This window comes from Electrophorus electricus, chromosome 26, assembly GCF_041902795.1.
Source record: "Electrophorus electricus isolate QZ-2024a chromosome 26, ASM4190279v1, whole genome shotgun sequence".
Taxonomy (NCBI): Eukaryota; Metazoa; Chordata; class Actinopteri; order Gymnotiformes; family Gymnotidae; genus Electrophorus; species Electrophorus electricus.
Window position 1 is genome coordinate 10049285 of NC_137522.1, and position 64610 is coordinate 10113894.

The 64610-nt window shown below is 39.0% G+C and overlaps 6 protein-coding genes and 1 pseudogene across 12 annotated transcripts; 4 read left to right on the forward strand and 3 right to left on the reverse strand.

Moving 5' to 3' along the window:
- Positions 1 to 4157: 4157 nt before the first annotated feature.
- Positions 4158 to 21134, reverse strand: ccdc50a (coiled-coil domain containing 50a). Of its 2 annotated transcripts, XM_081708275.1 has the most exons (12): positions 20734 to 21134; positions 14760 to 14822; positions 12558 to 12687; positions 11318 to 11408; positions 10999 to 11101; positions 7981 to 8919; positions 7377 to 7501; positions 7221 to 7265; positions 6863 to 6973; positions 6665 to 6744; positions 6468 to 6571; positions 4158 to 6381 (listed from the first exon to the last, which is right to left on the reverse strand). In XM_081708275.1, exons 1-12 carry the CDS (start codon positions 20780 to 20782, stop codon positions 6362 to 6364), a joined length of 1860 nt encoding a protein of 619 aa, XP_081564401.1. In that variant the 5' UTR covers positions 20783 to 21134; the 3' UTR covers positions 4158 to 6361. The 2 variants fall into 2 exon arrangements, with proteins under 2 accessions (XP_081564401.1, XP_026873910.3); XM_027018109.3 differs by lacking the exon at positions 7981 to 8919 and having other exon boundaries at positions 20734 to 21118.
- Positions 21135 to 22862: 1728 nt separating this feature from the next.
- On the forward strand, positions 22863 to 24284 carry uts2d (urotensin 2 domain containing). The gene is made up of 5 exons (XM_035523410.2): positions 22863 to 22951; positions 23162 to 23263; positions 23379 to 23416; positions 23780 to 23873; positions 24046 to 24284. The coding sequence occupies exons 1-5, from the start codon at positions 22870 to 22872 to the stop codon at positions 24069 to 24071; spliced, it is 342 nt and encodes a 113-aa protein (XP_035379303.1). The 5' UTR covers positions 22863 to 22869; the 3' UTR covers positions 24072 to 24284.
- Positions 24285 to 26088: 1804 nt separating this feature from the next.
- On the forward strand, positions 26089 to 28906 carry LOC113582373 (uncharacterized). The gene is made up of 2 exons (XM_027018108.3): positions 26089 to 26169; positions 26657 to 28906. Exon 2 carries the CDS (start codon positions 26666 to 26668, stop codon positions 28568 to 28570), a length of 1905 nt encoding a protein of 634 aa, XP_026873909.2. The 5' UTR covers positions 26089 to 26169; positions 26657 to 26665; the 3' UTR covers positions 28571 to 28906.
- A 3517-nt stretch (positions 28907 to 32423) lies between these two features.
- Positions 32424 to 34626, forward strand: LOC113582390 (regulator of G-protein signaling 21-like). Of its 2 annotated transcripts, none has more exons than XM_027018127.3 (5): positions 32424 to 32637; positions 32806 to 32865; positions 33147 to 33208; positions 33365 to 33531; positions 33629 to 34626. In XM_027018127.3, the coding sequence occupies exons 1-5, from the start codon at positions 32561 to 32563 to the stop codon at positions 33815 to 33817; spliced, it is 555 nt and encodes a 184-aa protein (XP_026873928.1). In that variant the 5' UTR covers positions 32424 to 32560; the 3' UTR covers positions 33818 to 34626. The 2 variants fall into 2 exon arrangements, with proteins under 2 accessions (XP_026873928.1, XP_026873927.1); XM_027018126.3 differs by having other exon boundaries at positions 32432 to 32637; positions 33144 to 33208.
- A 148-nt stretch (positions 34627 to 34774) lies between these two features.
- On the forward strand, positions 34775 to 38253 carry LOC113582392 (regulator of G-protein signaling 2-like; annotated as a pseudogene). Its single transcript, XR_014119997.1, has 4 exons — positions 34775 to 35508; positions 37672 to 37761; positions 37903 to 37964; positions 38095 to 38253. The product of XR_014119997.1 is annotated as a regulator of G-protein signaling 2-like (transcript).
- A 1692-nt stretch (positions 38254 to 39945) lies between these two features.
- uchl5 (ubiquitin carboxyl-terminal hydrolase L5) lies at positions 39946 to 47873 on the reverse strand. Of its 3 annotated transcripts, none has more exons than XM_081708284.1 (12): positions 47735 to 47873; positions 46536 to 46578; positions 44159 to 44222; positions 43975 to 44080; positions 43249 to 43374; positions 42944 to 43005; positions 42697 to 42827; positions 42338 to 42401; positions 42154 to 42256; positions 41952 to 42065; positions 41248 to 41346; positions 39946 to 40749 (listed from the first exon to the last, which is right to left on the reverse strand). In XM_081708284.1, the coding sequence occupies exons 3-12, from the start codon at positions 44185 to 44187 to the stop codon at positions 40705 to 40707; spliced, it is 879 nt and encodes a 292-aa protein (XP_081564410.1). In that variant the 5' UTR covers positions 44188 to 44222; positions 46536 to 46578; positions 47735 to 47873; the 3' UTR covers positions 39946 to 40704. The 3 variants fall into 3 exon arrangements, with proteins under 3 accessions (XP_081564410.1, XP_081564409.1, XP_026873926.1); XM_081708283.1 differs by lacking the exon at positions 47735 to 47873 and adding an exon at positions 47331 to 47469; XM_027018125.3 differs by lacking the exons at positions 46536 to 46578; positions 47735 to 47873 and adding an exon at positions 44653 to 46505.
- On the reverse strand, positions 47341 to 48876 carry glrx2 (glutaredoxin 2). Of its 2 annotated transcripts, XM_081708285.1 has the most exons (5): positions 48710 to 48876; positions 48431 to 48581; positions 48002 to 48068; positions 47735 to 47911; positions 47341 to 47496 (listed from the first exon to the last, which is right to left on the reverse strand). In XM_081708285.1, exons 3-5 carry the CDS (start codon positions 48065 to 48067, stop codon positions 47341 to 47343), a joined length of 399 nt encoding a protein of 132 aa, XP_081564411.1. In that variant the 5' UTR covers position 48068; positions 48431 to 48581; positions 48710 to 48876. The 2 variants fall into 2 exon arrangements, with proteins under 2 accessions (XP_081564411.1, XP_081564412.1); XM_081708286.1 differs by lacking the exon at positions 48431 to 48581 and having other exon boundaries at positions 48711 to 48876.
- Between the last annotated feature and the right edge of the window lie 15734 nt (positions 48877 to 64610).

A 64610-nucleotide genomic window follows, 5' to 3' on the forward strand; every position in this document is an offset into this window, starting at 1 on the left:
ATGTTGTGCCTAAGTGAAAATTCACATTAAATTGGTGAACGTGGCATGTCCTCTAAAATTGCTCATACAGACCAAATCAGTGTTTAGTTCTTGCCTGAGGCCCAGTGTCATTGTATTGTGTTCTGTAGCTTTGGTTCATACTGCCACATATGCTGCACCTAGGCATTAGAGGAATGGTATTTCCCTCCCTACCTGTGCATGTCTGGGATGACAAAGTCCTGCTTAACTTGACTACTTAAATCTTCACATAAGATTATACTGAGGTAACATGTTTGCTATTTTTTCTCTCTCTCTCTCGCTCACACACACACACACACACACACACACACACACACACACACACACACACACACACACCTCCAAAATAAACCTTTTGAAAACTATGTAACCATTATGGGACAACTATTAGAAATAACAAGTGGTGTATGACTCTAGAAGTTAGCAAGCACTGGATTAATGATAAGAGAATGGCCAAAATGCAACATTATTATTATTATTATTATTATTATTACTTCAAAAAAATCAGTTCATCCAGTTAATTCAGGTAACCTGTGCAATGGTGATGTCACTGACCCACAAGCTTTCCCATAAACATTCCAGAATTCCACCCATGGATCTCATGTTGTATTTTGTATGCATTTACTGGAAGATATGACAAAGGGAAGAGGATCGATAAAGACTTCGCAGGTTTGCTAAGCTGAGCAGAAAGGCATTCGCCTCCTGAAACTGTGTGAAAAATATCATGGAAAAACATGCTGAGGGCCACACCTCCAAAATTACCATTTTGTATGAGAAGCTGTTTTTTCATAATGGGAATTGATAGGTTACAATGGCATTTTGTAACATACCATAAACTATTTACCATGGTTTTTTATGGGGGTTTTTTTAAATACAAAAAAAAAAAAAAAGCATTTGTGCAATTATATGGGTAGGACAGACTTACATATACATATGTAAAAAACAAAAAAAAAAAATACAAAAAAAAAACAACCATATGGTTTTTATTACAGACCATATCTTTTTCCAATGTTTTTAAAATGAAAAGGAAAGCAAATTAGAAATCAACTCAAAGTAAATAAAAAGATCAAAGTAAAAAAAAAAGAGTAAATTCTTTACATGCATGACATACATACATGCATTTCCATTTTAAAATGTCGGTTAGAGAAGACAGTCTAAATATTTTCTGTTAGACTATAAACTCTATTCCAAGATCCGTATGGCAAATACAGCCCTACAGGCTTACCCGAGACCGGCCTTGATGTTCTTCCACCCGACAGAATTTGGTTCCATCCCTAATCACACACTACTGTCGCTAATGATGCTACCGAAGTATTTCATTAAATAGATCAGGTGTGTTACAATAGGCTTGGAACTTGGGCGGCATCACTAGGCTCGGTAACCCTGCTCTATAGGCTTTTTCCACTCAGTGTCTGCCATCTAGTGGCAGGTCCAGACTTTGATTAAAGGTAAAAATACTCAACTTAAAGCTCAGTTTATACAAGGTATGCTTATCTACTTCGTTTTCTGGCAACCTTATATTTAATGCGTGTTCGATACATTACTTCAAAAGGTTATAGTGGACTGTAAACAAATACACAATATAACAAATATAACTTTAGTCTCAGACACAAAGTGTGGGATGAAGTGGAATGGATTTACGATGGCAAACAACGATGCACAGGCCCATCGCACCGCGCTGTCGTTACAGTTCAGAGCTACTTTAGCTGAGGTTTGAGTACTAAACATTACTTTCCTCCCAGTCTGTGCATTTGTGCCTAGAGCCTGCCAGTCTGAAACCTGTCTGATGTCATTCCTAGATGGGGAAGAAGTGCCTGGGGCCCAACGGCTAGCCTATTTTTACAGTACTCTATGAGAACATTCGCTTTTTATCAAACCTGCATTAACCCATTGACTGCAGGTTTTAAAATGTACTTTTAACTTGTGGAAGCTCGTGACTTGGTTAAGATAATTATACAGCCCTAACTGAGGTAATACGTGGTGTAGACTACATTAGAATAGGTTATTGCGAACTCTTTCAATGCAACTGCACTGAAATGTAACACAGCTAAAGGAAGAGATGTGTGAGGAATTTAAGCTTTTATTATTGTAGGTATGTGTACAATTATTGTATAGGTACGTGTGCAAAACTAAAACCCGAAATGGCGTAAAACATTCAAAGCCAATCTTCTGTAATGACAGTTAACCGTTTTGGCAAAGACAGATAATGCCACGTTGAAAGGCAAAATATTTCAATAGCCTACTATGAGCCAGTGAGCCAGGTGGTTTTTTTTAAAAATTATTTTAATTTAAATACTAGCCTGCATTTTAATGTTATATTCCAAAAACTATAAGCTATAACGTTTGTAATAGTTCATAGGCTGCTCCCTGTTAACGTTTAGTTTTAGCGTTTTGGTCGGTATACGTTTTCACATGTATTTTTCAACCTTTCTCAAGTTTAATTAACGCTTGGCTGACACACCCTCCTGACCTCCTCTACCGGTTTTTCCTGAAGATGTGCCCAAGGCTTATGGGAGAGCAGAAAAAGTCAATGGCTTGAATTAAAAGCGAAGGTTATAGCGCGGCAGTAGCACAGGTGTGTACTCTCATCTCAACAGAGCAGTATACGAGAAAGTGTAGCCCTGCACAGCCCGCAAAGAGAAAAATAAGGTTTTAAATGGTCACCTGAAACTGAAGAAGTTTAAGACGGGATGGGCGTGTAGATCTCTATGTTTCAATCTGAACCGCGTTTGACGTTTTGGACTGCTCGTCAACGGACATGCCGTTTGAGTCAGGTAAGCACCGTGGGTAATCTTAGCTGGTGTTAGAACACGCAGCATTATTTTTACTGCACTTTCCTGTAATTTTAGAAACGACGACAGGCCTAATATACAAGTCCTATTCGAAAATCACCGGGTTTCACGGTTGATGAAATAGCCCAAGTTACACTTGAAGATTAAACAGCTGCCCAAGGCTTTAGCGAGTAAGGTAATCTAGAAATACGCAACAAGCAAAGGACTCTATGAAAAGTGCAGCATGTAGCCCAGTGGGCGCAGTTAAATGCGTCAGTACGCATTTGGAGACAGGTGAGAACCTATTGCTACTGCATCCTAAATGACCTCAGATAAAATGGTGTTAGCTCCTATGTCACTGCTGTATTAACGTAGTATAAAACTTGAGATGGAAAAAAAATTGTGACGATGGGGTGAAAATTCAAAAGGACGTTCCTAATGTTGCTACCAGGTGTATAGCAATTGTCATCCTGGAATAAAAGTCTCGTGCCGTTTTCTTGTTACTCTAGACATTCTTTAAATGTATTTTTTTTTCCACTTCATACATTGTCGACGCGTACTTGTTTAACATTTAAAAGCTTGAACCAATAGGACGTGTACCAGTTGAATAAAACTCTATGCACCAGAACAATTAATAATCCTCATGCTTTCAGGTGACGACAGAAACATTAACGTCGCAGACACTGCTACACACTCCGCTGGGAACTGTGGCTGAAATGGACACAAGAATTTCAGTCATTGTTTCTGGTAGTGGGCGCAGCAGATATTCAGCGCGACGGCCCCTTCTAGGGCTTGGAGTGACGTTACACCCTCAGGCGTGAGAAACACCTTCTTGGAATAGTGAGTCAAGGGGACTGGACTTGTATATTCCTGAAGTCGTTTCGCCACTCGTCCGAGGGGTTTCATGACTTGAATAATCTTGGCGACATTTCGCTACTCACCCGTAATATTTTAGTCCAGCTCCTTTGACTTACTACGACGGTACAATTCAATGCCCTGGATGACTGAAATCTGGATTATACACTTTAATGTTGAAGCGAATAATTTTAATAGCTCGGCGTGTATTCCAGTCTTCTGGACATGCGACTGCATGCCATTCTTCTCGCAGCCATTAGATGGCAGTACGAAGTACTGGAAGTAAATGCAAGGCCTATTATATTTCTGGGGGTGTGAGTTACCACATGCAAAGCGCCATTAAGGCATGCAGGTGAACCTGCCTCGACCAAGGTGTTGCTTGGCTTCCACACTTCCTCATTCACTCTAGCGTTACACTTTTGATCTATTAAGTCATAAATTAGTTTTAAATAGATCAGGTTTTACACAGGCAGATCGACATATACAGTGCGTTCTTGGTACTGAAACAAGAGATTATTTAAAAGTCATTTATTTATTTACATAGTTATACTCAATTGGCCAGTGAAAGCTATGAAAGAATGTGCAAGATACACTCATCACAAGACATACACAGCAGCTGATTGTAGAACAGTTGTGGGCATGGAAGTGACCTGCTCCCTTTGAACATAAGTTTACATGCACATTTGAGGCCATTTGCCCCTTCTGTTGTAGCTTTGTATAAAAGACATATGTAAACCGGACTCCTTGTGTACAGAAGATGAAAATGCTGACAGTATGTATATGAACGTTATTTTACAGCAATACTTCCTATCCCTGAAAGTTGTTGGCACAGGGCCCAGACGGCCAATTACTTCCATAATTAAAACACAATATTCCTGTCAAACCTTAAAGCGCAGTAAATGAATGCACTTCCACTTCCTGACAGAAAGCAAAGAGCAGACAACAGCCATCTCAGCTAGTCCCTGGACCCCCATATCCTGATATGCAGAATCAAAGAATACATAAATAAACAGAATTCTTGCTTGAATGCAGTTCAACAAGAATATCTGTTGGATAATACTAAATAAACATTGTTTAAGCACAGCAGCTAGGCAATAACCAGAACGTTTCCCTTCAATTTTTCTGTTTTCAGACCACACCATTCAGATGAGAATTCACACAATGACAGACGAGTATATTTTCATTTTTATAAATATATGATGGAAGCATACAGTCCTGGCCATTGAACATTGGTCTATTATAGGCACTAATGCAATACCAAAGCAGAGTAACTGATGCTCATCTTTCAGTTGTACAGGAGGCTACATATAGTCCACATAATCACATACTTTCTTCAATGCAGAGTGTGGGTGGATCCTGACTTATAAATACAGATGGACATAATCCCTGTGTATGGCTGAGACAGGTTTGGAATATCTGCAGCAATGGTAATGAAACTACTATGTGGAAGGGGGGCAAGAAGAAGAAAACCATTGCAAGCATTAAATAACTTGCTTCTTTCTCAGTTTTAGTGGTATTCATCTTTGCAGGCATATTTGAGCTACCTGTTCCAAGGTAGAGTTGTGTTCCAAAGAGTGAGCAGGGGAGATGTTTAAAAGATGGAACAGAGATGGGTACTGAGCTACATGGTGTCAATGTGGTAGCTGCATCACTGAAAGGTTTTGAATATGGAAGTAAATGCATTTGCTGCATTAAAAAGGAGTTATACCAGTCTGTGCAGCCTAATGTAATGTTCCAAAAATAAATTATGTATCTAAATGTGCTCATTTGCATTTAACTTAAAAAAAAATAAATTAAAAATAAGTTAAAATAAAGGCTGTGATGTGTTGTCATTATCTATATGAAAATCTCCAAATATGCACTAGGAGTTAGTATTGGGCACTTGAGCCTCAGCAGCATGCACATGGAGAGACAACAAACTGCCACACTAAAGAGAGACAAAAGCCGTTTTTCGATCCACATACCTTCATTCCGTGCTGCTGCGTCCAGAACAAGGGCTGTACATGTGCCACCCCAGTTTGGACTTGATGCAGAACAACAGTGGATTTAATACACTGATAATGCACAAAAATCAAAGGCCAAAAAATAAACCTAAAAAACCCCAAAAGCAACCAGTGAAGCGACCGACATCAAGTCCATTCATCCTTCATTAATTAGAGAGAAGGCAATCTGGTTCAAAACAGAAAGTGAGCTTCAGGTCAACCTCAAGGTAGGTAAGGAGTACTTCATGGTACTGGAGATGAATAACAAAGACTGGGATCTAATCAAATAACATTGCAAAAGATTCCATTTTCCTTCACTTAAAAAAAGTGTTCCCTTACAAGAAAGGGGGCAACTTTTAAAAAGACAAAATGCTTCATTTTTCAGCAGTGATGCAGTGTGAGAGGGTGTCATCTTGGAAGGGCATGAAAGAGTAGCAATGCACAGATATAAAAGGAATGATTCAAAAGAACTTGCAGTTAAAGCCTTCCTCTCAAAAATCCTTAAAGCCCCCACCCCTCCAAATCTTAAAACAAACAAGCGTGGGGGAAAGAAAAAAAAAAGTCAATGTATACTACAATCAGCCACATGCCTCATGAAGGTCAGTTTAAAGATCAGTACGCAAGCGTCAGTCTTTTTCCTTTTGGAACCTTGTCAGCACATTATGGCCATCTTCGAAACATGAAGAAAACAGGCAGACAGCTCAACCCATGACAGGACAGTGAAGGGGGCCTGGGTCACTGTCTATAGTAGGCACCTATGAGAAGAGAGAAGTGCATGCCAGAGTGTGTTTTGATCTCAGTAGATCAGCTAGCGATAGGTCACCTAGGATTCTTTACAAACCTTTGTATGCAGCTTCGGGTCTGGAAGGTGGGCGTGGGGAGTAGTTCTCTGAATAGCTGTAACTAGGATCCACATTCTCGTAGTTATGGGTGCGAGGAGGAGGTCTGGGAAGAGGTAAAAAACCACAGACATGAGCAATGGACAGCATGTAACTTCACAGCACCAACAACATAAAGGCTCATGCACGCTCCTGGCACCTGGCTGGTTTGGGATTCCGAGCTCTTTGATGGTCGTGTTCCTCCCGCATTCTGGGTCGCACAATGTCCTCATTTGTGGGCTAAAATGTACAACAGAGATGTTTAGGAGAACCACACACTGAACTTTTAGTCCTCCTGTCAGCCATGGCTGCAGGGTTATTAATATTGGAGGAGGGGACCATAAGCGACGCGAGTTACCTTTAAGTCTCCCTCAGATCGCTTTTGCTGTCTCTCCATTGCTTGTTTCTCTTTCTCTCTAGACCTCTTGTATTCCCTTTTTTCTTCATCCATCAAACGTCGAGCTATTTCCTTTCACAGAAAAGAAACAGCTATTGTTTTTCCAAGTTTAAAATTATGGACAGCATTAAATATGCCTTAAATGGGTAGTTCAATTAAACGCTAGAGGAACTGCCTAAATGAAACATTTGTGTATCCAGTTAGCGTAATGTCATGGGGTCTTGTTAACTGACCAGACTCTCTTTATCACTAGTAACATTAGTGTTGCCTGGACTATGGTGAAGCACGGCTTCGCCATGTCCTGAAACCGCCCACTAACCTCATCTTGTGCAACCTGAGCAGCTCGTTTGTCAAGCTGACTTGCCTGTGTGAAACAAAGAGTAAATAAAGAGAGTGAATGAAACGTTTCCCAAAAAACGTTTAAAAAAAAAAAACAAAAACAGAATTTCCACTCAGGAGGAGTTTATGTTTGCACCTTCATCTCCTCTTCCTGCAGCCTGCGTGCCACCTCCATGTCTCTGAACTCCTGTTGTCGGATGTCCATGTGAGCCAAGCCTTGCGTCGCTTCCTTCATCCCGAACTCTTCTCGTGTAATTCGTCCTGCAGGGGGCATCAGAGAGGCAGGGTCATTAGCAAGAGCTCACCTAACTCATGGCCCACTGTAAACCCAGATACACAGACACTGAATCTCAATGATTGCAAATCCAGATCAGGGTTTATGATTTGACAGATGTTGGGCCAGGACCCAGATTTAAAGAAACCGAAAAGCCCTACAGTTCAGATTTCGAGCTACACTACATCCCACAAATCACAACTGCCAAGCTTGATTAGATATGAATTTGTGCCATGGTAAGGCTTTTCACAAAAGAAAACATGTGCATGCTGGACAGGGTCAATTTCCCATTAACCCTGGACACACATGCAAACACACAAAAACAAAAACAAACAAACAAACAAACAAACAGAATTGAGTTGAGGTCTCAGTGACCAGGCTTGGCAGCAGCCCCTCCACCAGTCATTAGAGCGAAGGCCCAGCAGAAAGCAGCAGTACACTCAAACCCAGGGGCCCCCCTCCATACCTTGCTCCTTGGATGAATGCCCTGGGGACCTGGCCTCGCCCGACTGAGCCCTGGGGTGGGGCTCCCCAAACACATCATCCAAGTCAGAAGAGAGCTTCTGCCTGCCGCCGTACCCCTCATCCTCAGGGCCCTCTTCCAACCAGCCCCTACTGGTGGGTATGGTTGGCTCGACCGGCTCTCGCCCTCGACCTCTGTCCTTACTTCGATGCTTGTCCTGGTCCCGGTCCCTCCCTCCATCCCTGGCTGCATCTTTTTGTCCACGGCGATCTCTTTCCCTGCCAAACTCACTGTCTCTGCTCCCATGTCTGTGGTCATTTCTGTCTCTACTACTGTCCTCGACCAACAGCTTAGTTTGACTCCTGTCTTCATCTCTATACTGCACCTCATCTCTGGTCCTCTTTCCATCCATTTCCCTCTCTCTGTCTCGATCCCTCCTCCTGGCCCTGTCTCTCTCCTTATCCCACATCTTGTCCCTCTCAGCAGGATCATCCCTAGGGGTCTTTTCCTTCGTGGATGCCATTGGATTCTGGTCATAAAGTTCCTCCAACTGGTCCTGTAGCTGAGACGTTTTGTGTCTCCGACGTTCGGTATATTCTGCTTCAACGTGCCTGTTTCTTTCGGATAAGTATTCCTCGGGGTATTTGGTCCTACCCTCTGAGGGGTAGTGCTCAGGCCTTCTGCCCTTACCTTCATGTCTGCCTCTGGTATTGTCACTGTGATAGCTTTCTGGGGCTCTTGACCGACTGGTTTCTGCAGGGTAATATTCAGGGTATCTGTAAAGACTGCCGTGACCGTCCCGTCGCCTCCATTGGTCCATCTTTGGAGACCGGTGATCTGGAGATCGACCTTGGCTTAAGTCATTGTAGTGTTCCCTGTTGCTGGATACTGGTGACTCAAAGCCAGGATCCTGCACATGGAGGTCTAATGGGGGTCGGGAGACTGCTTGGAAGCAGGTGTAGGCAAGAGAGAAGTGGTGTGCAAAATATAAATAGACATACTAAGCTGGATTAGCCTACAAAAGGTTACACAATACACAGTGTGTGTGCATTTGGAACACCAATGTGCTGTAAAACTGTACTGTACCCATAGCATACTGTTAGGCTACGGACACACTGACCTGACCATCGGCTGTTGAACGGTGTTGGTGTGACCGACTGTGACCCATACTCAGTGTTTTGCACCAATGCACCAATTTGGCTGATTGTGCATGTTGAATCTGCATCTTTGGTTGGCCGTGAGGGAGTTTTCTAATTGCGTAATCAATCTAAATTTGACTTTAAAAGAGAAATAGATGACATAAGGTTTTTTTTGCTACACTGTGGTTTAATCTACTGAGGCAGTGTGTTATGCTAACATTTTTTGCTACACAGAGTTGTTATTGATATTACTGTATGGAAGGAAAGAACTCAGGAAAAGGTGGGAGCCGCTCACAACTCAATACACTCATTAGAAGCCTGCACTTTCAGAAAGCAGCAGTTTTCTTTTGAGCCATTTTTGTTGCACAGAAGCAGAACACAAGTGTCGTTTATCAGATGTAGTCTGCAGAGTTCGAGTGTAAACGCACAGACGATGAGGGACGACAGTGAGCTAACGGAAGGCAATCATCAGTCGTTCGTAGATAGTTAGTTAGTTCTTCACTGACAGTTTGGTGTCCCTAGTCAAACAGTTTATCCCAAACAGGCAATGCAGCATCTTGTATCCAATGTGGTGAAATAAAGAGCAAAATGGAAAGGAAAAGTATAGTGTTAAACGTCCAGAGGTTTGTTAGCCCTTTTAATTTAGTCTGTATTAGAGGTTGCCGCTGTTTGAGGCCATTGAACAATGAATGAATAGTTGGATCTTTCAAAGCATGATAATGAATCAGTGCATATTTTTATTCAGATCAGAAGCATAAGGGGTGGGGCACGGATGTCAAACATTGTATAAAAAGTTTTAGTTTCTTTATGCCCCACTGAGGTCTACTGGAGGTAGAAAACAAATAAAAAAAACAAAACAAAACAATAAAAAAATTTAAAAAAAAACACCGAAAGGCATTTTTTCCGGAGAAAGATGGGACTGAATTTTACTTTAAATACTTTAAGCAGCAAGACTATATTAAAAACCAATAAAATGTTCTCTTACCAGTGCTGTACGAGTCAACACGTCAAGTTCTAAGAGTTTCAAATCTGGCTATATAAACCACCATGCCAGAGCTCCGGTCCCAGGCTGAGAGATTAGGAGCCTGTGCATACTGCTATGGGATTGGTGCTTAGCTACTGCAGCAGTTCACACATGGCAGTGAAGATGTGTGCTCAACATGTTATTAAATAGGTCAGATAGGATAGTTGTTTCCTGCCGTGTATGTCTAGCACTTCTCTGTGTGCATATACAGATTCAGGTACTGTGAATGGAAGACAGAGGGAGCACAGTGTGAATGCTGCAATTCACGCTCGTTACAGTGCACTTCTCATAAATGGGGTGGGTGTATACCGAAGCAATGGTATAGCGAGACAGTGGTTCGTACAGGAGGAAAGACAGCGCTCATACAAGCTGTGCATTTGGGATCCAGGTCGTAGCCTGGGAGAAGCAGGGGCTTGCGCAACCACCGAGCGCAAACAAACAGCACGGGTGTACAAGGGCGGGTCAAGGGAAGCCAATAATAGCCCATCCAGCTTTTCTGGTTTGGTGCTGTTGGCCCTCGAGATCAGAGGCTACCATACAGAACTTACTTTAGCTAGACTAATCTATAGAGCTAGACCCCTCTCTCACCCCTGACCCCTGTTATTGAGGAGCCAGCGTTGATTTTGAGTTACAGTATGACACTGCACTGTATGTTCACTATCGCACGCTATCAACAACACAACAGAAAATAACCTTTTCAGTTTCTCCTTGTCCTGTGCATGCGTACATGCATGTGTGCATACACACACACACACACACACACACACACAGACCCTCCCCTCCTAAATACCGATGACGACATGGATGTCAAGAGGAAGTGAGTGATCATTAACTCCAGCAAGGGGGCAGCCTCCGCACCTGCTTTGTCTTCGTAGTACGGCTCCTCCAAGCTTGCCTCCAGCTGCTTCTGTCTCTTCCGTTCCTCTTTCATCTCCCTCTCCTGCAGCTTACGAGCAATGGCCTAGCCGCCACCACGCACAGATCCAGACGCAAAGAAAGTAATGACTCGTGTTAAATCTCTTGCCATAAAAATAGCTGGGCTCATCTGTCTGAGCACAAATGTGTGTGACATGGGAACAATAAAGCATGCGGGACAGTCAGGTAGTCCTAGCTGGCGTGGTGTGTGTGTGTGTGGGTGGGGGTGTGTACGGGTGTGGGTGTGGGTGGGGTTGCGGACCTCGTCCCTCTCCTCTTGCTGCCTCTGCTGCTCAGCCTGCCAGACCAGCTGCTCCTGCATCTCCTGTGCCATTTCATTGTCAATGCGCTCACTGGAGGGGAGAAGCAAACAAACAAACAAACAAACAAACAAACCTGAATGCAAGCATCAGAAATAACATGAAATGATAATAGTTCACAACCTTGACAACAGTATTACTTTCATTTTGTTTGACTCGCAACACAAAGGTGTACATACCAATGTAATTAAAAAGAAAATAGTTACCCTACCTACATACTCAAAGTACAAGCCTTTTTTTTTTTTTTTTTTTTTTAAATCTGAGGCTATGCTCCTCTATGATTTTGTTTCACGTAGACAGAACTGAGGCAGAGTCCGATTTGTGGCTAACTCTGCCAACGTTGGGGTAGGAGGGCCTCGCTGAAACTCAGCCGAGGTTTCAAAGCATCATCATTTGAGGTAATTAAAAGCCATCAGTGACTCCCTGGAAAGGACTAGGATAAAAAAAACAAAACAAACTGGGCCATTATTCACGTACTGTGCTATGGGAAGGTGGTGTTGAGGTGGGGGGGGGGGAAAAAAGCAAGGCTTTAGCAGGTAAAAAGGGTCAGCTGCTTAGACGCACGTGGCCTGGAGCCACACAAAAGTCAGGGCCAGTGCACACTGGCTCGCCTGTTCAAGTACTCATCGTTCTGTTCGGGAAGGATGGATAAACAGAGATGGGTTAGGAGAAGTTTAACTAGGGCTGATGTTACTGTTTGACGTTACCCAGCAGAGGAGGCCATTTTATCAGAAGCCCATGAGACCTGAAAATATCTCTGCTTGGGTGTGGCAAAAGTCTTCTGCATTCAGTCATTCCAACAACAGAAAACTTTCTAACGAACCTAATAAACACTTCTGCATCAAATACAGGAAAAGTACAGTAGCCAGGGGACAATGGTTGGAACAGTTTTCATCTCATTCAGAACGCACAACAAACACATATCAAGATACAGCAGAAAGGAATTCTGATTTAACAAGTCACAAAGACCTACATTCCTAACAATTTAATCGTGACACCTCTCACCAATGCCATATGTAAAGGAAAATAGTGACAGATTGTCTTGTATACTGATTAAGTATATCAGCAAACATGGTGGCATAATTACACTATACAGCATGTAGCACAGTGCAGTGGAAGGCGGGCCCTTTCTGGAGCTGACTAAACCTCAGGCACACGTCACATCGTGGGCGTGTCCCTCACATGTGTTTGTGCTGTCGCCGACTCTGAGCTTTGGCACGCAGGTCCTCCTCCTCCTGCAGACGCTTGGCCACCCGAAGGTCCTGCTGAACCAGACGACTTTTGTGGACGTTGGAGGCCAGGTGGTTCTCAACTGGACAGGTGAGTCAGAAGTGAGAAAGGGATTTAATACAAACCGAGAAATGAAAAGTGCATTCAGTTTTGTGACTGAAATAACTGCAATTATAATTAGAGAGAAATCAAAGACAGTCACAGCTAAATATATCTTCGTTCATCTTAGAAAAGGATAATTAAGAAGTTGGCTTTTTATGGTACATTTTTATATAGGCACTATGATGGTATGCTTTTCTGTTGGTTTAATAATTTGTGTATGTAATTTATAAAAAATTTATTGTTAAATATGAATGTGTTTTTGGGGGGTGGGTTCTCTTTTTTTCTTCTTTGTACTGCTTTGTCTCACAAGTCATTCCAATAAAGCATTAAATAAATAGATATGGGGGAGCGTGAGCGGGCAAGTGAGGTTCATCAATAAACCTGAGCTGTCTGACTTATGGTTGGGATGATTATAGCATGTATAAAACGTTCTACATTAAATTATGTAGACGCAGTTATCACATAACTTCAGTGGATGGAAACTAATTAGTTCATACAGAGCTACACAATTTCAAATTTAAAGCCAGTTTTCTTTTTATTTAGAAATGAGTGTTTTGTCATGACATGCTCTGTAACACATGTTCAGTAAGTCACTAGTCATGTCAGTCCCATATCCTACCAAGGCCACATCAATCTGCATGCTTAGCTGGTGTGACAGGATGTCAATTACTCTAATGTTCTTAAAACCACAGCACATTTATAAACTCACAATCTGCATGTCACCATCAACCCAGCATGTCCCAGCCCATAGTCTAGAGCTTCACAATATTAATAGCCTATTAATAGCGATAGTGTTATGGCATTAGTGATCATCAAAAAGAACACAAGTATACACAGTACATATCCTTAAAATGCACTGATGAAGTCAGTTCAAACAAACATTGCTACATGTCCCAATAGCCATATTATCTTCCATTATTCCATCAGCGACAAAAACGACTATTGTCTATTTGTTACAGTATCCTGAAGTCCTGATTTCTGAGAAGCAGTCAGATTGCACTCAGGCTGTGGTCCTGCAAGACCTGCCTGTGGTGTGTGGCGCCTGCTCTAATATGTCTGATGCAACGCTACTTTGTGATTAAAATGTGCAGTGGGGTCTCAGCAGCGAAACAGAAAGCGAAATGCTGCCATGTTTTGAAAACTTTTGTTTCGGGATTTGAGGACATTTTTAGAACAGACCACATGCATTGGAAGATGGAGCCAATAAACAGAGGAAGTGTAACTTGAATCACGCTCCCTATCTAAAATCTTATGCATTTTTAACAATACGATCCTTGTGATTTCTCAAATTGGCACCACAAGGCTCTCACAATTACTCTAATACATCAGAAAGATAAGGTGGCAGGCTACCAACAAATAAACTACCTGGCCATTTAGTTTTTTTAGCATCTGCTCAAACAGCTCCAGCTGCTGTGGGGACCAGCTCTGAATAGATGGAATGGTTAAAAATATACATATTACACTTTTTTAATTATTAAGGATTAAGGCTAACGCATCCGGTCCTGCACCATCAAGAAAAGCTGAGGCCATTGATGGGTTCAATCTGGGGTCAACCACATCTTTACGACCTCACAGACAATAAGCAGATTGTACCCTGCAGCATGACAATAACTCAGTAATATTGACGCACAGCTCACTAAACGACATGGTCAGCCCAATGTATGGATGTATGAGAGATGCACTGTGACCCTGAGTGGAGGCTGAAAAGATGTACACCTGTAGAGGACTGGGAACACTGCCATGACCACATCGACTCCCCTATGGGTCCCAAGTATTTCTATTTGCAAAGTAGAACTACTCATCTGAATATTCTAATGACACCTGACCAGCGAAGCTCAGATATGTTAAAGGATTTTTCACAGAGTGCATGGTGAATGGACCATACTCATTAATGTTGATTGTCCTAAATAAGATTCCCAGCACTAGGCCTGTCTGCAATTGGTTGGGTATTGCCTGCCAAAATTACCAATAGCCCACCAAACTCTTACCCATACAATTTAGTTATTTACTTTTTTAAAAAGACTTTTCACTGTAATACGTTTGTGTACTTACTTTCCTGTTCTTGAAGGTTGTGGGCTAGACAGTGATCCTCTAATACAGCAAAGTCCCGACACACTGTGAAGAGAGACGATAACACAATACTTTTACACTCTGCACCACGATATTGGTCTTGTTCCACTAACCTACATGAACACATTCACACTCCGAACACAGTGTTCATAGAATCTGTATGTTAGCACAGGTATATGGTCTTTTATAAAATTTCAGAATAAGTCTCGTCTTAATTGTATGGACAGCATTATGACTAAGACCAACAGAACTGCCTGATTTTCTCTGTGAAAGCTTGCTCCCGTGGAGCTGGGCCAGCCACTTTCCTCATTTCTAAATTAGCTGGTCACTACTCAGCAATTTTACATTTAAAAAAAGGATCAAAACAGTACAGTTCAGTATCAACGTATTTAGGCTATATACCAATATAAAAGAAACACTCCAGCTTAACAAATATGTCTATTTGTTCACCAAGATATCTGCACCTTTGTATTTACTACAAAATATTCTCTATGAAATAGAAATTTAATTAGCAAAGTAAAAAGAGTGCACAGTTGAACTCAGTGATTCAATCATTTTTAACACAACTATTTTTATAGCATAAACTACAATAGTTTATAATAGTTACAGCAGTTCTCAAACTAACATTCACAGAATGGTGTCACACACAGACACAAACACACACACACAAACAAACAACTGCACTACCATCAGCAGAAACAAAGCCATTTCCAAGAAAGTGGCATCTCACACACACACACACACACACACACACACACACACACACACACACATATATATATATATATAAATAAAAATGCATATGCACATATTATATGCCAATATCGACAAAACCAAGTGAGGCTAAACATTAGTCCACATTATGTCTTCATCTCTCTGTGTGACTGATACATCAGGACTGGACAGAAGTGATCTAAAATTCTTACTACTGCTTGGGAGGGGGAAATGTCTTCCGTACCGTAATGGCACAACCCAATCTAATCAGGACTCACATACCGTACGCATACAGGAAACTTGAGTCTGGATAGTAAATCAATCATCATCATCATTTGCATAGGTGATTATAATATTGTCATTACGGTTGTTGAGGAATATCCCCACACTATGCATGCAAGATTTTTCAGAAAGGAAAATTCTGAGCTGCAGATCTCAGTTTCGCAGGGAAAAATCAAGTTCAGATCAGGGTCAAGATAAGTACGCCACACTCGCTGTACTCAGCCGTGTTTTTCATATGCAGATATCAAGCTCGTGACACAGGCCTCCTAGTGCTGCTTAATTGCCCAGCCGGAGGAAGAAACCATTGCAGAAAGCACATGTGATGTCGGGGGTGTACCGGGGAATTCTGGCAGGACCTGGAGAGTAATAGCCTTCTGTGATGTCATTGTAACGCAATCGTGAGCCACTTTCTTTGAAATGGCTTTCTTTCTTTCTGCTGATGGCAGTGCAGTTGTTCACATTTTCTCAAATTAAATGTGTGTGTATGTAATTTTATATATTATATACACACAAACACACACATATACACACACAGGCTTGTTTGTTCATTAAATGTCAAATGTTTGTTCCTGGTACCACTGATTAGTATGTGTGTCATGCTGATTGGACAGGAGCTTGTTCAGGCATGGGAGGGGGTTAAACAAAAAGCCATGATCAGTGAGCTGTGATTAAACACACCCACATCTAGTGCTGAGCACTGGGTTAGCTAAACCCCCCCACACACAAAAAAAAGACAGACCTGAGAACGACTGGCCTATGTATGCTTACATCGAAAAGAGGCATTTAGGAAAACAAAATAGGGCACCTCTAAAATATTTCTTTTTAAATCACAAAGGTGAGTTGGAGGGTTTAAGCATGAGTTTTGTTCTTAAACTGAAAACTCAAAAAGACATGCATTTGCTTTAAATCCACCACAAAATCAAAATTTACACAAATGCCACAGTTTCCCCTAGAGTAGCCTAACATTACTTAATAAAAATACTCACCTGTTAAACACAATTTACTTATAGTATTTATCATATCATAACCATCACAAGAATACAGCAAGTCTATAGCAGACTAAACTTATTCTAAAACATACAGTAGTCTGCAACCACAAATCAATAACCTATAGAATAACTAGGCCTATACAGAGAAGACTAACACTAACACTTATACTGGGCCTTAGAACAGGATGACAGAAGTAAAACATCTTCAGCCATAAAGGAGTCTCTGTAGCATCTCATGACCATTGCTAATGAAGTGGCAAACTAAATCAACCTGCAAAGATGAAGCACGTCTCTAGTGTGATGACATACTGCTTCAGAAGAAAAATACAGGACACCCACACACACACATTGGGCATGTGTTGCATCTTCATGCACACCATAAGTGCGTAACTCAAACACGATACTCGAGAAAGGTTAGATGCAGTTTAAAAAAAAAAAAAAAAGAAGTTGCTTTCCATTTTAATTCCACAGAGGCCATATTTCAAGTATCTTCAACCTAAGACAGAGAACCGATTCTAAGAAGTGAGGAACTTGAAAGCCTGCTGGTGCTGTATGCATTTAGAAAATAATACAGACTAAAACCAGCATGACCACTAGAGAGACCTCAACTGATGTAGATGACTAAGGAGTCTGGTTGTGACACGCATCACTCATATGGCCCCAATGACAGGATACAATGAAAACACAGGAAATTCTATCTCTTTCTAACTGTGAAGTTCACATCTTACTATGCAAATATAGCAAGACGTGCACCATTTTTCTGAAACATCTGAGACTGAAAAAAGCCTTATAGTCTATCTTTCAGCTTCTTTAAAGTAGTGGCAATGTATTTCAGTTTACAATGGGCAGGCCATAAAAGTTTAATCAATTAAGTTTCAAGTTTGGTTTATTATAATTAGAAGCTACATTACACCACAGAGCACCATTCAAGTTACTATATGCTCAAGTAGTTGGGATTAGCAATTCAGCAATCCCCCTTATTCAAAGAGATCTGATACAAGGGCATTGAAGCACTGATCCAACATGACTTCCTACTTGAATTTATTGGTCCACAGGTGTACAGGCTGCTTTATAGGAATCAAAATTTAGGAAACAAGTCATTTAGATCTACACAGTTACAGAGGCATCCTGTTCACAGGGAAGGAGCCCCAAAGGACTAGTTCCCATCGACATTCCAACAATATTTGGAAACTTTAGCCATTATTGTGATGATCCCTCAATCATGAACAGTTTTGTGTATCTGTATACTCTTCCACTTCCAGGTCCAGTAGCTGTGCAAACATGTTTTTAAATGTTCTATTGTTAACACAGAAAATAAACATCAACAGCCGTACAGGAATGTGTTTGGACGAAGCTAAACCTACTCACTCTGTCCATAGACAGTTGTTTGGTAAACAGAATTAGGAACCCTTAGCTCTCTAGTTTATTATGACTGCCAGTGAAGGTGACCATAGTCAGTGGTCAAAACCATTCTCATGCAAGCTTTCTTGCAAAGTTTGCAAGGCAAAATAGACCCAAGCAGATATATTTACGGGACTTTCACCTGCTCACCACTTTTTGTAACAGATCCAAAACCTTTGTTTTAAAAGAAGGAAAATAATATTGTTGTGACCGCGATAGAGCTACACTGCAGGAGAAACATCACGTTGGCATGGGTGAAGCAGCCTAAAACTAGCCAATAAACACATACGGAAACAAATAGCAAAACAAAGCAGACCCTGAACAATGCGTGAAAATGTAACCCACGCTGAACACAATTCTTGGAGACTGGAAATGAGCCAAGTCAACATTCCTACTGCTTTTCTTACCCTCACATTCAAAGGACAAAGAACAGCTGTTTCTTAGACTGTTACACTTTGGCCATGGAATTCACCCGTGACATTACCCATTTCAAAAGAACATCAGAAATAACCTTCATTATTGCTGGTCATTTTAATGAGAGGACATATAGTCTAGGATTATGATGGGTGGGGAAAGCATTAACAAACAAACAAACAAACTGCTTTGGCTTTTGTATTTTTGTTGTTTTGAGAACAGCGAAACAGTCAAATATTTATGAGTCACTGTTGGACAATGAATCCTTTAGAGCCATGTGCTGCACTGTGGGTCACAGGCGTCCAACGTAGGACAGCATGTCTGTCTAGGTGTGAAATCTCCACAAGATATGGGACATATGACTTGTCCAAGCCACATTAACATTTAATATTTCACAAACAGCCTGTCAAACCCACATGTGGGCTGCCTTACAACTGTAATGACAAACCACAGAAAAAAACCAAACAAAAAAACACCACAAATACAACATCAAAAACACCTCTGCCAGCTTTTAATGAAAATCGACAGCTCATGCTCTAATGTTTCATTGCAGAAAGTGGACCTACTCTAAAAGTAGTGAACAGAAGTGTACAGAAGTGAAAATGAAATGGTTTTGAAAACAAACAAGCAAACAAACAAACAAAAACATTCACTTGTAGCATCAGCACCACCTATAAACTTTCTCCCGTATTGAACATGCTCCATTTTACTACATGGTAAATCTAATAATCATAAAAGAGGCATTTTGGAGGCTCAGCGATGAGCCCACATCCATTTTTGCTTTCATTCTTTTAGAAAATTTGTTCCTAATATTATGACACAGTATAATTTGCAAAGTGATTCACTCGCGAGAACAAATAGCTTACTTTTCTACACAAACTGGACACTGTGGAACACAATATGAGCAAGGAGCTCATGGACAGTTTTAGCCCATTTTTTTTTTTACCTGTATGACACCTGTATTAACCATAATAAATAAAGTCAAAGATAAAGGGGAATGATGTGCAACTGCATCAACATTGCACTACTCTGATAAGTCTCGAGACTTGTTTGAATAAATCAAATAAAAGTTTTGAGAACTTAACTGCCTAAAAGTGACCGAAAGTCCATGTCTGCTGAGATTTGCCGATGTGACGTCATCACTACTAGGTACCGCCGTTCAGTTTCACACTGCGTACCTCAGGAGGATTCGTTTAACTAGCTAGTGTTACTAACCTTACTAGCTAGCGTTCAGTCTGTATTTTTGCCTTGTTTGATAAAGCATTATATTGACTAAAATGAGTCTTTTATCACCTGGAAATACACGTTAAATTCCTCTCACATGAACTAATCAACGTAGGGTAGCTAACCTAGCTAGTTCCAGCTAGCCATATCTAGAACTTGCGTACCAGATTATTCGCTAGTCTTAAAAGACACATCTTCGCAGGGCAAAATGTGCTGACTTAATATGTCATAGCTCTCAAGAAAAAAAGGATGTTAAAGCAATGCTGTCTGTACGTCGAACTGGAAGACATCTGATTTACTGGCTACATGTAATCTGTGCGAAGATCGACCGACATGAGAGCACTGGCATTTTGACTTCAACTTGCAACACTTAGTTACTCTACGTAGCTAGGTAACGTTAGCGCAGTACGATAGTTAGCCAACCTGGCTAGTTAGCTAGATACAAATACAGAATTATAGATAAAGCGACATTAACCACCATTAGCTACCCATTACAGAGACAATGCGACACCTGGCATTTTTACTAGTTTGCTATCTTAGCTAGTTAGCACACCAATACAACTGAAACAATACTCAAGTGTATTATCACACAACCTGAAACTAATGTTTAACTTTAACTTGGTAACCTGATAGCTAACTAGTTATCTTATATGCGTTACACATGATCAAAGCCCCCCAACACAGCAATCGCTGCATCTGCTTGGCAAGATAGCTAGTTTCTGGTGCTGCAACACAGGTTTTCAGGCACAGTCAATGCTGCTCAAGTGCAACCGCTAAAACGTGTACGTTTACCCTGTTTTAGCAAACTCACAGCCAGCAAGTCAGGGCGGTATATTTTTCTGTTATATTTCTGTCAGAGCCTTTCTAAATAGTTACTTGTCAAAATCTGGAAAGACAACCGGTAACGTTTAGCACCATCACACACGACTTACCCTCTTTGACGCCAGGCAGCCTTTTCTGATCGATACTTAAATCATCCATGTTGGTGATATTCAGCCGCTGCTTCAGTTGAATGTTTTCAAGGCTGATGTTGATCGATCGATTGCTAATTTCGTCAGGTTTCAGACGATGTGTTCGCCGTAGTATTCCCTTGATTGGTTTCTGTAATCACCGAGCGTACCCGGCAGAGAGGTGCTCTCTCTCTGGCTAGGGCCCCTCCCTCCAGATCATAAAAGGGCCAAGTTAATCTGGAGTCTACGACGGACACAAGATACGTTCATAACGCATAGCCACGTAGTTCTGCACGGACGTATTGGTCTTCATACAGCATTTAGCGGAAGCTGAAGCTTGAATATCGTGTGCAGAGTAAGACATCGGGGCAGCAATCTACCTTCCCTATCCCATGCGTAGAGTGTGAACCGTGAGCACAAATAAACATCACACTTGAATACAACGTTTTTACCAAGTACCTCTCGTGAACTCAAGAGACACTGATTTAAGAAAAGTAATAGAAAAAGAAATCGGAATATTATGAACTGACCGGTCGTAAATCACGATCATGCAGCAGAGACCGTAGTGAAATCCTTAGACATGGATGTAAACTTCCTTGTGCAAAATAAACAAAACTGAATCGGTTTGTCATTAACTAAATGAAGACAGTAACCTTTTTTTTTGCTGCACTGCGTCTTAAATGCCTATTTAACTAAACACATCAAATAAGTTAAAATGAACCCTAACTTTAAACATGCAAATTCATCCTTAGGTTATTAAAAATAAATGGGTCTGCGAATGAAATCACTAAAGTTCATATTAATTTTTGTTGAACAAAACATAAAAAACATTGACTCTGGAATATACCGCTCTTTGAGGCACTGCTCCCATTTAATCGCCTGGATGAAGCATTTTTATTTAACGCTTCAATTAAGCAAGCATATCTGAGAGGCTGTGTTATTACACAACATTCCAAGCCATTTTGAAAGAGTAATGATTAAAATTTCATTAAATTATTATGTCTTATCAGCACAATTACAATAAAATATTAAATATATTTAATATTTATATGAAATATATCAATATATCACTTGGTTGAGTAGCTCATAAATTACATGTATAATGTGAAAAGGTTAACAACTCCTGCTCAGTTTATCCATGTAACATTAGTCAGCTGTACAAAGCAAATGACCACAAAGCAAATTCTCCACAGTTAAAGCAATGGTTCCCAGAGCTTCTTCCATGCAATGACCCTGCACAGTAGTAACACATCTGATTCAAGCTACTTGAACCTTTTATGTTTGCTGCCATAGTCACTCTATCATGTAAAAGTTATTATTTTGCTGTAATATTTTTTTAAATGACATTTCTTAGTAAAACAGACATACCTTTCTGTCTCAAAATACATATATTAATGTCTAGTCCTGTCTAGACATATATATATATATATATATATATATATATATATATATATATATATATATATATATATATATATATATATATATATATATATATATATATATATATGTGTGTGTGTGTGTGTGTGTGTGTGTGTGTGTGTGTGTGTGTGTGTGTGTGTTACTTATCTAATATGATGATGAGATATATATGATGTTATCTAATCTGATATATATATATATATATATATATATATATATATATATATATATATATATATATATATATATATATATATATATATATATATATATCAGACTCCTCCAGCATGTTTTCCATAATGAAGTCTTTTAGGAAATTGAAAAGAACAGTGTCAGGAAGGCTTTCGTATCCTCACTGATGACTAGCATGCACATAAATAACAGTCCTTATTGATTAATGTTCACTTCAAAATTGCTGCTTTTATTTTGGTCTGACTGATACAGGCTGCTGACCTTGATGCTGACATCAGATCATCATTCCTATCTGTCAGGCAGTGACATGGACCCAGTGCTAGAGACGGTCCATTGACAAAATGTACAACGGCATCAACGTATTGATGCATTGCGATGATATATCACTTGGGAGCACCTGATTAAAAGTAGTGCTTTAAAAGGACTGTGAAGAAGACCCATTGGTCAGAGAGAAGCAGCCCTTGCTGAGAGCATTGCTTTAGTGCCATGGACAGAATTCCTTCCATGAACCTTCGCCCTGGACTCCTTGCCTTTTTGCTTCTGCATGGCATTCTTACTGTACAATGCAGAAACCTCATTGGCCCTGGTGAGTAATAATGTTCAACTGGTAAGTAAAAACATTACTGGTTTTACATTTGTTTGTTTATAGAATAGATTACAGTCTGCACTTACCTACGAAAAACCCCCAAACATTTTTTGTTTTTCTTCATCTTTAGTGCATGTCAAAAAATGTTAGCTTCCACATTTTAAAATGAATCAGACTTAATTATGTATTTTATTTGCATTATATTTGCAGGAAACCAGGGTTTTCAATCAAAGGATGATTCAAGTATCCAGAACAGAATTATTGCTTTATTGTTGCATAAAAACATAATTTCAGACCAAGATGATGACAATGGTATAGCATTGCATAAACCACTTCACATTATACATTTTAGATACAGTATGGTGTTCACTACATTATAGTCTGTATACCAACATATTTTAACAACTTAAACACATCTTTCATTTAGGACTTGAACTGGCCATCAGGATTGCACAGCTACAAGAGGTATGAGGTTAAAAGAAGTTAAAAGAGGTTTCCTTTAAATACTTGTATGAATAGGTGCCTGTATCCAGCCACTGGTATTTGTTCCAAGTGTACCACAGCATATGATTTTACTGACTGATTTCTCTGCTTTGTTAAAGGAATGATTTGTGGTTGTTTAAGGCAGGAACCGATAACTGTATCTGCAGACACTGCCTCCCTTTTTAATCACGCCTGATCTACTGAGCATACTGCAGGTTTAAATTCAGCCTGAGAGAACCAGGATCAACCAATTGATTATAGGTTTACCCGCAAGAGTTGTTCACCCAAGGCTGGATAATATGTTCTCTGCTTTACGAGGCTAAGTGTAGTGAACGCCTATTTCAGGTGGAAGCCCTGCGAGAAGAGCTGAACATGGAGAAGCAGCTGGCATCCAGGCCACTGGAGAAAGAGACTCCTCTGCCCAGCAAAAGGGGAGAGGGTGAGAGAGACTCTTCTTAAAAAGTAAAATTGTAAAATGTAATCTACTTAATTATATAAACAGTAATATAGTGTCCATAGTATTCTATTTTAGAATAATCTCTAAGCAATATTCCTAACTTGACAGAGGATTTCCAGTATGTCACTTAAATATTTTCTTTTTGTCCTTTTAGCATGTTTTTGGAAGTATTGTGTATGACCTCTACATTTGAAGGAAGAAGACTTTAAATATCTACTGCCTTAAGATCACTATAGCAGAGAAACGTGGATATATAACAGAACAGAGGAACAATATGTAGAAGCCCACTGTGAATTATTACATGTATTTGTGTTTGTTTACCAGAGCAATTTGTATTAGTGTCATTGACTTGAATAATTAAAGTAAATTAAATATGGGACCCATCTCTATTCAAAATAAGCACGCGTCTACTCTCTTGCCAGAGCTATGTTGATCTCTGAACATGTAAAATGCTGTTCAGTTATTGCTCTATTTATAAACCACTTGTGCATGAAAAAAGCGATCATTTAACGTGATCTCGTCTCCCTCTAGTGGCAAAAATAAATTCTGACCTTGAACGTAAAAGTTCTCGGCATGCTGGTGTCAGACACCTCGAAACTTCTCTGAGCACTTCTCTGAGGGGAAAAAACCCTTTCGAAACATATTTTTATTCATTTGAAATGGTATTATGATTGTTCGTGAAATGTTGTGTAATCCGAAGCTCTTTCATAGCTTCACTTTGCATTGTGTTGAACGAAACAGGACCATGACGGAAACTGCACTGGTTTATTTTGTGCAAGGGTTTTTACAGAGAAAACCAGGCAGCATTAGACCAGCTGCAATCGCTCCGCAGATCCACCGAGCGCGTCACCGTAGAAGAAAATATGAAGGACGAGATGCTGCATTGCTACTCAGCTTAAATGTCCCACCTACAAATTCACTCTTTAAACATATTGCCATATTAATATAAATGAGTATTAGTAAAAAATCTAATAAAATATTCCAGTCTTAATTAATCTTGCTGCACAGGAATTTAAGGCACGCATCTATTTCTTTACACTTCAAAATGAAAAGTACTTTAACAAAATTCTCATATTAATTTTTCCCATGTGTACAGATGAGTCCTGAAGACCACATTCTGTGGTTCATGTGTCCCAAAAGCATAGGTATCATATGTAAGAAATCTTTTTAATACCACCACATAAAATAGTTTTCTCACCCCGAGCCCTAGGGGGCCACAGCATCACAGATTTTGCCTTATTCTAAAACACCCGATCCAACTCATTAAGGTTTTTATGATTAGCTGCTTACTTGACTTGGGTGTGTAACACCCACCCCTCCCACTGGGAGTAATAAACACGTATTTAAAATATTACTACCCAATAATACTGTCATCAGTGAATTCAAGAAAGCATTATCCACATACTGTTCATACTATCCAGGTTTTAAATGACTTTTGACCAAACAGTGTGTCCAACTAAAGTATTCCTCAAGCTTGTCACCAACATTATAAATACTGTGTTCCTTTTCTTGGGCTCAGATTAAGGCTCTCTGCTAAACTCATACCCATGGAAAACAAATAAAAGGATGTGAAAGGTCTCCACACACATTTAATGTTTATGCCAGCTAATGGCAGCTGAGTCACTGCCTGTGGCTTAGCATCAGACAGAACTCTATCATACACAAACAACCACAATGTCACAAGAGGCACACGGAAATAGAGGGGAAGTGAAAGAAAAAGGATGAAGGAGGCTTAGGAACTGAACTTGAGGCTGATTGTGTGTTTGGTATAAAACACTGTGCCAAGCTGTCAGCTGTCATTCCCGGAACATTGGGAATTGAAAGGACTGACAAATAATGCTCATAAGAGGCCAGAAATGAGACTGATGACTCATATGTGGATACCAAGACAGACAGATGGAGCGGGGGGCGCACAAATCTTGCTGTAGTTGGATGGTCGGATGACCCTGTGTACAGAGATCTGTTCATGTACTTACATGTCCTATTTTTCAGTTTCTACCAAGTTTTTTTTCCAGTATCTGATATCACAGATATAATGCCAGTAGTGAAATCTGCTGACAAATTCATTTATTCATATTCATTATAAAATGGATGGTGTGGTGTATGCGAGAGAATGGGAAGAGGGGGGTGTAAGGCTTTTCATCGGAGCAGATGCAGGCCTCCATGTGGCCTCCTGTATGTCCTTAGATAAGTTTTAAGGAAATACTCCCACCCAATGACTTTTTAAAAAGCAGTGGCTGATTCTTTCCAATTAGACATTCTGAGAAGCTTATGAGAGGTAGGCAGAACTTTGTTTATTACTTCGCTTATTTAAGGTATTGTTTATTTAAGGTATTTATTTCAGATTTTACTGAATAAAAGATACTTGTATAGGTCTAAATATTCCAAGTGATAGAATTTCTGCATCAATTTAGAAAGTACATTAATTTTAAAGCCCTCATCTTATATGAAATGTTTCAAGGCTTTTTATTCTGTATGAGTGTGTCTTACTGATGCAGCATAACATACCTTACCAATGTGATCATTATTATTACAATCACTAGAATATAAAGAACACAAATACTATATTTGCAACTTTTAATCATCCTGTAGTTTGATGCCCAACAGAACAGGTTTTATTTTCAGGCTTCTCATGTTTGAATTTATTGAAAAATACTTTGAATTAAAATAAACAGACAATAATCACAGTAATACATATGCCAGATGTTAAATGTTGTCCTGTGGTCTAAACGTCTATACTGACATATGTATGTGCTCCTTGGCAGCCTGAAACCATGTGGTTCATCCTCCTTCTTTTCCAATTGGCACTAAGCCTCCACCTTGGTCTCCTCTGCCCCAGTAGCTGTTTGTGCGAGCCAAATGGAGAGGTCAAATGCAGAGGTCCTGTCACTGACATACCACCACTGAAGGCCAACCAGACCGTCCGCCTGATTCTTAACGCTACTCTCATTCAAATCCTTAATGCCCGAAGCCTTGAGTCTCTCACGCTGCTACTGCGACTGGGCATCACCCACAGCTCTCTTAGAACCATCCACCCTGAAGCCTTCCACAGTGCACCTCAGCTTCGTTCCCTCAAGCTGAGCTCCAATGCCCTCACTGTCCTTCCCCCCAGGGTGTTCATCAGGCTGAGAAACCTGGAGCAGCTGCACCTGAATGGGAACCTGCTGACGTCCCTCAGCATGGACACGTTTGAAGGGCTGGCCAATCTCATCGAGCTGGACATTAGCAAAAACCAAATTGCGAAGTTGGATGCCAGCGTCTTCCAACACATGAAAAATTTGATATCTCTGAATTTGGCTGGAAATGTACTGCGAAAGCTCCCCCAGATGGTGTTTCACAACCTGATGCACCTCAAATCACTATTGCTATACTTAAACCAGCTGGAGACTCTAGAAGAAGGTTGCTTTGATCATCTGCATAGAATGTTGGTTCTGATGCTGCATAGGAACCAAATCCGAGAAATCCCTCCACGAGTCTTTTGGCATATGCCTGCCCTTCTAACACTGACACTGTCTGGAAATGAACTACGCTATATTCCAGGTGAGAGCCTTTACTATCTACCCAACCTTACTAAGCTCACTTTATACAAGAATCCTCTACTATCTTTGCCAGACCAGCTAGTGGGCCATATGCCAAGACTCCAAGAGCTCTACCTGTATGATACCAATCTTACCACTGTGCCACAGAACCTTTTTGCAAATATGACTGGCCTCAGGATGCTGAATTTACACTTTAATAAAAAACTCAGTTTTTTGCCTAAGCACCTCTTCTGCTGCCTGCCCAATCTCCAAAAGCTATCTTTAAAAAACAACAATCTTCAGAGTCTACATGAAGATCAATTTTCTACCCTGACCAATCTTAGGATCCTACTACTCAGTAACAACAAACTTCAGTCCCTGCCAACCACAATCTTTCAAAATCTCCAAAATCTGGCCGAACTTGAACTGGGTAACAATCTTCTCAGGTACATCACAGGAAATGTTTTTGCAAGTGCGCATGTGCTGCAGTCCATTACCCTTGGAGGGAACCGGTGGAACTGCATATGCAGAATTTTGGACATTGTTGAATGGATCAGTGAAAACCAGAAGCTGGTCACCGATCTGGATGTGGTAGTATGCCATGAACCTTACTACTTGAAAAACCATCCCCTGGTATCAATAACCTACGCCAGTGTCCAGTGTCATGTTCCTCCCGCCACTGCTGCAGCGACTCCTCTAAAAAGAATTCTCCCACTGTCCTCAACCATCACAGGAATTACCACAAAACCTCATACATCCACGAGTGGGCCTAACACTGTTCTGACACAAATTCGTTCACTCCACAGTGCTCTCTACAGTTCTCCATCATCTCCTATAACTACCAAAGTATTTCATGTCAACACCGAGTCAGGCATCTCCAGAGCATTTTATGACACAGTGGTGATAGATAACAGTCCTGACATAGTTCATAATAACCGGCATCTAGGCTGGGTGTACCTGTGGACAGTGCCTGATCCTGGACTTTACAACACACTCTTGATGTCTTTGTATGTTGCGTTCGTAGTCACTGGTGTTATTCTAATTGTGGCCTGTGCTTATGAATTATACCGGCTTAACAAGGTTATGTGGGAATTAGGTATGACTGTTACTAGAAATAACATAATAGTTAAAAGACTGCCAAGTTTGAAAGGCAAACTGTAGCACATTATTCATGTTGTGTCTACACTATAGTTTATTTTTCTGTTTTAAGCATTTATCAGTATTGTGATTGACTGATTCATATCTGCTTGAAGACCACTCTTCTAATTTTGTGAGTCTAATCAATTATAGCAACATAGTTATAGCAGCTTTTTAATATAAATAATGATTCATGCTCAATTGGTAACTAAAGTGAGCACATGGGTATAAAATGTTTATTCAGTAACTAGGAACTCCATCTCCAAAGTATATATAAATGTTGTTTACCTCTTCATGTCTGTCACTTATATGTCTTAATTGCATTTCTGACTGTAACAGCAAATAAAATAACTTCTTTGCAGTAAAATAAAATTGATCTGTCGTATATCCCAGATAACAGAAAGACAGACGCAATGCACACAATGCATGCAAAGAAAGCCTGAAAGGAAACTTCCCTGGAAAGAATATGGAGACAAATATAAACCTAACACACTGTGCCTTAAAATCAAAGAGCACGAGAGAACGAGAGCTTATAATACAAATACAGATGTATAATAATATAGTTTGCCCTTTTATCAATAGCACTTTTGCTCAGATTATTAAAGTATAATAATCTTCTTCTCAGTGAACTGGCTTCTTATGAGGCACCTTTGTCTGGTTTTTGCCACTCCTACTTGACTAAGATTCTAGCTCTGAAAGCCCAGACATAAGATGACACATCACTAACCTGCTAGATCTTAACCTGACAAGGTGTAAATGATTTACATACCAGTCCAGTGCAGTGTACTTTTCACAGATATCTCTATCATAACATCATCGTAAAAAGTGACAGTACATAATACCACGTCACATGACATCAGAGACAGAAATATCACTGTACAAGAATTTCCTTTTTGTTTTTAGATGATACTCATCTGAGCTGAAGGAAGAGGAAAGATATCAGATTTATTCTGGAAAATGGCTTACACATTCAATGTTGATTCCTGGTGAGTTTATTGCTCATGTTTTAGACAAAAATATATTCCTTAAAACTATATAACTTTAATTGAAATAAAAAACCCTGATAATAATCCCACTGGTAAATCTTCACATTTGGATAAACATTGTAGACTGCATTGTAAATGATTATTTTTACACTTATTTCCTAGCCTGCAGCAGTAAGACTCATTTAAGACAAATCCGAGGGTATTATTGGAGGTTGTAAGTGCAGCCTTAAGACTATTGAAAGGCTTTTTAAGCCTTTTTTTTTTTTGATGCCAACACCTTTCCTGACTTTCTGCACACTGGTGGGCAGACAATACAAGGACTCCACCTTGCCAAGCCTTGCCAAGCATACTCCCCAGAAGAGCAGCATTTATGAGGCCTTTCCAGGTGCCACAGTGCAGAAAGAGGTGACATAGTAATCTGAGCCACAGATGCTATAAAGGACAGTCAGGTTCTCTGTAAATATGACAAGCAACTAATTATTCAGATTGTCTTTTTAGGATTCAGCAGACATGTTACTCAGGTCATTTTCAGAGGTAATTCACTCATTGCATATGTGAGTGGTGTTTGCAGGTCAACACTGACCATCACGAGTGAGCTCAATAGGTCCATAGAGAATCCCGATCAGTCCTGTTTCAATGAGGCCCAGAAACATGTGTATATGCTGATGGAAACAGACTTCTTTCCCAGGTTCCTAAAGTCTGTAGCCTATCAAAATCTCTACTGTGTACTGAGGTGTACTGTATTTACCTTCCTCCAAAAGGTAGTGGGATTCTTGAGGGAGATTAAAAAACAATGGACGTCATATCAGAGCATAAATTCAAAAAGTTTTGGGAAGAGAATTCATGCACGTGGCTTGAGGGAAATTACTGAGGAGAACAGAAAGCATGTGTGATGGAGCTTCTATATGTAAATGAATAGTCTACCCTAAAATGTGACATATCAAAAGTAAATAAATAAATTAAAAAAGACATGCCAGAGACATATGGCACAAATTCTCAAGAAAAGGGTTGCAATTATGAACTGTAGGAAAACATAACCCCCCCCCCCAAAAAAACCCCAAAACAAACAAAAAAAAACAAAACAGTTTTTTGTTACTAGAATCGATTTTACATATATATAATAACACGTTTAGTAGTCTCTTCATTAATGAGTCCACCATTAATTATAGGAAAAAACATTACTGTTAGTATTCTCACTTACCCAAGAGCAATGGGGTGTCATGGTTTGGTGATACTAATTAAAAACTGCTTCCAGCTTGCAAACATAAACAACAGTGAGGCTATATATAGAGGTCTCATGACGTTGATTAATTATGTGCTGAGAACTTACTTTGAATAAGAGTATGCCTGTACATGTGTATGGTTTTGTTTTGATTCAGTTTAATCTCATGACAGTGTTATTAAACATGAAAAAGAGCCCCACCGCTGTTTGGCTCTCGTCTGAAAATGGCCATGTTTCTGAGGTCCAAAACTTAAAAAGGAAATTTTGCAGTGCTAAGAATAACTAGTCGGACTGACCTCAAATTCCACCCGCAATGTGGGCATTATAAGCAGTCTAATTTGTGGCACATCACCTATAATGCATCTCTTTCTTATAATAATGCATTTCTATAATGCATTTCTAATCTTATCTGATTACTGGCATTTAGCTGCCCACTGAACACAATACTACCGCAGTTAATGAAAACATCAAGCATTTATTGGATTAAGAGTGATTTCATGTTTATCACAATCATAATGCACAATGTAATGTAATGTAAAGGATTTGTTTCTTAACTCCTGTGGAGTAGAGAAATTCATTAATCATCAAATTCATCATTTAAATTATTGCAAAATAATATTTTTCTGAATCCTAAAACCATTTCTTGCATTCCAAAGTGAGTGCCAATGTAAGTTTACTTCAGGCTTGTCATTTGACAAGGCTCCATCTGTACGTACAGCCCTATGCTTAGTGCAACATTATGAGGTAGGACACTGAAATATGAAGGAAATGAACTTGCACAAGATTCATTGTGTGTTGGGAAGTGAACACATTTTGATGAAAGCCCTTACAAACATTTTTTTGGGGCGGGGGCGGGGTCCTCACTGGACATCCCTAATTGGTCATGAAGGTCTCACCAACCATTTTTAATCAGGTCCATAGCAGGCATGACATACCAATCACTCACACAATTTGCTACTGTCTACCTCTGCCAGAATACTGTTGCCATGACAGCAAATGGGAAATGAGTAATACACTGTGCGCTGTGACTTTCTCAGGCAGAGAATTGCTCAGTTGCTTACCATGGTTGATCCATGTTGCATCTGGCACTGCCTAGGGCCAGGTTTGGATCTGCAGCATGGCTGATTTTATTGTGTGTATACTGATGCCTGTAGTGCCGTCAACCAGTGAAAAGATATAGCAAGATTTACTAAACATGCAATTAGTCACTTTGGTGTATGCATGTTATAAATCATCCTCAATCCCTAGGTTGGGAACAGAATTTTAGGAGGTGTGTACCACTCAAGGGATAATCCAGTGAAAAAGTTATACAACTATATTGTGGCTAAGGACTATATAAGTTCACTTTGCACAAAAATACCTGACTTATCCAAATTAGATTTTGCTGCATACATAAAGATGCTGCCACTCAAATGGTCATTTAAATATGTCACCTCAGTGGAAAAAAGGGGGCACTTAACAAAGCAGGCAAAGTTGGCATTTGCTTATCTGTTATTTCACTGTGCACACATGCATTTACATGGCTAAAAATACAGTGAAACAGTGCATGCTTTGAGTGCATGAGCAGCACTGGCCTCAGACAGGCTGCAGTATGACGGGGTAGGGGTGGTGCTTTGAGGGCTTCCTCTCTGCTGTGGTTTGCTAAGTCCTCGCAAGTGTCACCAGCCCTTAGCAACCGCAGCATATATAGAAAAGGCGGATGCCGGGGAGACCTGTTGAGTTGCCAAGTGCAATAAGACCACAAACGGGACTGCCATGCTGTGGAGCTCAGTATTCTAAACCAACCGTCCCCGGATCTTCTTGAACATGACTAGCCTAATCACTGTACCTCCTGTTAAGCATTTCCATATGGACATGGATGACCACAAGAGAAGCCAGAGCCTGTAAGTGTAGAATTGATTACGGTCGTACAGAATCTTCGGCTATTTGCGATGTGTGCCTCCATAAAATGGAATATACATCAGAGGCTGCATGGTCTCACTGCATGCTGTAGCATAGGTATGCATGTGTGAAGAGTGAATTACCGACAACAGCTGACTTTCTCTCCATAGTGGAAAAAACTTCATGTGCCGACTACAATATATATTCTTCCACTCATCTGCTCCTGAGAGGTAAGAATCAAATCAGTTGTTTCTGAGATGTACTATAAAGCGAAGACAGTATGGAACAGGAACATTTGTGCTGGCTTTGAAGATGTTTACAGCCTCGTCACAACAGAAGGCATCCAGTTAGTGTGAACCATGGATGTACGAAGAGTGTCATAACGCAAACAGAGCATTACTCTTGACCTTATGTGATCTTGATGTCTTTATGTAAAAATTGCTGCTTCTAAACTGAATATCTAAATGATTATAGTCCATCATAGTTCATCATAGTCCTCTTCTCTCAGCAGGCTAAGTTTAGAGGACATACAGCAATGGTCCCAGTCAATGGGGCGGCTCCTCGAGTCAAAATGTAAGCTTTTCCCTATTCTTCCATGGTGCTCATTAGCTGCTTGAAAGAGATTACTGTTGCTGTCTTTACTCTTACTTAACAAAGGGTTAAACAAATAGGACACGGATTGCATGTAGAATACTGTCCAATTGAAAGTGTCCCCATTTGCCACCTCAGATGGCCTGGCTACATTCCGCACATTCCTTAAAGCAGAATACAGCGATGAAAACATAGAGTTCTGGTTGACATGTGAGGACTATAAGAAAACGAAGTCATCTTTCAGGATGACATCAAAAGCGAAGAAAATCTATGGGCAGTTTGTAAAAGAAGAGTCCCCTAAAGAGGTAAGTGGCATCCCGGTAACCCCTTTAAAATTCTTCCCATCTGCATCATGGTCTGACTGAAGTATCTATAGTTTACAGTTTTGGATTTGCATTGCAGATTAACATTGATTACCAGACACGGGAGAACATCAAGAGGAATGTGAAAAGCCCAACAGCCCAGTGTTTCGATGAAGCCCAGAGAATTGTGTACGGGCTCATGGAGAGAGACTCTTACCCCAGGTTTTTGAGGTCTGAGATGTACAATACTCTTCTGGATTCCTTCACTGCCGAGGCTGCCTGTGGATGAGTGGACAGAAAAGTGCTACCAACACTAAAACTGGAATAAAGAGGTCCTCTCCAGAGATCCCACTACTCATTCTCAAATAGATGGAGATGAAGACCCCCAAATGACCCCACTACATTGGCTCGCAGCCCAACTCTGATTCTTACATGTCAGCAAACGAGAACGTCAAGAAGTGTAGCTATGCTGTACTCTAAAGCATATATATATTTTTAAATATAAAAATGAAAACAAATCCAGGAAGCATATTAAATGTGCAGCAAGTCTGCAGTCAACCCTAGAAAAAAGCACCCTCTCACTTGGAAAGACTTCCTGTGCAGATAAAGATTAGGGTTAAGACCATCCGGTGGTTAGCAAAGTGGCAGAGTGAGCAGAACACTAGTATCTGATCACAGTATTTACTGTCTTCAGCAGAGAGGCACTTTGCAGTGACAAAATAGACTATTAAATATGTGAAAGGGATGATCTTGATCTCTTTTGAACAACTGGTCGTAACTTAGAATTGATGCAATAAGGCCACAGGGCTCTATTGCATTAAAATGATGCATCATTGTGACTACTGCAATGAAAAAGCAAAAATCAGACACAGTGAAGACATCTTAAAATGTTCCCCGAAACAACAACAGATTTGGATGTTGGAAGTTTTATCTTTTCAGTTTATTCAACCTCTTAGAATGCTCAATTGTTTAATTTAAATGCAAATGTAATACAGACTATTTATTACCCAGAACCAATGGTTTGGTGTTGCAGTGGAAAATTTAATTATCAGATGATTAAATAAAATTTTGAATGGCTGACTGCTTCCAATCAGCAAACAGGGTTGAACACCAGCAATATTTTAACAGAAAGCATTCTACTTTTACATGAATAGTGTCACCCACTAACTGTCAGCTGGTTTGTGCACTGGGACAGACAGGTTTGATCTCACATTTTCTGTTAAAGCAATTACCCAAGAAAAGGGAACAGTCCACTTTCAGTTCCCCCAAAACAGGGAATTAAGAAAGAAAAGACTTCACGAGATGCAGGGCAGCATGTTGGGCAAAAATTGGTGTTTGTCATGAGGTCTTGAAATTCAAAGAATTTTGTGATTGCACATCCATCAAATCTAACAACTGCTGGTCAGAACTCTGTGATCACTTAAATAGCCCTAAGTGCCTTCAGATATTTTGGTTTGAGTTCAAAACTTCAGACTTTCAGGATTAACACTGATTTTTACTTTGTGTTCACCTAATGGTGACAAAAAGGGAACATAGACATAGACCTTTATTTACTCCATGGCCTTTAACAAAATCACTTGACATGTTGATTGGTGCAGGACATGACAATGTTCTTTGCTTTTTAGTCTTGGAATGGCAGTAATGGTTGCCATCAGCAAAGAAACAATTATAAAAGCTACATAAGTGGAAGTAGAAGTATTCTATTATGAAAAAAAAAAAACTGTTGCAGTCTGAAAAACAATTGTTAAAAATTGCAACATATTAGTGTTGCAATTTAATGCATTTCTTTTAACTTCCTTAATACAAAAACCAACAAACAAAGTTCATTCTGAAGAACACTGGTTATTTACCACCTACAATGGATATATGGACATTTTTAAAGAACCATTTTAAGAGTAAAAGTTGGAGCCTTTTCTGGTCTTTCTCTTCACGTTTCCGCTGTGCATTCTTGACGTTTACAACATATTGGCCATATTTCAGGTTGGTAAACATTTAAAAATACAGGTGGGTGATACAACCACATGATCTCAAAAGCAAAACCCTTACTCAAGTTTCAAGTTTCAAGTTTCAAGTTTGGTTTATTTGTCACATACATAGTCATACACAGTATAACTCGTAGTGAAATGGTTGAGAGTGCTCTGTCCAAACTGAGGAAAAAGAAAACAGGAGTGCATAGAGGAATATATATTCTACTCTGGGTGTTCTCCAGTGATCAGACTACCGTATAAGAACAGACTCCAATAAAAACTAGAAATACAGTAGCATACTTCACACCCTGAAGAACAGACATCTCGATACATCTCTCATTTCTGGGAACTGAAGTGCTCATAAGGCATTTGTAGCCCCTTCTGTTTTCATGGAAACTTGGCAATAGTTGCCTGGGTGAGCCACTTAAAAGACAGACAGTTATTTAGTGTCTGGACATCATAACAGATATGATAGCTCTCATGACTGTGAAGCATCAAGAGCAGGGTGTGCTGTACACAATCAGATGGAAGTCCTGTTAAGACAGTTCAACATTAAATGTAAAACCACCAGTAGAATGTGTTTTTCAGCCCGGCTGGCGGAAAAGTGCGGAAAGTGATGACATATTACACAACAAACAGGAACTGGCCTTAAGTCACTGTATTACAGATGACTTGAATGTTCAGATGTTCAGATTGGGGTGATTAGCAAGTGAGTATCATTAGTCATGCACCTGATAAGCATTCAGTAACTATATCTGAGTTATACACATAAAGTACTAAGGTTAATGTATATGGCTAAAATATATATATATATATATAGTATTAATAATTCCTTTAGATATAATACACACTGTTGACAGAGTTATTAGTAGCCTAAGTACAGCAAACCCGATTAACACGTGATGTATTACAATAAAATTTGCTCTCATTACAATAAAATTTGCAGGTACTGTAGTGGTCTCATATCTATGCATATTCTATCATTTTCCATGACAGTATAGTACTGCCACTCATAAATGACCTCACCGCTGGTACAGGTCTCGCACTCAAATCTCCAGCTGAAGGCATCAATTGAGCCAGATGAGCGAAAACATGCCAGTGGTTAGAAGGCTGAGGACAATGCTGTTGGTTAGGAATTACTCATACCTGGGATTAAAAATGAGTGGTAATCTAATGAGATATAAATATATACGAGTTTCTATAAATAGGACATTCTTCCTGTAAGAACAAAAACCAGTTTCTTGGCTAAGAACATTCCAGTTTTGTTTAGTTTATCATAATTTCTAAGAAATTATAACAGCATTATAACAGCATAACAGCGCTGTCCGGGTGCTGGTGACAGTTTTGTGTTTTTTATCATTTAATTTCTATCATTTAATTAATTTTGAATTTTTTTTCTGTATGTTTAGATAATGATTACTAATGGTATAAATTTTGTGATGTAAGTAAACATGCAACGGCAAGAAAAGCTACCCACTCTGTGTTTAACAATCCCAACTTTTGCATTTATTTTATTTTTTTCAAACGTTTGACAAGACAAGCTTAGTTGCATTAGACACAAGAGCTATAGTGTTAATTATATTTAACTCCAACCCATTTGAGAAAACCTATTGATGAATATACAAATCCTATTCCCTTAAAAAGTGAATGTTTTGAAAGTGCTTGTTCAGATAAGGACCAGATTTATATAAGATTTCCTTGTCTAAATTTAGACAATCCTAGCCAATCCTTCCGAAGTACACTCAAGTCATGTTTTTATTACCCTTTTCTTGAATCAGGAAAGTCTGGTGTGACTGCCAAGTGTTCTCACAGACTAAAACATGAGGGTTAGATACATACAATAACCAATCAAACCATGGCTTCTTCTGACAAAGCTCCACCCCCAGTGTGGAGTGCTCTGGTACAGTATAAAAGTCCCACTCCAAAACACAGAGAAGAGATCTTTCAAACAGCACTGTCTGGAAAGATGAGACGCACCTTTCATGAGAGTGCCACAGAGGGCTTAACATGTTTGATTAACTCTGATCTAGTCATGGAGCAAAAATCCTGTGTTTTTTTTTGGTTAACTCTGTGTTTATGCATTGCGGTTTATGATTAGTGCTAAAAAACTAGCACAACAGTGCAAAAATCATTCTAGCTCATGTTTTTGTATTTTTGTTGTGTATTGTATATTTAGCAGCAAGAAAAAACAGCAATCAAGAATAGGAATTTTTCAGAAGAGCTCTGCTCATGCACAGCCAGCCAGAACCCACACAAATCCATACAGGTGAGGCCTTCTCAGCTTCAGTTAACGCTAGGACATTTAAGTGTGTAAGCATGCTAACATCTCTCACACTTACTGGCATGGATGTAAATCCTTAAGTAGTGACAGAATCTGTGAGAAATAAAGTGTGTACTCTTTACACAGCCTGACACCCAAGGAAGTGCACCAGTGGGCCCAGTCTCTGGACAAACTTCTGAGCAGTAAATGTGAGTACCATCTTGGTTTTATAACTTTTTGCATCGGTGTCGGTATGCTGACAGGAGCACTCTGACTCAGTTCATTGTGCCATGGTAAAAGCCTCACTGTTTCTCTCCGACTGCTTTGCCTCCACTTCAGATGGGACGTCTGCTTTATGCCTCTTCATGAAGTCTTGAGTTCTGTGAGGAGAACATTGAGTTCTGGCTGGCCTGCGAAGAGTTTCAACAGATCAAGTCACCATCAAAGCGCATTTCCAGAGCCAAAGCCATTTACAAGAAGTTCATCAAAGAGGTCTGATAATATTGACTTTGGCACCAAGTAATATGGTGCGACAGTACAGCACTTGATTTTAGTATTGAAATCTAATGAACACGTGACGTTTTAGGGAGTAATTCTTCAAATGGCATTCAAATACTTGTTATAAAGCATATACTAATTTCTTGCAACTTTATATTTAGATCTTCTTGGACGAAAGACACAATCTTCCAAAATCCAAAATCTTCAGTCTTCAATGCAGTCAAGCTTTGCTGTGGCCCAGAATAAAGTGTATAGCCTCATAGAGCACAACTCTTACCCTCATTTTCTTCACTCAGATATGTCAGCTTGCAACAGGCAGAGTGCAGAGAGACATGGGACCCCAATAGATTTAATCCATTTAACAAATGAAATGCAGAAAAGATATTTATATAAGGTGTACATATAATAAGACTAAAGAGCTAAATCAACAGTATTTGTTCTTTGTACTTCAGCTAAACCATAAAACTCCATTAAGCATATAACTATTTGTAGATACTTGTAATATTTGTTTGAATGAATTTTGACACCTGAATTTTGTAGTCATTCACAACTACATTTGGCCACATACTTATGACTGGTTCAAAAAGCCATGTAGCTTTTATGTTTTGGGAAAATTTAATTTTGAATAAAATATACTTAAAAAAAAGGTTTTCCTTTGTTGATTTATAGCCATCACTGCTATTGTGAGAACAACACTGAAATTCATAAAACTTAAATACCAACAACACACAGATACATGATTCTAACAAATGCCACACATTTTTTTACAGAATAGTTTAATTTTATTGCGGCTGATGGCACAAACAGATTTTTTTTCTCTTCAAGATTTAAATATGAAAATGCATGATCTGATGGGAAAGGTTTTTCAGTTGTGAAGTAGGCTTGATCTGTGACTGAGAACCTGACTATACTTAGACAAGTAATGCATGGAAAATATTTGCTAAATATACCTTCCTAACTATTAGAAATATGTACAACACATTAAAATAGAGGCATTAATAGAATGTCTTCATATTGACATGTAAGACATTATACTGGTCAGAATGAGAGATAGAATGGCATATAATGATCCTAAATCAAAAGGCTCTTCTTTTGGTATGGCCAAAGTGCTCTATTTAGGGTACAGATCACAACATTGCCTATAGGTACCATTAACCGGTCCGTGCGAAACTTTATAAAGCTATTTAATAATGTACGTATTATAGTGTCATTGATGTTTGTAAAGACGCAATAACCCTAACAGCAGGCCCTTGTTTTCGTTTCGTTCCAGTATATCTCACCAGCAATTCTGATATTGAACAGACATGGCTTCTGTTTCGACTGTTCTAACCATGGACAAACACACAGACTGCACAGAGATCCTCTATAAGCTTTACATCCCCCAGTGCCTCACCTATATATGCAGATTAATAACATTTTATTTACGATTGCTGTACAATCATTTAATCATCACTTTAAAACAACACTGATTCAAATATTGTATGCTGAAATAACGGTAGCAAATCCTAGACTGTGTCTACTTTCTACTCTTAGACACAAAATATGTAACTTTCCTGGATTCAAGGGAAGGATTTCCTGGAGCATTTAATGGTAAATAAATCCCATGGTAAAAATAGAAACTAAAGGTACACATCACTATGTAAATTTGTGTCATTATACTGTGCACTTCAATGAAAAACAGAAGGCATAAGCTTAACTTGGCAATATTTTATGACCACAAAGTGGAGAACAAAAGAATTAAACTGCAGAATTCAATGATTCTGTAAGTCAATGAGGAACTCAAATTGGTAACCAGTACAAATTGAATTAAACCAGGGTAAATATACCTTTCCCCTTGCTGCTGCATTCTGAACTATTGGACGCTTACAGACGGCTTACTATTAATGTGCTCTCTTAACCATATACTGAGCAGATTATTAAATTACATGTTTTTTTTTTTCTATTACACACTTTTATAAAGCCTCTTAGGCTCTGTATAAATAAATAGCATTTTGATGCATAACAGCTATTTATCATCATGCATGAGCATGACATGTTTATCACTTTTCTTCATGTCTGAGCATGATTTAAATGAATATTGCTTAACTTTTAATACTTACAGAAAATTCATTTGAAGAAAGATGGTAATACTGATAAATTAAATAAAATAAATAAAATTTTTTTTAAAAATCAGACAAACGCAAGAGTCTGATTTTATCCTATTTACTGGAAAGGAAAAAACAAAACAAAAAAACAATTCAACCAGAGTACTTCTGAACAACAATGGAATTTATATGAAAATAAGACAGGTTTATTTAAATGACCGTCTGCATGCAAGCACTGATGCTTCTCAACAATATAACAGCAACCACCACACAAGTTCATGTTAGAAGGTGCTCTTAGTACAGATGGTGAAAGGATACCAGCAGATTCCCTGGCAAATTACACAAAGGACTGACAAATGTGCAATTACTACTTTGCTTCTTGAATTTTTTTGGCACTTTGCTTTTCTTTAGCCTAAAGGAAGAAAGAAAAGGAAGAAAAAGCCAAGAGTGATAAATTATTCTGAACACCTCGTCTTGTAAAGACGCTTTATAAGGGGGCAGAAAAAGTATATACCTACAATACAGCAAAAGTAAACTTTCAATAGTTTTTCACCATTTCTCTTATCGTGGAACACTGCAAAATATTACATTTTTGTAAATAACCAATTCACACAGACATCAACTTTAAGGAGAGTACTGATTTCTCTCAGGTTTACCCTGTGAACAAGTCAAAGGAGAGATGTACTTCCTCTCTTAAGACATCACTGACTTCTAGTGTTATGCAAAAAGGTCTATAACAAATATTAGTTAAACAATGTGTTTAAACATAATGTAAAGCCCATAATTCTTTCTTCAGTTACTTATAATTCTGTAACCTTAAATTTCCACAAAGCCACTAGTTGTAATACAATGCTAAACTCTTTTTGCTGTTAATGAAAATAATTCCAGTAAACAATCTTTTTAAACGTACCTTTTCCACCAGGGGTATCAGCTGTTGATACTCAGCAAGTGTCTTCAGTAATTCCATGATAAACGGTAGGTAGTTGTGCTTCCTTCTAATGTTTTCAATCTAGAACCAAAATGTCAGAAAAAAAACAAACAAACTAACAAACCCCCAAACAAAATAAACAAACATCCATCTCTGGTTATTACAATAAACCTAAGTTACTCCATTCAAGATCAACATCTGTGATTAGATACATATTAGACAGTTGTGTCATATTTCATTCTTTTTAATTGAAAAATCATTCCTCTTTAATGAAGGACTAGAGATATGTTATACACATGAGAGAAAACCACCAGTTTGTCAGTTTTCCATTTAGGGTGTGAACTCTGACCAACGCATGATGTGATTTGCATATGCACATCTATGTCAGAAGGCCAGTATGTGTGGCTTTTTTTTACTTGCTTGGAAATTGTCAAATGTTGTTTAAAAACTTTCTAAATGTATATTCATTATACCCTTTAGAATAAACCACTATAATATTCAACAAATTGACCTTAATCTTTTCTCTACAGGACACAGTGCAGTTTATTTGAAAATGCAGGAATAGTGTACCATCTCATATCTTGTAAGCCATTTTCCTTAAAACACAACACAAAAAGGTCCCAAATTCACTAAAATGGAAAGATTGTGATAATCAATCTAACATGAATGAGAAAATATAGACATACTTTATATCGTTTAAGCTTCTGGTTCTCCTCCTCAATCAGCAGCTGGTACTTGGCAATTTCTGACTGGATGGAACTGAGGAGATTACCACTCTGGTCTGTGTCCATTGGCTCTTCCTGTCATCACAAGGGCATGCTTGCTTCAAATGAACCAATTGGCTTCAGCTGATGATCAGAATGGTACACAGTGGCTCTGAGTACTTACCTCTGATAGCTGGGTCTGAAGTTCTGCGATTTTACGCTCATAAATCATCTTACGATCTGACACAATGGCCATCAAGTTGAAACGGATTTCCCCCTCGCTGTACCTGATGAACAATAGAAAAATAAGTGTGTTCAAAAACAAATGCAACCTAATACTATGGAGTAGAAATTATAATGACACTTACTTTTGTATTCTTTTTTCAATGACTGGCCGAACTGCACTAATCCAGTCATCTTGGTTGCAAGCACCTGAAAAATTGCAAATTATTTTCAGAAAGTCACGGTTCAGAAAACCACCAGTCAGTTGAAGAAAACCACTAATCTGTATTCAGACATGACATTTTCTGAATCGCTCTAGAACAAATTTCCAAAAGATGTAACAGGGTGTTAAGTCTTCCTTAATTAGAGTTTCTTCAAATGGCACTTTTTCATATGACAATGTCAGTATTAATTCAGTTGGCACGTGTCAAATTAATTGCACTTTTCAGCCAGTTTCATCTTTTCAGAGAAAGTAAAACATAGCCCTGAGGTGCAGGCACTTTACCAAGGTCAATAGGTCCTTCACGAAGTCCGTCTAATTCGTACAGTCTATCATTAACAGGCACGTAGCTCACAAAATGAAATGCATCCTCATCTTTCGCTGATGATTTTGCGTCAAACTCAAACATCTGCTGCCTGTGGATAAAAGAAACAAACTTGTTTATAGGTGACATTCTAAACAATGTTCTAGTAAGTTCTACTGGTTTAAGATGTTAAATATTAAAAATGAAAATAATATCTATTTGTGCCACCTGGCAAAGCTGTTGTGAACTTGTCGAATCACTTCAGAGTTACTGAGAGCAAGCCCTTTCATCTTACAAAAGGAAATGGAGACAAACACATATATAAGTAAATGCAACATATTGATATCCATCAGTTTCTAGAAGAGAGAACATTCTCTGTCAGTTAGCTCTTTCCTTAACAAATTGTAAGTCAGATCTTAAGACAGGAAGGGTGTACATGTTTCTCACCTATTGAGTAATACTGTAACTGTTCTTGTATTATGCTTCACAAGTCAGGAAAGTCCAAATATAACACACAGAGAGGACATACTTACTGCAGCATCAAAACTGTGTGAGAATTCTCTGAACTCTGTCAGTGTTTCACCCAGGTGCATGTCAGGATGTGAGCAGTTCAACAGCACGCTGACAATTGCTTGTGTTGCACAAGCATTGTTAATGACCTGAAAACACAAATAACAAAATTAATAAGTTTTCAGGCCTTTTATTTGTGTGAATGTAGGTTATATATTGCAGATTGTTTGATGCGACAGCAAACCTTTCATGGACAGCATATGCCTCATCAATGAAACAGCACAAATTCACCAAGTCAACATAATTTAGCACAGCAGTAAGTAAAAGCAGAAGGACATCACCAATAATGGTAATTTAATCCAACTCATATTACCTTGTTATATAGAACCACATTAAACAACCTAAAGGTATTGAATATTGTATGATCATTGTGGTCTGCAATTTATCAACATCTCCAATGCAACATATCAGTGCAGGCTAAACATGACTAACAGCAAAAACCACAGATATAGTAACTGTCCTGATGTATATGTCACGCTATTCTTATTTTATTGGTAGATTGTAGCATGGGGCCATCGCCATGGGCCATAAAAAGTGCACTGTATTTGTCTCTGGTGTTACATGCCACTCCCTTGGCTAGACAAATGCTAATGGGCTGACTCAATAGCGACATCTGGTGGGGGCAGGTCCCACCAGCCCTAATATACAGACGCGACACAACGATACAGTAATGTCTTCAGAATACACACCTGCTTTGCAAAAAATATCTGGTCAAGTCTCGAGTCCTGTACAATAGAACCAGCTGGTTCCTCACCAGGTTGCCATTTGAAGAGGAAAATTAAGCCATGAACCGGTCTAGAATACATAACAATCAATCAATATTTTTATTATGATACCACTGCACTCTGTCCTGCGCCATACAACATTCCTTACTTGAGATTTTCAAAGTTCTCTGGTTCCATGCTCCATATTTCCTCAACTTGCGCACCTTTGCATCCTGGCAAAAAAAAAAACAAAAACAAAACACGCATGCACACACGCACACACACACCTTAAGATGAACTGCAAAGACACGGCCTGACGCATGTTATCTTAATGTCATGTACAAGGCAACTTCGTTTATATACATGTTGAACTCTGGGACGGTCCATCATGTTACCCTAGCAAACATGTTAGGCAGCTAGCTAAATTCACTCTGAGCGCACGGGTGGGTATGGCTAATTTAGGCTAGCGGTGCATCAGGTAAATTATAACTAGAATTTCATTTTACATTATGATGCCTTCATCACATTAAGAAACGAAACATCAGGAAGCTCGCTAGTTACCGCTAGCTAGCTATATGATGCGCTGAACACAATGCTGCGCTAGGTAGCTAAGCTATATTAGCCACAGTTTGCTAATGCAGCTATGAAACATGCAGTGCTCACCAAACCCTTTTATCAGTTCTGTAAAAACACCAGGGTCACTTTCCATGAGACACCATTCGCCAGCACTTCCCGACATTTTTGTATTTTATTATTTAAACAAAGAACAATAAACCATGTAATTCGGTTCAAAGAGCTGTTACGCTGTGCTAATAAAATAGCTTTACACTTCTAAACATTCATTCACACGCACATTTTCCCGGCATTCTTCTCGATATGATCGCTCCTTCGTTGCGACATTTTGGGTGGTCTGGCTCAAGTCTGCCGTCGTCTTGTGTGGAGGCGCACTTTATCGTCACATTCCATTTCTACCGTCAATTAAAACGGTCACGTTTCCGATAACCAAGAAAATGCTGAATCCCTTTCAATGGCGCAGTTTCTTCTTTGAAAGTATATGTTCCAGTTTCATATTTCATATTTGAAAGTGCGTAATCTCAAAATAATATACAAGGTTTTTTCAGATGTTTATTTTTAAAACATTAAAAGACAAACTGAGATGATTTCCTGCAAAGGCCTACAAGTTAGCCCCTTTAAAACACCAGCCTGACATTATTACTAAGTGTATGCTCACAATATATGCTGGTGAGATATTAAAAATTGTAGTGAAATCTAAACACTCAACTTCCAACAAAGGGTAACGAGTAGAATGACTGACAGTGCAGAAGCTATAGCGAATTTGTGCTCATTAAAAATAATCCAAAAATCCAACAAATATCATTCCTAATCAAAGTAGTCTTGATGTAAGGGTGAAATCTGATAATAAAAGTCATGAGACGTAATGTGAACTAAAGTGCTAAACAACATTAGGACACCTTTCTTTCAATTTGTTACTCTCTCTCTCACCCACACCTATACTCACAATGTGCTCACATTTCATGAAACTAAGTCTGTTTTGCATTATACCAACCCCGGAGACCACACCCATCAATAGGCTGCATGTGCTGATCATGTGGTCCAAAACGTGCCACCAAATTGTCACAACAAAGAGAAGGATCGTGTCAATTAAAAATAAATTGGGAGAAAAGGGATAGGTTTTCTTCTTCAATCAAAAACAAAACCTACTCTGCTTAGGCAGCACTGATTACCTTCTTCCAGCAGTTCCCTCCTTAATACCAATCAATATCAACAGAACAGCCAATTACAAGGCACGACCTTTAGAAAATACTACAAGCTTATATAACCACACCACATATCCATAACCTTAAATGTTCTTGCACACAAGTACATTTTTGGGCCTCATCACCAAAAATGACATTATAGAGAGGAGGTGACAGCTAGAGTCCTGGTACAAGGACAACAATCACTCTCTGAATGTCGGTAAGATAGACTACGCAAATCAGAATGATGCAAGTTCCTCACAACCACTTGCACATCAATGGTACTACAATGGAAACGGTACACAGTTTCAAGTGCACGTTGTTAGCAATGCCTCAAAGGAAAGTAGTGGAGCGGGTGGGAAATGCTTCCTTCTACATTACTGGGTTGTTTTTCTGACAGCATGGAATGAACGCCTGCAGCATTAGAAAAGATCCATCTCACCTCACACAGTCGGTTTACAACAGTCCCATTTGGATATACACTACAGAACACCCAGCCCAAGTGCTCTAGAAGTTTCTTCCTGCAGGCTGTCAGACTACTGAACTGACCGGCCAAATGGACACTTGCATGTTGTAACTGAACTGTTACCTCAGCTCTATTTCACTTATCTATTGCACAACCTACTGTATCAATACTTTATATTAAAGAATAAACTTTGTTCCCTTTAAACTGGACACATTCCCTGCTCCTTCCACCATTTTTAAACTGCCAAGTTATATCAAGGTGCACTGTGTGTGTGTATATATATATATTAAATAAATAAGAATGAATGAGAGTAATCTACCCACCTCACTCCCTGCTGTCTAGTCTGGAAACAATAATTCATCATGTCTGTGGTGAGAAAGAATGACAAAGTTGACTTTGTTTACTGTTTCCCAATGCTCTCACACACACACACACACACACACACACTCAATGTCTGCAGTGTGCAGTTTTGAGTTTCAAAACAGTTAAGCATTTTTTGAACCAATTAGTTCAGTGATTCAGAAATCTTACATTTCTTCCATTACAAAGAACGGTATTTCCTCTTTAGCACAGCACATGACTCAGTTGTAGCAACTTGGTATCTATGAATATATAGCCTGAAGTATATTGTAGGGAACCCCATTATGAAACCCAAATGATATCCGAATTAAGTTAGGAACTCACACTGCAGTCAAAGGTTAGTGTATTTATAATTATTTGAATACACATCTTTCTGTGTACACTGCAGTTAACCATCTTCATTAGAGCATGGACAATACAAAATTAATTTATTCAAGCTTCTTGAAAAGACACTAATTTATACACTATACAACACTGAAAACTAGTAAGAAAATTAATAATAAAATAGATATTATCTAACATCTATAATTTTAAGAACAAAACAAACACCTTATTCTTATACATATTTAAGAATAATAAATAAATGTACATAAGAAACTTACAGTTGCAATTCTAGATCAAAATAACCTAAAGAAAGAAAATATTGGCTGTTTGGAAATTGTCTAAAGCCACAACACTTCTTGTTTTGTTACCTCAGATTTACAAATCTATTGGCTTCTACTGGCCTCAACAAGAGAGTTGTGCAAAAATTAATATACCATAAATCATTCAAGGAGACTGCCCACTCCCTGATGCCTCTTGAGCACTGCTCAAGCAGCATGGGTTACATTTCTCAATGAGCGGCAGCAGTTTTCCCTGGTGGTGCAGCTGTCGTGCATCAGAACCACCTCCAATACACTGTCCATTGATAAAGACTCTTGGTACCTGAAATAAGTGAGACAGCTTGGCAGCCCCAAAACACACTCACATGTACAAGTTTACTTGTACATACATTTACCTAAATTTAGTACAAACTGCATACCTATATTACCATCTAGAGTAACCTAAAGTTTATACTGACAATGCATGTTAACCACTTATATTTTTTAAGGGCTACAAAGTTTTTTGGCAAGTTTTTCTTTCAAGATTGACTGTTGTACTGTAATTACACAGCATTCCTTACCGTTCTGGCACCGGTCATCTGTGCCAAGGTGTCTTGAAGCTGTCTGCCATCTTTATGTTCATCCAATTCAACCACTTTATATGTGGCTCCTATTTCATTAAAAACATTCTTGGCCATCTTGCAGTAAGGACATGTTGTCTTGGAGAATATCACAACACAGTTATGGGACACAACATCCTAAATGGACAAAAGCAAAACAAAGAAAACATGTTGACTAAACACAAAACACGGATTACATTCATAAATAGAGAAGAAATAGATTCCAACCTGTACAAACTGCGCATATCCTGTGCTTGATAAACGGCCAGCATTAGAGGATGTGAAATTCCCCATTCTAAAAACATGAAATACATTATGATTAACTCAAAGGCCTGCACAAGCAGTAATAAAATCATTTACTTCCATAGATTGATTTTTAACCTTATGATAATCTCTGATCTGTAAGCGAAACATGCAAGAAAGAGACAGAGAAAAATGTAATGTTACAACACTTAAAATCTGCTGCCTTGTAGCTATTTTAGATATAAACAGCAAAAGCTAACTAAACTTTTTTCGAGTTGCATGTTGTGTTATAGCTAGCTAGTTAGTTAGCTAATCACAGGAAACTGCCAAGGATCTGGCAAGCTCTGGTTACTAATTCTGTTTATGAAAAACGGCGGTGGCTAACAGCAAGCGGAGATTTAAACTGCAATATACCCAGTACTTGTAGTTAGCTAACGCTAGCTGGGAAACTTTGCTTGTGTCAGTTTTGCAAATGTCAAATCCATCAGCCAACATTCTAGCGACGTTTTAAGAGGGTCAAATTTTCTCTTTCCCCAACCAGAGCGGACGGCTCTTGTAGCACTTACTGAAAGATAAACGAAAATAAAACGGCAGATAAGATAGATTTAAGAGTTAACCTAGCTAACTAAACAAGTATAAAGACACGCTGCTAGCTAGAGATAAAATATTGTAAACTGTCAAGAAGAGAATGACCTTTGAATTTGGCAGTACGCCTATCCGAACTTGTGAAGACGTCCTCTTATAAGCATTAATGTTTTAAATCAAGACCACGATGCTCAGAAATTAATTGCTTCCTTCAATTCAAGCCGTGTGCTTGTTCATTGATACACCCAAATCTCTGCAACATGCTTCATCAGCGACCCGGAAGCAAACATTTTGCTTCCATGTGCAGGTGGCTCACCTTTTCGCATAGTTCTATAGCGTTTACTTTAGTTCTCAGCTAGCCTATTAGACTAAGACTAAGACTAATACTTTAATATGACAGAAGACAACAAAATATTTACTTGGCATGTAGTTTTGTACTCTAGTCACCTTGAACCAACTGAAGTCGTCTAATATCGTTATTGAGTCACAGACCTATATACCAGTATAGAGCTTATATAAGTAGTCGTTCATTTTCAAATACTTAAGGAAAACAACAATAAAATTGGGAATTCGGGAAGTCTGGACTTTTTTTTTTTTTTTTTTTGCAATTTGAAATTCTGCGACTTATTCCTATATATGTGTAACACATTAGATCAAAGATGTTTTTTTTCTTTTTTCTAACCACACTAGGAAAAAGTAGATCACCCCCCCACACACATTTTGTTGCTTGCATAGATAACAAAAATCTTTTGATAACAATTATGAACGCTGTCTTACTTAAAACAGATTTATATCCTTAACATCAATTCTGTCAGAATCTTACGTCTCTGACCTTGTCATGCAGTTCACGGGGGGAGCGTCTGACTGACATGCCCTGCCCCTTTCTGTGACATCAACTGCATGAAGGCATTGGATTTCAATTACATGACATCCATGCTAAACGTATAATACAAGTCTTGTTGTCAAAATTTTGATGGAGCAGGAAATAAACACACTGGAGCTTAAGTGTCCAACAGCATTTCAGCAGCATTCTATTTCAATGGTACCTTGAACTTTAACCTACTGTTCCTGTTAGGATACCTTCTATGAGTAAATGACAAAGCACTTTTGTAGGTTTTTGTAAGTGCCGTGGATAAGAGAGTCTGCCAAATGCCATGAATGCAAATGTCCCAGATTATCCGAATTCACCCTGCCAAATGGAACAATAAGTCACGTTCAAAAAGAAGAATTGAAAACTGTCTGCACATATTCCCTGGAATAGCTACACATTGCCCCAATACTTACATAGCCTACAGAAAGTTTTCAGCTGGAATTGCCTGACATGTCTTCCCTTACTTTCAACTGAGTTGAACTTCAGACTAAAACCCTCTTTGGGTGACAATTGAACTGAAATTTAGAAGACATACATTTGAATGCAGTTGTCTAATCATTATAAAAACAGATATATAATTAATTTTACATAAAAAGTACATACATGAATAACATAACTGCATATTATTTAATTTATTGTCAGTTGACAGATGTATTCACAAAGCATCAGAAGTTGTCAACAAGCAACTTGAAATGCTATATGAATGCTAGAAGGTCTACTATGCTATGGCTTACAAATCTAGAATTAAGTTGGGCTATCTGGTACTCCTGTCAGGAAAATGTGGCAGCAGGTCTGGCAATATAATTGGTCAGGCAGGGGGTTGATTTTTCCCACCTCTGCAGATGAGCTGAGGTGGGTGAACCAGCTGCAGCGGGCAACATGAACCTTGGAGGTAGACAGGACCTGAGATGGTAGAGGCAGTGAGGGGATGATGAACACGGCATGACGTTGAAGTGACAGATAGATGGGCCAAGTCTTAGTGTCTGTGAAAAAAATATAACTGGGAGATCTCATCATGTCTTGAAACCCATTAAAGCAATAGTTTAACAACAACAACAACAACAACAACAACAACAAAAAACTCCCAAGAAACCAAAAACATCTAATTCGTATAAAATTTCACCTTGCAAATATTGATCAGCCAAGAATTTTTTGATGTGTAAAGTTGCTCCTTTTGTTTTGCACTAGAAATATGAGCTCATGCTCACTAATTACCATCTGATCTAAGGGAAGACAGGCCAGTTCAGGTCTGGCTGAAAAAGTGTCCTGTGTCACGACTTCAAGGCCATAATTGCTCATCTGTGAATACATGGTACAGTGGAAGAGGATGGCTGGAGTATGGCATTCAAGAAGGCTTTTGTCTCCCATACTCAAAGGTTGACGCAACGCTTCCCCTTTGTTGTAGAGGTGATGCAGTGATGACTAAGTGCTCTATGAAGTAACCAGGTTTATAACCCACACTTGTGACATGGTGGGAAACAGCAAAATCTATGAAATATGGCCCTTGACTTCACAAAAACAAAAAGTGCCTGAAAAAGTTTCTGAACGCCTCTAATCACTTTTCACCTGGTGCTGGACCTAGGGCAAAAGTAAGCTGCATAGATAAAAACAGCAGACATTTTTTCAGACCTTTAAGTTCCAAACTTCAGTATGAAATCCCACTGGTACTTGTTTGGCCTTTATACAATGGTTGCTGCCTCTGGATTTTAAACTGTTGCTTTAAAGTAGGCAACATTTCAACTTCAAATGGAGTTATGTGTTCCTTTGTGTTTTGAAAATGCTTTTTGAGATTTTTATGTTTTTATTTTATGATATATTTCTCAAAAGTATAGTAGTAAAAATATAATGACAGGATGATAGAGCAAGTATCACTTCGGTGCTTTTTCTAAAGAATATTTAAAACCAGTTTTATTCTGAAACGATTCATCTTGGCAGGCATACTTTGTGTGTGGTTAGCCCACAGCAAGGTTCTTAACTATAAGGGTTGGTGCATTTTGCTTTTTACCCACATGATGGCACTGCATCATTCTAGAAAATTATTGTTAGAAGAAAACTTGGCACAGAATTTTATTACATTTTTTATGTATACACATATCTGTGTTTTGTTATTGATTATCTTTCCAGACAAGAGATTTTTTTTCTGTATTTAATGTCACATTGCTACTGTTTTGCAAGTGTGGGTATGGGGTTTTAATTTTTGTTTGATAACACTAAATTAGGGAGGGGTCCAAGGCCTTGCTTGCTTGATAACCATCATTTCACTAATACTCCCAAGCTAGGTTAATGGCAACTAGGTGGCTTACTAAACAGTGTAAAAATACGTGAATGAGAAATGTAACACTTTAGAAAGGACCAGTAAGTGATGGTCCTGAACTGGCCAACGTATTGCTTGTTGGATCCACACTGTTGAAATCATGCTCTCACCCATCCTCTCTCTCAGCAGGGATGGAAAGAGACTTTGAATTATTTATGGGTTACATATTTTAAAGTTTAATGCCTAGAACCTCATTAATAGTATTACAGTGAAAGGAGGAGTGTAGTGGTATCTTTCTCTCTATCTCTCTCTCTCTCTCTCTCTCTCTCTCTCTCTCTCTCTCTCTCTCTCATGGTCTCTTTCCTCTGTCTGTCCCACTGTCTCTCTCTGTGTTTTTTCCTTTTGCCTCCTACTTTCTTTTCCATTGTGCACTATAACGTTGTTCGGGATGGATACACTATGGCGCAGGTCTGGCTTGTGGACTGCATCGATCAGAACTCTGTCTGCCTCCTGCTTTTTGTCTGCATTTGTGTAGACATTGTGGGTAGCTACTGTAGTGGATAATCGTTCATCATTAGCCATGTTCTCTGTATTCTAACTCTTAAATCCATACCTCTTGCCAGTCAGATACATTGCCAATCAGATATATTGCCAGTCAAGCTGATTCTTCCAGAGGTACAAATCACAATTAACTTTATTTTTTCACCAAGATTTTTTTCCTTCTAGGAGTGACCATCCGCCAACGTGTTTACCTCGTCCTACAACATGAGCTACGTCACAGTTTATTGGGTCATGACAATCAATGATTCTTGTGGGCGCCAGTATTGGCTAACTCATCGAAACCTTTGAAAATGTGATCTGCCCGCCCGCGCAAAAGCTTTAATGCTGAGCAGCAGACACAGCTCGCCCACACGCTCCTCAGTGCAGTGTCATTGCAGTAAGCCCCAATGATTTAATATCTGTTTGCTGCATGCATTTGCAGGCGGCCCTGTAATCAAGCAGGAAACCGTAGCTGCCTGTGCTGTGGCTGCCCTCATAAATCACCGTCCCTGGCGGACAATCATGCTTGGCTGTATGGAGGAAGGCACCAGCAAAGCCACTGATTACACTCAATGGCTTATTAAAACCACTCCTACTGCAAGAAAAGCTCCCCCTCCCCCCTTTATGATTTGTCTTTTCCAAGCCTCCTGTAGGGAGTCACTTGTAAACGATTGCAGGTTTGTGCCGGAACGATGCTCCAATTGGATTCGCAGAAAAGGCAAACATTCTAATAATTTCTCCATGTATTGATGTGCTCATTCCACTGCACCGTGTAATATTTGATGCCTCCTTTGAAGGGAGGCTTGTCTAGGCTAGGATGTGGGCTGTTATCAGGTATGACACTGTGTTAGGGCAAGTTACCACACTTTGCTCCAATCAGGCCTCATCTTGAAGACTGTCAGCGTAAATTGCTCCTTTAGTCGGGCTATGCAGTCCACATGGAGCGTCTACAATGGTGACTGGCAACATGCAGCCTGGTTGGCCTCCTGAGCATTTCCTGTCACGCTGCGTTTTAGTGGAAGTGAACTGCAGGGTGGAGGGTGTAGGGTTTCACCTCCCTGTTGGTATTCAAGAAGGATAGTTTGCCCTTCGGAGCCACTGCAGGAGGGGTACAAACCAGTGATCTGGGTTGTTCAAGGTCTCAAAAGGGATTTCACAGCTTCTTGAGCACAGTAATCCACTGGTGTCCATTCAAGATGGCAAATGAAACGCACCCCAGAGAGAGGCGGGGTGGTGGTGGGATAGAATACCTCCATCGAAGTGTATCACTGCCATAATTGGGGAATATGCTGTGAAAAAAGCAAAAAGGGGAAGCTTGGTATTGTGTATGCATGTATGTATCCATATATACACACCACCCAACTACCATTTTATTAGAAACACCTACTTTGCATCTACTTTGCACTTTGGCACTTTCAGGTATCTTATCTCTTTACCTATGTTATATCACCTATCATTCATTTTACTGGCTTACAATGATTAACCGTAACACATCTGTCAGCCACCCTCTATCCTGTTCATTTCTGATAGCAGGCAATTACTTCCACTTTATATATATCTGTGTGTGTGTATGTAAGAAGCAGTAATCCCCTTCTGACTGCCTTTTTCAGAACTGCTCCCCAGAGAGAGACCTTTTCTCATCATCGCTGCAGGGAATTATATATTTAGTGCATCTTTTTCAATTCCATTATATTCTGAAACTGCTTGTGACTATACTGCCAGTGTCCTTGCCGCACCTTTATTTCACTTCCACACATCTGGCCTGGATATGTGAGATCTATCCCAGACTCTTTTCATGTTACTTTTGCTTCTTCACCTGAGATGTGGGCCCCCAGGGTCCCCAGGTGCATCTTTATCAGCCGACTACAGAGGCCTCCACTACTCGCCCACAGCACCACTCCTTTATCTCAGCCAAGAATTACACTGACCTTGCAGCGTCTCCTTATCAGCACGGTGATAATCCGTTTCAGAGCAAAGTACGTCCACGTCAAATGTCAAGGCAAGTTACCGTCCACCTCATCTGACACAACTACAAGTGTCAAAGATGTTTCTCAGCTGTTTCACAGTCCCAGTACAATGAGTGCTGTGGTATTGTCAAAATGGCTTCTTCCTTAGTGGGTGCGAAACTCCATGCACGTGAATGAATATGACTTTTCAAGAAGAATGCAGAAGAAGAAAATTAAATGACACATTTATTGTTATTTATAGCTAATAAACTTAATTAGTTTCATACATTGTTATCTTACTTAAACTGTCCAAAAATGCATTATGATATTTTCAATGAATCACAGTAAAAAAGTACAATGAACCCAGAATCAAAATAGAAGCATAATATAGAAGAATCCTGTTTTGTCTGTATTGAATGCATATCTGTATATCTGTATATTTGCACTGAGTGCATGAGTTTGCATTGTCCCTGTGTTAATGAAAATAAATAAGTTACATTATAACCTATGCTTGTCAGATATGGTTTTTCTATTGGGTTCTTGATTCACTGTTGATGGCCTACAGCCTTTCTTTGAGCTGGTTAAAATTCCTTTGCCATTTCATCATCCTGCTGGTATCCAACATAAACATCAACATCAGCACATTTTGTGGATATGTGATGATGTGATGCAAGCCTTAGCCTTGCAAGTGCAAAGCCTTGGAGATTCTTCTGTTTAACATCTTTGAGGTGTAAAATCTACCCAGTATGTGTTTAACCAGATGCAGGAAGTGTAGGGACCTTTCTTTTCATTACATAGAAAAGGGGCTTTTTGAATTGCATGCATTTTTAAAATCAAACCTTAAATGTCTGACATCAAATGATTGTGGTAAAGAAGATAATCTGGAAATGAATGTATGTTTCCTGATTCCCATCCTGTTCCTCTCAGTCTGCTTGTTAATTTCCATCCTCCCTCTCTTTCTCTCTCTGTCTGTCTCAGTCTCGTCTATTTCTCGCTGTCTCTCTTTCCCCTCAGCCTCTGCTTCTCTTCTGTCATGGTGACATGCTCGCTGTCTCTCTCTCTGTCACTGCCACTCTCCCCCCCCCCCCACAACTCCACAGATCAATGACCAGTTACCATGGCAATGAAACATCCCAGCCACATGGGTGCCTACCATGTATCAGAAGTCTAAAGCTACCTGAAGCCGAATCTACCCTCCCCTCAGTCAAAGCAGTGAGGCTTATCTTTTTGATAAGGTCACCCACCTACGAACACTCAAGTTAAAGAACACATCTCCTCCTCCACATTCTAGCCATGTAGCTTTTAATCTTTTAAACATTTATGGAATTGTCCTGTAACAAGTACACCCCAATAAAACAACATTGGCAGCTGGCAAGAGGTAAAGCACACAGCAGGCATTTCCTGGGAGGTTTTATGTTGTCTCCGTATAACATGAATGGCGTGTGCTATGTGGAAGGCAGGCTATGGAAGTGTGGATCTCAGAGGGGGGTGATGGTGCGGGTGGTATTAGGTCAGGTTCGGCCAGGGGCAGAGGGAGGGCATCTGTTGTTTTTTTTCTCAGCCCTCCCTGGATGCTCAGTGCACAGCCTCTCACCAGCCCTTTCTCTACACACTGAGCTGATCAGCTTTATTCTCGGAATGACAGATGGGCCAATTATAATAAAACCAAAAGCAGTGCCATTTCCTCTGCAAACAGTTGACTTAATTATTCACCAGCGTGGATAGGGAGAGAGATGCAGGAGGTAGGGGAGTGAGCGAGGATGAACTCTGGGTTCCCCAGCAGTCCTGCATCCTGACCTCGTGAGGCAAAGGTTACTGTGCATGATAATGAATTTTGTCGGACAGTGAATTGGAAAGGTCTGGGAATGGGCCTGGCCTGTGCACAGCTCCCTGAGTGTGTGGGACTCCATTTGGTGAGGACAGAGTTCATCATTTCATGTAACTATAGACCACCTTAAGAAAGATGAGAAAATGTAAAGACAGATTAAAGGAGAATTGTACTGCTACTAAGCATAAGGGATAAAAAGAGTATAACACAGACCTAGACTTATGAACCTCATTAGGGGTGAACTATAGGTTAAGGGTATGAGTTGTCTTCCCTTTTCAAAGATCCCTTTCAGTTAACTTTCATTAGCTTTCTTTTAAATATGGCATTCTCAACCATCACTCTGAACCAAAAAAATGGATCTTCATTTTTTGTGGTCTGACGTGAGCAGGCAGGTGAAACCCCACTACCATTTATAGTAGAAACTGTGAAAAGCAGAAATCTTAAGACAACTCTAACTCCACATAGGCAGCAACAAATTCTGCAAGATATTCCAGTCTGATACACTGGCTGTCTAGCGGGTTATTACACACACTTGGGAACAGCCTTAGGAAACCTTATCTAAGAAAGCTGCCTTAAAAATGTTGGCATCTTGTAATTTGCTGACTGCTGATTGTAATGTTGAAGTACCTATAGGTAGTGCAAAGTAGAAAAGTAGAAATGTGCTTAATGACTTTAGAATATCCTGAGCTATTTTGAAATGTTCTTTAACCATAGGCTTATAACATAGCGTTGGGGTTTTGGATTGATTTCAATGACTACAATGTGATTGCAATAATAACCAGGCAGACTAAGAGTGCTTTTCTGAGGGAATTGAAGATGTTTTTCAGAAGTGATGGTACAAAGATGAAAACTGATTCCATTCTCTTTTGCAGAGAAGCACCAGAGTCTTGTCTGTTGCTATCTGGTACATGAAGTTCTCTGATAAGTCACTGTCACGCAGCAATGGAAAAGTACAGAGCAAAGTAAAAAAAGTTCACAGATACACCATGTGCACATAGAAGTAAAGTTTGTAAAATTATAATCCAGCAGTAGGAATAATGTGGATAACAGAAACTTCATGTAATTCTGAGGCAGTTGTATCGGAGGGTCAACCTGCTCTGAAAGCTTTTGAAGGTCTGAACCTCCAATAACTATTTGGTGGTCAGTTGGCTTTCTTATTCTACAGTAATGATAATAACAAACAGTAATGGTAATAACTGTCAATGTTCTTGCCTGAATTAATGTGTCTTCTAGCATGTCTTGTGTGAACCTGGGTACTGTATAGCCCTGTGTGAACATTATAAATACTGCAATAAACCGCTGAAGTTCAACTGAACATAAAAGCCTGTTAAATCATGTCAAGTTAGAAGAACAGTGACATTTATAGAGATGTGAGAATGTTTGTAGAACCTGGATTTCTTAGACTGGTCTTCTAATGAAAAAAGGTTTATCAGTGAATGTGAAGCTTCTCTTAAAACATTTCTGTACTCCAGAGTACTTTTTTTCTTTTTTTTGAAGGAGAAGGGGGGTGGAGTACTTCATCCAGAGTAAAAACAGCTCCCAAATGCAGAAACTGTGTCATGCAGTTACAGGTATGAGAGAGCAGATATGCTTTAAGAATACCAATATTTGCTGATGCTGGCAGGAACAGGGCAGCTACTCCAAGGCTGTTCTCATTTTTTCTAATTGCATGAAGAGTACAGTGTCTACTCTTACCTTCCCTTGCATATCTTCCATCTAATACCTTTTTTGTGTAGCTAACAAACTTCATTTCAAGTTGGTAGAAATTCAGCATTACACAGATAAGCACCCAGTAGTTGCACTAATTGTGGATAATTTGCTGTCAATGAAAATCTTTGTCATGTTTGGTGGTGATAACATGCAAAATACCACTCTCATGCTAATTGTACTTTTTCCTGCTTTTTTGTCACCATGTCTATCTGGGAAGAAATGAAAAATAAGCAACCATTATTTTATGGTTAAGATAACACAAGCAACTATTTTTGCCTTTAATTTTAAATCTAGCAAAATTATCAATGACATTATATTATTAATGCTAGGTAGCTAGTTGATGCTTGATGATCTTAAATTCAGAATTACTCGGTACTAAAGGAGGAATGGTATATATTTTAGTTACTTGACCTCAAATCCTGGTCTAGTCATAGTTAACACATTACAAAGACAAAAACAGAAATCTTATTTAGCATTAGGCATTTGTCAGAAATACCATAAACTAGTACAGAATGTATTCTGTATTTGGCAGCTGCTCTGCACATGAAATGTGGGTTGCTTTCACCACTACTTTGGGCTTAGAGAAATATCTGCATTGTGCAGAGGATAATGTTAACCATTATCCTTAAATGTATATAAAAATGTAAATCAAATTTAAAAAAATGTAGAGAGAGCACTTTTGGTTAAATGCATATTGTTTCAAAAGGGTTAAAAATGCTGATTTTATGGCTGTTATATTCTGATGTTCTGTGGACATTGTCTTAGTCATGACTTTTCAAGCCACAATCAAGTTCATATGGCTGAATGAGCAAGCACTATTTTGGTATGTTGTGTCAGTCAGTCCAGGTGGTCAGGTTCAATAGTGGTCACACACCAGTGAAGTTTATAATTAGCTGTTGGTTCCTTTTCTCATTGGCCCTATCAGAAAGCTCCTGGGACTTGGCTGAAATCCTTCTAGTGTTTCAGCATCTAGAAGTTTTGCTTAGCCTAATGGACTCTAGGGCTCTTGAGATTTATGGGGACGGAACAGAATAGGCTGTAAAGTGAGTTAGCATAGTTCAGTCCTGTTTTTATATTTCTCATATATCTCTAATCTTTTGACATGCTATAAGACCATTTTCAGTGTCTTTTTTTTAAAGACACCTTCTCAACCCTCATGGAAACACGCATCACAGCTACATTTGACCAGGGAGGCACTTACTGATAGTGTGTCAGTGATAAAAGATGCTGCATGCAGATAGATAGCAACTACATATTTCATTTAAATTTCATTTAAAACCACTGCAAAGGGGCTTGTGGTAAAATATCAAAGAAGGTTAAGGTTTCAGGAGACAATAGCATTGCTCTAATAACCTTTCCCAACCTGAGTCATTCACAGAGGACTACAGCTATCCTCCACACACTGCATTAAGATGAACATTTCTGACATAGCTTGGTCTTAAAAAGATCAGAAATTAGGAACCACTGTCTCAGAGGATGTTTAGCCAAAATAGCATCTATTTTACAGGAATTTATAATAAATAATAAACACATAAAGAGAGATGTATAAAAGCATTAAACCACTTTCAAAGATAATCCCTTGTAACAATATTTTCCCTTGAAGATTTTAAACAGAATGTCTGTGGGGGAAAAAAGATAATCTCAATATCAAATGCTTGCAATGGAACCATCTGATCTAATGCTCTTGTTAAGAGTGCATGCAGGATGTGTTGAAAAGCACTGAGAGACTTTGTTCTTAAGAGCTGTGTAGGCTTCAGGAGAGGTCGGCCTGTTTATCGTGCCTTGCCACTCCCCGCATGTCTGCTCTGTAATTTCTGCGCAGAGTGGCCCCGGAGTACTAAACTCGTGCCCTCTGCCGACCCACTCCATCACGGCGGACATCTCAATCTGTTTCCCGTGTTCACTTTCCACACGTTTAGAACAGCACAGGTTTTCAATACTGATCAGTCAGAGCCTCTTCTCTGCTCATTCATCACCTGCCCCTACTCACGTTTTTCTCCAAGTTTTTTTTCCATTGCATTTTCTATGGCTTACTAAATTAGAGTCAAAGTGCAATAATTGGAGTGTGCCAGTTTTTGCTTGAGATTTGCATGTTGCATGTTGAAATGACAGTAGACCTAGTTTATTATATCCTTGTGCCCTCTGCTGCAAATTTGATTTATGTTAACTGTGGAAGATGATCACTTAAGAATGAGACTAGAATTTAATGGATTGCACAATGCTGGAATAGCACACTGTGGTATTGACTTCTCTCGCAGGTAAGTATATAATCTATTCCAAGCCTTAAAGGCCCTGAACACTGAACACCAAAAAAGTGGTGAAAATAAAGAAGCAGTGTTTCCTCTTTTTGTGCTGGGACAATGAAGACAATTTTTTTTTTGGCTGTATACTGAAACTCTTCAGATGAAAGCTGAAAAGGAGAAAGGCCAGAAAAGTACAGAAACCACATTTCGTCTGTTCCCGGGCACAGTATATAGTGTTATATTATTTTGGAATAATGGCACTCTTTCATACACAGACAAGAATGACTTGATACAAACAAACCTGATGTATAAAGCACTGAATATCTCCATATTTGCAATCCACGCAGACAGCCACATGGTATCTGTGGTTGGATGTCATCACTATGCTTCTGTTTTTAGCATTTTTCTTTATACTATGCATTGATAGGACCTGAGGCTTTTCTGTGAACAAAAACAAGTGATTTGCATAAAGAAGCATCATAGAAAAAAACTGAAATTCTGAATAACTTGGTGAAAAAAAACAACAACTTTAACAACAAAAAACATTCAGTAATGACCAAGACATAGTTTATACAAACCATCATAGCACAATGAATCTCTGCAGGTTTCACAAGGGTCTACTGTCTTTTCAATTTCAGGGTCCGTGTTTAGACAAATTCAGGATTTTGAGACCCAACAAACCTGATGTTTTCTTTTGAATTGTAGGTCAATGTATTCTGGACTAATTACCATTTACCAGAAATGATCAAGCTTGGTGTAGAGCAGGTCCATGATGTGTGTAATGTTGCAATATCTAATTGGAATCTAAGCATCTTTTCACTCTCCTATCTTGTCTGATACACAAGCCAGCCCCTCTGCACCTACTTGTTATTGAATCTCATTTTGAATGTTTGTAATGTACTCTATGATGAGACTTCATGAAAACCTCCTCAGGGACCCCTATAATTTAAGTGCTCTGTAAACTCTAAATGCAATTACTGAAGTCACTCAAATATATTTTTAATTAAACTGAGACAGACAGATGTGCAAAGAAAGTAATAAATAAACTCTTCAAATGTGGCATAGATCAGTTTAATTAGATTATCTTCTGCCTAATATGACCGATAATTCATCTAATGTGTTTTGATCCTTAGCAACAGTATTTGCTTTCACAGTTAGAGGTTTGTGTTCACTTAGGAGCAACAACAGAGATATCTTTATTTATGTAAAGAATATGTTCAATTGTTTTTTATATTCTTTCTGAAGTTTTTGATATTTTGAATATCAGTAGTGTAATAGCTTGTGAATGACGAATTTGACTGTGGTAATAGAAGTCAGCAATAAGAGGTCAATTTAAAATTAAAGTAGGCAAATTTTAGAAATTATTTATAGATTGTAAGCAGTGGATTTTACATCTATGACGTATTTCCTGAAATGATGTACCATTTCCCCAAAACACAAAAAACTCAAAGGTCAAGCTCAAAATAAAAAATCATGCAAAATGAAACAGCACTCCAACACGCAAATGATTTTTTTTTTTGCCTTAAATGAAACATAAAGCCCATGAAATAGACTGCTGGGGTCCAAACTAATATATAAGGCTCTTAATAAATATATATTAATAATATTTAATAAAAATATAAGACTGTTAATAAATATATATTAATAATATTTAATAAACATATGACTGTCAATAAATATATATTAATAATATTTAAGAAATATATGACTGTTAATAAATATATATTAATAATATTTAATACATATATAAGACTATTAATACATATATATTAATAATATTTAATAAATATATAAGACTGTCTATAAATTAGGAAGGATAGGCTTTTTTCTGAAAAACGTCTACGTGTTCTTAACATTATGCTTCTATAATGTATGTACATTACAGTGCAGGTATAAATAAAAATGACAACAGTTCAGTCTTTTCTCTATAGATGGGCAGTGTAGTATAGTGAAGCTGTGTGAAAAAATAAATGTAAAAGTATATATGGCTAAAGAAAATTACAGTATAAATAAGTCCCTATAAGTATTCAACTATGTTTAAAAAAAACAACAACAAAACAAGGTTGGCAACAAAAAAAATCACATTTATCTCTGTGCCCCCCTGTGTCTCTGGACTGGGCTTAGGCCCCCATAAACTATATATTTCAGGCAATATTAACACTAGCCAGGCAACGAGGCAAACATCCATTGGTATGCTTTATCTATCCCTGGCATTACCTAGGTAATGTCCCCACAATTCTCCTCCACTGTCCTCCACTGTCTCTTCCACTCATATGGATTTGTCATCCACCACCATGCTGATGAGGTGGAAGAAATGGAAACTCACTTGTTAGAAACAGATTAGAGAACTTAGAATTGTCAGTGAACCACCTGCACACCACAGCATTGCAGTAAAATTTGACAATCTCGAAAATAATGACTACTCTGGCTCCCTCTCTCTTCTTGAAATATATATAGGGCACAGAGGAGAGCCAGCAGATGTGTTGTGTTACATGGGCCCAGGTGCATGGTGGTGCAGGACCTCATAGTGACTACAGACATCCACAACAGCCTGGTGGCCAAGAATATTCCTGCCTTCTGTTTTCTATCTGGTATAGTTAAATCTTGCCATGCCAGTGAAAGGTGTACATATTAAGCATAAAAAAGTGATGTCATATACTGGAAATCATTAAAACACATCACTGCAGTACAGGCCATCATACCGCATTTTCTAAATGTTACTGTAACATATTGCCCAAAAAGGTTGGATGAAGACTTACTTGCACGTAGTATAAGCGTGGATTGTTTTACTCTTTTGGGTTTCTTTTCAAGAGGAACAAAGTAGGCTTGTTCTACCCAGACCCATTTGTGTTGAATGGTGCAATCAAAGACTGCAATGCTGATTTTGCCAGTTCTTTAAATGTACCCTCATCTTCAATTATTCTGGTCTGAATTTATCACCAACTAATAATATTATTATGCTGACAACTGCAGTTTCTTGCTCATCTGAAAATAGCTGTAGTCTATCTAAATAAGCTTGACATCTTTGAGTCCCGCTAAAGTAGATGATTTTTTACTGCATGGTCATCAATTGGGAAGTCCCAATTTTATGTAATACAGTACATTTCTATAGAGTATTTGCTCATTTATCTCCAGTAATACAATAGAGAAAATAACAATTTTGCTGAAGAGAGCAGTGAATTACCTGTTCTATTCTATGAAAGTCCAGGTTATGGGTGTTATTATACTATGAAGTGAATACAATTTGTCTCCTTGTCCAGGCTCCTTCACTGCATTGCATCTCTCAGTGCATAGACAAGGTCATAGTCACTGAAGGTAGTACAGGTCTCGTTACATGCAAATGTTCTCCTTGACCATTGCTTTCCAATTTCATCTTTTCTTGGCCATTACAAAATTACTTGAGGCAGGAGAATGTGTGTGCATGGCAATCTTTAATAAAAACGGAAATCCATTCACAGGAAGAGTCCATAGACACCGGACAATAGGCTACTACAGAAAACATTATATCTGAGTTGGGAAGAACCAGCCAAGGTCAAAACACAGAAATGGCAAACATAATACTATTGCCAAGAAACTTGATATGCACACAGCAAACTTCACAAATGTCAATGGCAAACACAGCGATATAAGTATCAGTCCTAATAAATTTGTGGGAATGAGCTGGTGCGAGTTGTTTTGATGAGGAGCTGAAGGCGGAGATGACTCTGGAGCTGGGAAGCTGCTGTTAGTAGGCTGGTGGGGCTGAGTGCTGACAGCCCAGCGCAGAGGGAGGCAGACACAGGAATGCCACATTTGTCCTCTTCTTCCTACTTCAGCGCTTTCTACATTGTTTGGACTCGTTGTTCCACAGCATATAAACTCAACAGTGGTCCTTTTCTTTTGTAGCTTATGACTGATCTGGAGACATTTTTGCTTCTTTTGCACCTTTAGAATTGTGTCGACTGGGTTTGGAATGTGATGACTTGAGTTAATTAAATGTCAATATAATGATGTATTTGCTTAGGAAGTTTTGTGTTTTAGTTTGTAAGTGAAAAATGATCAACTTCCTCACTTTCATTTATTCTGTAATTAAGCTATTTTCTTGGCCTTTGATACTGTACTAAATAGTATTGACAGATTTCATAAATTTGAAGTTGGAGTGGTCTTTACAGGTCAATTGTAACAACTACAGAGATCTGCAAAGATTTTTTTATAGTCCACTGTAAAGGACAGACAATCTCCTGCTACACAATAAACACAAGTGCAACAAGCATTGCTGAAGTGAATCACTGTAGATGATGTTTTGCTGTCTTGTGGCATGAATACACACCTGCAGCAGATCTCCCATTTGGCTCTTAATTTTACTGCACTGTGTTCCATTTTACACCTTAAATAAAACCCTTAACGTCTCCCACTTCCCCTTATCAGCAAAACCATAGTGTAGCACAGAGCCAGTAGGGCATTCAGAAGGGTGTAATTCCATTCACTTGAACCTGTTTCAGTCTCATAAATTAGCCAGTGATCTAACTGAAACGCAATCATGCCTACATGCCAAATATTTAGAAAAGCAAAGGCTTAGAGTGTGTGCTTTTTTTAAATTTGCTGACTTTGTATATGCAAACTTATGCAAGGTCTTAT

Coding starts and splice junctions, on each gene's coding strand:
- ccdc50a (XM_081708275.1), bottom strand. CDS start 20,782: ATGGATGATTTAAGTATCGATCAGAAAAGGCTGCCTGGCGTCAAAGAG. Junction 7,502..7,980: donor GCATTCATCCAAGGAGCAAG/GTATGGAGGGGG, acceptor TGCCCCCTGCAG/GACGAATTACACGAGAAGAG. Junction 6,572..6,664: donor CGGAATCCCAAACCAGCCAG/GTGCCAGGAGCG, acceptor ACCTCTTCCCAG/ACCTCCTCCTCGCACCCATA.
- uts2d (XM_035523410.2), top strand. CDS start 22,870: ATGAACCTTCGCCCTGGACTCCTTGCCTTTTTGCTTCTGCATGGCATT. Junction 23,264..23,378: donor AGACCAAGATGATGACAATG/GTATAGCATTGC, acceptor TCTTTCATTTAG/GACTTGAACTGGCCATCAGG. Junction 23,417..23,779: donor GGATTGCACAGCTACAAGAG/GTATGAGGTTAA, acceptor CGCCTATTTCAG/GTGGAAGCCCTGCGAGAAGA.
- LOC113582373 (XM_027018108.3), top strand. CDS start 26,666: ATGTGGTTCATCCTCCTTCTTTTCCAATTGGCACTAAGCCTCCACCTT.
- LOC113582390 (XM_027018126.3), top strand. CDS start 32,561: ATGACTAGCCTAATCACTGTACCTCCTGTTAAGCATTTCCATATGGAC. Junction 32,638..32,805: donor CACAAGAGAAGCCAGAGCCT/GTAAGTGTAGAA, acceptor TTCTCTCCATAG/TGGAAAAAACTTCATGTGCC. Junction 33,532..33,628: donor AAGAAGAGTCCCCTAAAGAG/GTAAGTGGCATC, acceptor TTTGCATTGCAG/ATTAACATTGATTACCAGAC.
- uchl5 (XM_027018125.3), bottom strand. CDS start 44,728: ATGTCGGGAAGTGCTGGCGAATGGTGTCTCATGGAAAGTGACCCTGGT. Junction 44,081..44,158: donor GAGAACTTTGAAAATCTCAA/GTAAGGAATGTT, acceptor TATGTATTCTAG/ACCGGTTCATGGCTTAATTT. Junction 42,257..42,337: donor ATTGAAAAAAGAATACAAAA/GTAAGTGTCATT, acceptor ATTGTTCATCAG/GTACAGCGAGGGGGAAATCC.
- glrx2 (XM_081708286.1), bottom strand. CDS start 48,067: ATGGGGAATTTCACATCCTCTAATGCTGGCCGTTTATCAAGCACAGGA. Junction 47,912..48,001: donor GATATGCGCAGTTTGTACAG/GTTGGAATCTAT, acceptor TTGTCCATTTAG/GATGTTGTGTCCCATAACTG. Junction 47,497..47,734: donor AGATGACCGGTGCCAGAACG/GTAAGGAATGCT, acceptor CACTTATTTCAG/GTACCAAGAGTCTTTATCAA.